Below are 72,089 nucleotides of genomic sequence, written 5' to 3'. Positions count from 1 at the left end.
TTATCAATTAATAAAGTTATTTTAGTATACCACTTTTGAGATTTTATTTTACTAAGAACAGATAAATGTTGTTCTTGGTCTGAAACATTATTAGAACTATTTTCTAACTCAGGCATTTCTAAATCAGAAATCCTTCTATTAAAACGAATATTCTCATGTTGTAAAATAACAACTTGCTGTTTAAGTTGATCAATTTCAATTTTTAAATTATCTAAAGTTACAGGAGTATTAACACTGTGTTTTTATTTTAAAAGTTTTCTTATTTCTTTTAAAGAATAAGTCTGATCATTTTTCAAAAGATCAGTATAACTAGTAGAAGTTTTGTTATCAATATGATCAATTATAGAAGTACGAAGATTAGGATCTTTAATTAATTTTAAAAATTCAATAATTTTATCATGAGATAAAACATTAATACTTAAATCTTCAAATTGAGATTTTAACTTATAAAATTCATCATTATCATCATCATTGTTACTAATATAATTGCAACAATTAGAAGACTGACCTTGGATGCAATTATCACAATCTTCTGAAGAATTTAAAGAATCATTATCAAGATTAATAATATCATCAGTATCTGGACTAGAATCAGAAGTATGAGAATCTTCAGAATAATTTTTCATGACAATTTCATATAAAGTATTTTTAATATCATCAGAGATATCAAGAGATTTAATTTTCTCCTTAGCCCAACATTGATTAGCATAATGACCAGGTCTACCACATTTATGACAGGTAATTAAAGGCTTTTTATCCTTATCTTTTTTCCAAAATTGTCTCTTCTTCGCATCTTTTTTATTATTCCGAAATTCTTTTCGTTTTTGTTTTTTTAATATTTGTCTTTCAGACAAATGTCTCTTCCTATGAGGTTTATCTAAAGATTTATGAATTTTCTTCTTGGGTATATCAATCCCAAATTGATCACAGAAATGACCAAGCTGTTTTCTTTCAAAAATATTTTGTCTTTTTAACTGATTATTTAATTTTAAATCATTACATAAAGATAAACCTTCCTGAATACAAGTACTTATTAAGTTACCGTAAGTATAATTATCATACTGAATAGAAATATTATCTTTACGAAGAATTTTTTTAACTCTTTCAGCAAAGAGATGAGGAAGACCATCAATAAATTTGGCTTTCCATTGATTGTTATTACAATCCGGTAATTCATAAATTCTAGAAAGAAAAGTATCTTTATACCATCTGAAATCAGTAAGAGTCTTACATTTCATATTACTCAAAAGAGTTCTAATATTTTCACTATTATCAGTAAAACGACCAGTAAAATGTTCAATAATAGTCATAATAAGACTATAAACAACATTTTCAGTCTGATTATTATTCTCTATTTTAATAGAATCATAAATATCATTTTTCTGTTGTTGAGATAAATAATTATCCCACCAACCTTTAAGTTGGCCTATAAAACCAGAAATAAGCATTTTTGCTATATTCTTATCAGTATTACCAGCACTTTTACAAACAGTACTATACATAAGCATTCTATGAGCAAGATTATAAATCTGATTATCTGTTAAACCATCAGCATTCCATTCATAAATGCTTTTTCCATTATAACTATTTGTTATAATGTACTCTTGTTCTTCATTAAGAACATCCAAAGGAGTAGGACGAGAATAGTAATAACGATTTTGAGTTAGCCTATCAGCCCATTTCATTTTTTGAATTTTATCTGTATCATCATCATCAGTATTATTATTACTAAATGATTATAACAGAAATATTCATATTTTTAAATTTTTCTGATAAAATTTTTTCAAATTCAGAAACAGAAGATTTAAATTTAAAATCTTGTATTTCTGGAGGAGATTGAATAGAAGAAGAAGCTATGAAAACTATATTTCTATCTTTTTTTTCTTCAATGTGAACATTAGGCTTGATCTGTTGTATGGCCAATAAAATATTATCGATATTTTTTTTTAAAGAAGTCAATTCTTCTCCTAAAAGAATAAGATATAAATTAGTATAATTTTGCTTTTCAAAAAGTTGATTAATATGATTAATAGTAACAGACAACATATCATCCTCAAATATTTTTGAAAACGCATTAAAATTTAAAACTTTTTCATTCTTTTCTATTTGAAAAGAATTCTGTGGAGGATACACAGATTTCTGAATATTTCCAGAAGAAAGTTTATAATTTCTTTCTATAACAGAAATATAATCAACAAGAAAGATTTTTATAAACCAGGGAACAAAATAAATCATTTTATTTTTTTCTGCACAATCTTTATAAAAAGTATCAATTATATATTCAAATTCTTTTTTGGAAAAACTCTTAAAATACCATTTTCTAAAAGATTTCCATTTATGATCACAGAATTCTTTATTAATCTGAGCTCTTGCTTTAGATCCTTTACTGAAATCTATTTTGGTTGTACTATCCCATTTAAACAAAATTCATTTCTGAGATAGTATCTGATTCTGTAATGTTCTGGACATTTCCATGAACGATATTATTTCTGTTTATAATAACCTCTTCAATATTTTTATTTTTAGAGAAATCAGATCTAACTTCTTCTCGAATTTGAGAAGTAGAAGCTCTAGAAGATTGAGGAATATCAATTATATAATCTAGAGGAGAAATATAAGATCTAACAGATTGAGATCTAGTAATAGGCAAATAATTTTTATTTTGAAATTGTATATTAACAGATCCTTCATTAGTCTGTATTACTTGTTGTAAATCCATATTCAAAATAGGATTTCTAGGAATAGAATTTTCAAAAGTCCACTTTGATGGAAAGTCTATTTCTTCCCATTTAATAGATCTACGGGTAGTTATTTTAGATTTATTGAAATTAGTCTCAATAAGAACAGTTTCATTCTTCTTTTTGTCAATTCTTTTACACATTGGATTTAAAGTATAAAGAGGTTTATAATAAATATGATAACAAATACATATGACTTCTGTTCCAACAGAATAATTATAACCATGAGTCTTAACATTTAATGTTAAAGAATCTAAAATATTTATATCAGTTAATGATAGAGAAAGATTTGGATACACATCAAAATAAACTGGACCATGAGCCAGACTGGATTCAATTATTTCGATTAAAGATTGTTTCCAATTTAAATTTCTACCATCTCTTAAAGCTGCAATAAAGCTTTCAGGTAAACCTTCCAAAGTAAGAGGTCTAAAGGCAATTTGTACTAGACCTATATGAAGAAATTTATATTCTTTAGAAAATGTTAATATATCTTTTTCATTTAATAAATGAATAACCATCTCTTCATTATTAAGAGGAATTGAAGACTCAGTAGTCTTAACAATTTGTTTAAGACCAATTTTTTCAAAGGTTCCTAATTGATAGACCATTTTAGGTTCTATTTTAGGAATAGTCCATTTATTTAATAAATCAAGATTATGAGGAATATCATATTCTTGAGTAATACTGTTTTGAACAGTACTCTTCAAACGAAAAATATTCATTTGAATAAAATATGCTAAATCATAAATGTCACTACTCCATGGCTCTGATACCATTCTGGATCTTGAAACATGAGAATTATGGGAAGGTTCGATCAAATTAGGAAAATTATTATACACTGGTGGCAATTCTTTGGGCCTTCATCAAAAATTTATATATGACATGTGCGTGAATGTGTGTGTGTGTGTGTGTGTGTGTGTGTGATTTCCTTAACAAATCTGGTAGAATGTTCTGTTTAATTATGTATATTATGAGTTGGCTCTTGGGAGAAATATCTTAACAGCTGCGCGCCTCGTTCATAGAATATTAAAAAAAAAACACGCTTAATTATTAATACTTAATATCGTTTAGGTTTTAATAAGTTTAAACTGCATAAACAATCTCATTTTTGAACGAAAGATTTTATTTAAGTTTTGAATGAAAATATTTTTATAAATATATATTTATTAATTGTTTAGAGGTTGAAATTCTCTTAAGTTCTTATATTTTTCATGTCACGTTGTTTAATATTTGACTTAAAACAATTAAAATTTTAATAAAAATAGAAAAAAAATTATACTAAATTTATGTTTCTCGAAAAACTTGAAATTTGACCTCCTATGTCTTGACCGCTTCATATTGTTTGAATCTTGAAATAAAATATATTGGTTTATCGACCTGGAGACAGGAAAGGAAAGGAAAATTGTTGAAATTGGTTATATATATACTTATTTTTTTGGGAAGTTTATTGAAAAAAAAATATAGAGAAGGAAGAAGTAGAAGTTATATTAAATATAGTCTTAACACCAAATGTAACTTTTGCGCAAAATTCATAATTTGAACCTTCACAATCGCAGTTTAAATTTAATATAATTTGTCAAGGTGCCTATCGTATTCTAGCTAAAAATATTTATGATTTTATTATCAACAGTGCTTGAAAATATATTAATCAATTTTATCATATTACATGAAATCTCCCAATCCATTCAATGCAACCTTAGAACTCATGATCAAAATTCCCCGACACTTCTCTGCTTGATTCCAAACAACTTGTCCGTCATCAGCCACTCCACTCCTCGTCTCAACTCGTCTTTAACGTGATCCATCTGAAAGAGTGGGTGCCCGTCTAGACAACTTGTGGCTGAGGGCTTTGATGACTCTTATTGTAAACAATCTTTGTTTAATATAATTTACACTATTTATTGGCATTTACTTTATCTTTTATCACATTGTTATGCCGTGACGTAATATACGATGTTTAGATTAAGACCTTGAATATACTAGAGTGCATGTAAGATGTGATAGTGAATATGAATGACTATCGTGAAACACATCTTATAATCACTGTATATTCTAAACTGGTTTCTAGTCAATTGAGCCGTCCGCAATAAGGATAAGGATCGCTCGAGATTGAGACTAGCATTTGCGATGCCGAGTACCACGTTTCATTGGTATGGAACATGAAGATGTTCAAAGCATGCAAATGGATATTCATTGGATGGATGATCGAACTACCATATTCGAACTTTTCAAGTGGTTTTCACTAATTGAGTGGATAAGTCCGTGGTTTTGGTTATACACCATTAGTCCTTACTACTTGAAACATCATGAAGACTCTATATGCTAGTACAGTACTTTGACTCGTTTACCTACTCCATGAGGGTCATCAGGTATCGAGATTGAGTACGATTACGACACATATAGGAGTCAATTCTTTGTTGTCAAGGATTCACCACACGCTTGCGAGCGTAGATATTCTATGATATCTGAGGAAATATTAGTGTGACAAATCTCTGGACAAAGTCAATGGCAGAGCCAGAAATTTTAGTCTACCCGGGCTAAAATTCTAAGCTCTCGTATCCTTTAATATTTTGAATTGTTTTACCCGGGCTAACACCAAATTAAACCAAAATTATTCAAAATTTTTATATACAAAATTCAAAAAAAAATTCGGGCCACCCGAGCTAAAGCCCAGGCGCCCTTGAATGTGGCTCCGCCACTAGACAGAGTACATGATGTGTTTTAGGTTACCTGGTTTCCTAGTTGCACATGCGATGTCACTATTTGATCTTCAAAATGTATTGCATGGTTATCGAATCTTGAACGACTCTCGATATACCAATGATTGTTGATTCGATCGGGATATATGGATGAAGGGACCGTACTGTATGCTAACTGAAACTCACTGGTTCTTGCAGGCACTATCAGTGATACCTAGAGAATCATGGAGCGATGTTGCAAGACGCTCTTACCATGATTCGATGGGCAAGTCGAAAATTGTTGTTCCGAGTCACAAGGAGTTGTGAGCCCACAGCTAGCTGTATCCCTGAACCATTGAGGGTCACACAAGTAATGGATTTCTAATCCCCATTCAGATAGTTAAATTTAATGAGTTAAATTTAGCGAACGAGAAGTAGGACTTCTTATTGTTGAATAGAGGAGCGAGGTTTCCTAAAATGACATGGGGATGCCATTTTTGGAAACCACTGAATTCGGATTCAAAAAATTTATCTTGACCTTAAAATATGCAGAAAAGGTTTCTGTACACATTGGTGAAATTGGTTTATCAATTGGAGTCACGATGAATTTTATATTAATTTCTGAACATACGGTCTTTGCTTGTCAGGCTTGAACTTATGACTAACGGGCCCTAAGCTGTTAGCAGCCCATGTTATAAATAAGTTATTTCAGTACAAAAATTACACACAATAGCTCACAATTTTCGAAAACCTAGAGAGCTTGTCTCTAGGGTTGGCCGAAAATTCCATCTCCCAATTTTCGAAAATCCAATCTGCAATTTTCGAAAATTGCAGTCTGGTTTAACATATCAAATCTATTAATCTCTTCGTAGAAACTTCTGACAGACTTTCTAGTGCAGTCTGTCAGAGGGTTTAGAATTCTGTTCGTGGACCTGATTCGGGAGTTGATCGAGACATCGGTTCCTGGGATATACAAGAAGAGCAGATTTATCTGTTGGAGTCTATAACCTCAAGTTGAGACTTGAGAGGTAAAATTTTAATTTGTTTTATTTTACGCACTTATTTTAATCGTACGAATTTGGTACCCATGATCTGGAATCATTCCAGATCTGAAAATAAAAATTTTAAAACCTTCAACTTCCATGGGTATCAGATCTGATAGATCCGAGAACGTGTTCCAACACCATCGAGCCATTAGGGCAGGCCATGTGAACAACCTTGAGATGGTTTACTACTAATTTAGCATTATAAATAAATTTGGTCACCCCGAATAGGCCACACCAAGATTGGCACACCTCGAGCCATAGCCTCCAAGTTTGAACTAAATCCACAATGCGACACGAACCCCCCTGTCGAAGGATGCCTCAGTATCAACAGCTGTGGTGCCCAAACCACTTATGATCAACCCTCTTCCCCAGAGTCCAACACTCAATTCACGCTTAAAGAAAATCGATCCCATTCATGATCGATCGGATGTTTTTTACCCGATTTATCGTTTGAATTGTTGCGAGCGACCCATATGAATGGATAAAGCATTTCTTGCAATGCACTGGCCAATTGCATGGATTCTTCGATAGTAAGGCTAACTTCACTTCCAAATGACACATAAAGGATAGATTTTTCAGAGTTTTAACTTATTCAACCATTATAATATTTGGGTAGATTTTTTGATTTTTGGCAATTTCGTTCCTTTTTATTCGAAAATGCTTACGTGACACTGTACACGTTAGCTCCACATCAGCACTGAATTGATGCCACGTCAGCGCCACGTCGAAAAAAGTACTAAAATTGCCAAAAAATAAAGATAGCGGACTAAAACTGAAATCTGAAAATATAAAGGATTGAAATCGCAAAGTGACAAACATACAAAATAAAAAAAATAATTTTTTCGCCAAAAAATATATGGGCCAAATTTCACGTGTAGTAGAAAATAATAAAAATATATGTTGGGTATTCATTCAAAGTGTCATATTGAAAGATCAAGAAAAGATAATGAGTTAATCTATGAAATGATATCTTCATTAGTATGATGCTTTTTGGGTGGTTCCAAAGGCAAAACATAAGGGCTTGCACTCAAAGTAGACAATATCATATCAATGTGAGATATCTGAATTTCATTGTTCAACAAATGGTCCCATCTATGGAAACGAGTCATTGTCTAGATTCATAAATAGAACCAATGTGGGTGGAGTCCTAGCAAACTTGAACGAAGAAGATGAGGGTTCCCGGTAAAAAAATCCGTAAATAAACTCTTGAGGGTGATGCTCCTGGGAATTCACGCATCCGATTTAATCTTTTTTTTATTTGGGGCTGATGGAAACTAAAGTGGCTCTTATGTAATGTTCATGAGGCACTAATATGTGTAATGTCGAAAAAAAGATTAGATTTACCAAAAATGAAAAATATATGATTAAAACTCAATTTTAATAATATAGAGGATCAAAATTAAAATTGAATGGATTGGAGACACTGTAATCTTCCAAAAAAAATTTTGTTTCTTGCATGGTTATAATAGTTTTCTTTCAAAGTTTAATATTTGGATCCTTTTTTCTAATCACTTCAAAATTGAATAATTTTTTACTATTTTAAGTAATTATATTATAAAATGCCAATTACGCATATAATATAATTAATAAATCTTGTATCAGGACACTCACCTGATCATATGCACGTAGCCACAAGATTTTAAATTTTAGTAGAAAGAATTTCTAAAAATAGTGAATGGAGTATATGATGAAAGTTAGTAATTAATTAACGATTTCATTCTGACAAAGCGAATTAATTATGAATTTATTATAATATGGTTTGAAAATTTTTTGGTATATATATTTCATTGTTTGTTTCCCACACAATGTAAGGCCTTAAATTAACAAACTTTTTTTTAAAAAAATCAAAAAAAACAAATAAATAAACTAGAAAAAGGCCAAATAACATCAAGTTGTGGGCTCAAAATCCTACAATATTATGAAATATTTCGATTTCGTTTGTACGTATATTTTAAAAATCTTTTTAATGTTTTATAAGAAAAAAACATAAAATATGTATTTGGATAAAAGTTTTATAAAATGTTTTTGAAAAGTGTTCTCCAAGAAATAGTTTTTAAACAATATTTAAAAGATGTTTTTAGATGTTTTTAACATGAAACCATTGAAGGGAAAGATGAACAACATGATTTTTGAAATGCTAAAATATTTTTTATAGAATACTTGTTCAAACACATATTTATTCTTAAAACAACTTAAAAAATATTTTGTAAGCAATAAACGGTTGCACATAAAACAAATTTAGATGTTGTCACTAATTGTTGATAACATCTCAAAAAACATAAAGCGAAAATTATAAAAGCGTGAATAAAATAAAGAAGCAACCAAATAAATAGACTCATATTTAATCAAGAGTATACAATACTCTTGCAACGCCTCAGAACAAAAATTTGCCTAAAAAATAATGAAAGAATAAAAACATCTCCTAACAATTCTATATGAAATAAAATAAAGAAAAGAAAATAAGAAAATGATCCTTGATCACTAAAACCGAGATCAACACTCTTCAATCTTCAATGCTCTCAAATCTTTCAAGTCAACCAAGTAAAACAAGAACTAGGTCTTTATCAGAGCTCTAGTGATCTTCACAGTGTATGCACAATTCTCTCTATCTCGGCTCTATTTTATGCTTGTAAGCCTTCACGTCTCTTTTTTAAATAAGGCTTTCTGGTAGGCGTAGGATTCTTATGAAAAACAAAATTTGATATTTTTTTATTGAAGATTGTATCTGCAAAGATAAGATAATCAAATATTAAGATATGCTAAATGTAAGATAATATCATATCTTATCAACTAAGAAAATAGTTTTATAAAAACGTTGAGTCCATGAAACAAAAGATCTTAACAGATCCGGTCCTTGTTGTCCAAAGGACCTGGGCGAAACCATGAATCATGTCCTTATCTTCCAATCAATAATTTATCTTTCACCCCGAGCACCGCTTCTTTTGAAATAAATTTTACATCATCGATCATAGAATATATGTACCGACAAAAAAAAAACATCGAAGTAACTCATTTAAAGTAACACATTCTCATCATTCTTTTTTTCAACAAAATCTTCATTTGAACCAGATTCATTAGTTAAAATATTCAACAAACTTTTAGTTGTGCATGTTGTTCTTTCCTAAAGTATTTATTTAGTGAACCTCTTGACTTTCGGATATTTTTTCTTCTTTCTTCTTCTTTTTTTTCTTTTTTGATGTCAAGATAGTTGTTTCATTCTGATAAAATAACGCTTAGCTAATGATTACAAAAAAAATGACAATCAAGGAAAAAAAACAACAGTAAAATTTAAAAAAAAACAACAACTTAGCAATGACCAAAGAACAATAAAACCTGGATTCGATGGGAGTGGCTGGACCGTTGGATGCCTATAATATGAAGAATTCGAAATCCACTTGTTTAAGATCTAATAACATAAACTTCGTCTTTCTAAACGTTGCAAGTTTTAAGAATTTGATCAAAGTATTATTTTGAAAATTTTAATACTTATCAAAGCAATTAAAGGACAATAATTACATATATACTGTTCTCTTCAATATTCACAAATTGATATTGTTGAATGCTGAGAATAGGCCGTAAGAGATTGAAGAGTGAAGGTTTTTTTTTAACAAATTGCTACATCGAAGAAGAGTGAAGGGTTAAGGATAAAGGGTTTCTGACTCTTCGATTCTGTTTCACGCAAAGAACTTTGAGAATGATAAATATTGGAAAGATACTAAGACTTAAGATATGATACAATGGACTTATATTTGGGCTTATTTTATTTTATTTTTTTGGAATATATATATATATATATAAATTTTGGGCCTTAATTTGGGCCTTGGGCAAGGTCTCTGGTAGCCCTCCCCTAGGGCCGGCTCTGGATCTTAATTAATCCTTTTAAGTTAGAAAAGATTTTAAGGAGTAAATATTCATTCATATTTTATAAAAAATTTTAAAAGAACACTTTTATAAAAGTATTTTATAAGTGCATATTCAAAAGAAATCTTCGTGTCTTTGTAATGTTACGTGTTTACTGGGATACATCAAAAACACATAATACATCCATTTTACAATTTGTCCAACTGAGATTCTTCAACTTGCTCCGATCTTCCTGCCATTGGAATATAATCAAGAAAGAAAAATATCCAAAACATCGATACAACAATCGTAGCGAGCAAAATTCGCATTTGATCAAATCAAATATGAAATGATTCTTGCATAGATTATAATAATTAGATTTCAGCTAACAATAATTTTTACCAAGCTATCATCCAGTCATCAAATATATCAGAATTCATCTCACTATATCTACAAGGTGAAATTTTTGTTTGGAGTTTATTGACGAGGCACAATTATTCGATGGAATCCTGAAGGCACCCTCCGTGGAAGCTTAACGGCAACAATAGTTTCAAGAGATGGAGACTTGGCATCCATCACCAAAAATATCGACTCATTTGTATTTTCGTTATGAACATAAGTAATTAAGGAACCATCATCTTTCTCCGCATTAAAATTATTAGGATCCCTTGGCACGAATATCGGTTCGCCTCCGATACAACCCGGTCCATATAACCGACTAGCCACGATATTATCGTCACAATCCGTGATCGATACATCTAATTTTGCCAATCCTACTGGCATCTCCGGAGTTTCTAACATTGCTGAGTATACATACCTACACATAAGATAAGTACTGCGTCAATCTTTGTTTAATCCAAAGAAAATTAATAAAAGTATAATATAAGTAGCAAAAATTTTGAGGGGCAACTTAGAAGAAGGCGAAAAAATTATAACAAAAGGGCAGGTCAATCCGAGGTGGTCTTGGGTAATTTACGAGCGCGCATGGAGAAAAAAAAATTTAATTTTTTTTAAACTTTATTGTGATATATATATATATATATATATATATATATATATAGAAATTTTCAGCTGCCCAACCAATGATGCACAACTCGTCCTCGACAACTAAAACCTGGTACCGTGTTTTAGTTATGCGAAATATGAAAAAAAAATGAGATAAGTAGGAATTGTTGGACAGCCGAAAATTCCTATATATATATATATTTTTACGGTGAACAAGTATGGTGAATATTTACGTATGCACCACTGGTTTAATTAATTTATATATATTACGTATATACTCATGTTTTACGTACGTACCTTGTCTTCTTTCCTGCGTAAGCTGGATTAACACCTCCAAATTCAAGAGCTTTGGTGGAAAATGGATACCTCTCCAATGTCTTATTCTTCACATTTATCACAATTTTCTCCATTATGAACTGGGTCAAATCATGATTTTCCCACGCCTGCTCAGCTGATAACGCATAAGACGCCACCATCACCACCGTGTCTCCGCCGTCTTCTTCCCACGCATTCGCCACATGCAAAATGTTCAATCCCGAAGCAACAATCCAACTCATTTCACTATCGTCCTTTGCATATTTATGCATGATCTCGACTCAGGGAATTTTACTTGGGTCAATAAACACAGGCGACCTTCCTTTCATAATCTCCATCAAGTCAAACTAGATATGCAAATCAGGGAATATTGCGTAGTTTTTCGTGACAACAAAGTCGTGAGTCGTGGAAGACCTTTCCAAGGAAAAGATGGGTACATTTGCATGTTTTCTCCCGTCGGGATCGATCCTGAAAAATGTCAAGAAGGGCCGGTTGATGTCGTACGAGAAAGCAAATGTTTCTCCTGTTTTTGGATCGACTTTCGGATGAGCAGTCATTCTGAGGCTCTTGCTAGTATTATCATGATCAAAATAATGTCAGCCAATGGTGAAAATATCTCCGTTTGATGTTACTTTTATCTCATATGGAAGATCGGACTCAGCAAGAGCGAAGAGACAGCCACCGAACATAGCCACGCTCGTGTTTGCAGCTCCCAATCCATGCACCAGAGGATTGAACTCCCCAGCTAAACCTCGAGCTAGAGCTACTACACATCGCGCCACGGAGGCACCGATGCCATTGAACGAGGCGAAAACGCTAGGAAAAATAGGGTATCCCATGTCACGTTCGACCATGTATTTATACGTCTGGACATATCGACTACAAAAAGTCGCTTCTCCTTGCGAGATTTTGATCAAATGAAGCATCCTGTCGCCGTCGTAGACATGGTAAGGTCCGCTAGGGACGAACTGAGGGTTCGGGCCATTGCGGATGTATGATCCGTTCAGACAAGTCGGAAGGGAGCCCTCCACAACTTGGCATGCAGTGGGAGGAAGCTCGTCCGCGGGGGCGAAGTAACGCGACAAGACATGGGTCGGGTCTATGATAGGATAAAGTGGTAAATCGAGGAAATTGGATATCAAATCATCCAACGACTTGAAGATGATTTCGAGTGGTTTATGTTTTTTGATCAGTACTGCATGTTTTGGGATCGATGAGTTCTTGAACTTTTCAGGACTTTGAGAAATATTGGGGTGTTTTATTATAACCTCTTGGGGCTGAATTTTGATAGCAGAAGATACAGCCTGCATTGATTTTGGAAGAACGGAGATTAAAGAAGAAAGAAGGACGTCCATAATTTTGTTCTATATATAGTTTCTTATGCTGGCTGCGTTACTTATTTATAGCAAAATTTTGAAGATTTTGCAAAGTGGTCCCATGAAGGTTGATGGCCACACATTACATATCTGTCGTTTTGTACTTGTGGTTTTTTTTTTTTTGGTACTCGTGGTTTTTGGCATGAAATATGTTCAAATTTCATGTAAAATATTGATTATATAATTATTTCGCGCGTTGGAATGATCTTTATTTCTTTTTATTAATAATTTGAATTTGCACATTATTTGGGGTACGTTTCTCTCATTACAGCAATGGTACGTAATACGAGAAAGTGGCATGTCGGGAAACAATAAATTATTGCGTGTCATATAATTATTTAATTAGAAAATATCTATACTATTAATAAAAAGAAAGAGCCTAATAATAACTATCTTTAGTGATTTTTTTAAGAGTAAAAATTAATTTGGTACATGAACTATTAGTTGAATGTCAAATTGGTACACGAACTTTTGTTAATGGCTTAATTGGTACATGCACACATGATTTTGTCCAAATTATGATGAATAAAAAAGTATAATAGTCTTTTGATGATACAAATTAATTAAAACATTAATATTATTTTAGTTTCAAAACCAGCTTCATCATTTTTGTCCATAATAAAAACCGAGAACGACTTTCAATTTTTTATTTGTCATGTTCTCTTATAAAATTGTTGTGATTAAATAAAATTTCAATTTTTATGACGTGGAAACCCGCAACCGCTAACTTTTGGTGCGCACTGAGTAAACCCTCGGACTAACGCAATTCAATTTTTTATTTGTTGATTAAAAAATATGACACGTATAGCGAAGTTTAATTGGTGTTTCGATGAATTTTTATTATAAATATGATTTGAAAATTAAATTAATTTTTAATAAAACTTACGTAATATTTTTATTAAAATATATATTCAATAAATTTTTACATAGTTAAAATATTAAAGAATATTTTATCACAATCACTATTTATTTAATATTTTTTTCAAAATATTATCGAAAAATTATGTATACAAAAATCAGAATTTATCTAATCTTTCTCGTTGAAATATATAATCAATCTAATATAATAAATATTATGTACAAATAAAAATTTTAATCAAATCAATTTTTACGTATAAAATATAATATACAAATATATCTAATTAAAATAAAAATAAAATATGCATTTTTTGTAATATAAAGGGCAAATTGGACATTCTACATAAATGTCATCGAAAATTGACCAGAATCCGGTGGACATGTACCAATTAAGCCATTAACAAAAGTTCGTGTACCAATTTGACATTTAACCAAAAGTTCGTATACTAAATTAAATTTTACTCTTTGTTTAATATTCCAAATATATTTTTAATTTGTTGTGCCTTTTGTTTTTTAAATTCAAATTTAATTTAATTTTTTAATTAATTTCAATATATATATATATATTAGAGAACTTTTATATCTGTTTCATTCATACGTACTATTACCTAACGTACATAATGTGGTTTTATGTTTTTTTTTAAAGATATACTCATATTTAATTAATTTTCTCTATAAAATTTGTATTTAGGTTTTTATCTTGTATATAACTTATTTTCTTGTAACGATAAATTAGTTAAGAGCAAACATATGGCCCCAGATCAAAGATAAAATATATGTGGATGTAAATATCGGAGTAAAGTAAAGAAGTGACTATATAATATATATATGACTCGTCCTAATTTATTGCCTTGTTTGGTAGGTTGAATAAAGTCTAAATCTTAAGCCAACTCATTTTTGTCTTGATTTTAACAATTAAATAGGTAATGAACTTGATAAAAACACTATTCACGTTTTACAACATTTCAGCCCCATCTTTCTTTGGCTCGGGTCTATGCGCTACCCTTCGGGGGCATGCACTGCCCAAAAAAACGTAAAGGCAATTCAACGGACCTTATCTCTTACATATTAATTGATTCTGTAAAGAATCAATGTTAGAAAAAAACGTGAATTGTGTCGAAGCGTAGGAGTCAAGTTTCAAACTTTTTGAGTTTAAGCGCGATTACTGCAAGCCTAAGCGTAAAAAACGTTTTTAATTTAAAATATAATTTTAGTCATCTCAAACAAATCAAGTGTAATGTATTAATTCTTTGTGATATACTAATTCAATTTATTTCATCATTCATTTTATATCTGTTAGGAATCAATCCGAAATTTGGTTATCGAGAATTCACCAGGCAAACGAACACACAAGAACAACAACACAATCCCAGAACAGATAAAACCAACGCACACAGATCAAACTCACACACTCACGTGAAAGCAATAAACAACGCAAGTATTTACGTGGTTCGGCAAAGATTTGCCTACGTCAACGGGAGAGCAACACAACACTTTTATTAATCACCAACAGAAACAACCCAAGCTCAAGAACAGAGCTTATTACAGAGATGGACTCAGACAATCTATCAAGATAGATACAGACACGATTCAAGCTATTGATACTTGAATCTTCCCGTCACAATCTACGCTTAGTTTTCTCCTCCGAAATCTCTTCTTCTTCTCTCTCAATATATTCTAAAGAATTTAGATTTTCTGTTCTTCTCGTTGCGGCCAGCTTCCATCTGCTTATATAGAGAATTACACCGACTTTCATCTTGGGCTTTAGGTCAACAGTAACTTACGACCCAAATATAAAGTCAACCTGGTCCAGCCCGATAAGCCTTCATTCATCAGTCTGATCTGCCCTCGTATTTCGATCTGCATCGATCTGCCTGCAAGCGTATATCTTTCTCGGACACTTCATCTGACTTCTTAACCAAGTCACAATACTCGAGCAATCTATCTGCATGAAATCATCCAAAGACTCATTTGACCATCACTTCGATCTGATCCCAGTAATTGATCTGGCCATGAACTCATCTGATCACCGAGCTCATCTGATCTGTACTATTCGATCCGATCTCTTCTCTATATCCATTTAATCTGATAGAAGCATACTTCAACAATCTCCACCTTGATTCTTTCAGGTTGAATGCTGCTCTCCATCCTAGACCTCTTGGCTAATTTCTAATTACCGCATTAACTAAGTCCAAACATTTCTTGAACTTAGCATACGACAATGATTTAGTCATAGCATCTACAGGGTTTTCTTCTGATGCTATCTTCACAAGGATCACATCTCCTTTTTCAATTACATCTCTCACGAAATGCATCTTCACATCTATGTGTTTCGATCGTTCATGATAGACTTGGTGTTTCGTCAAGTGTATTGCACTTTGGTTGTCACAGTGTACTACAACTTGATCTTTTTTTACACTCAACTCCGCTATCATCCCTTTTAACCACAATCCTTCTTTTATGGCTTCAGTAACAGCTATGAATTCTGCCTCAGTGGTCTTAAAGAGCAACCACTGACTATAGATTTGACTTCCAGGTGATCGTTGTGCCATAAAAGGTGGACACATATCCAGTCAACGACTTTCTCGTGTCTAAGTTCCCAGCAAAATATGAATCCACATATCCAACTATCGGATCAATCCCATCTTGCTATTTTTCAAACTTCAACCCCAACCCAGTTGTGTTTATGAGATATCGGAGAATCCACTTAAGTGCTTCCCAATGATATGTTCCCGGATTAGCCATAAATCTTGACACTACACTGATTGCATATGCCAGATCAGGCCTACTACACACCATTCCATATATGAGACTCCCCACTCCACTAGCATATGGAATACCAGCCATATTCATCTTGTCTTCCTCACTTTCAGGTGATTGACTCGCAGATAGCTTCAAATGCTGTCCCAGAGGGGTCAAGACAGATTTTGCTTGATTCATGTTATACCTCAGAACAACCTTCTTCAAGTAGTTCTTCTGACTCAGATGAATCTCCTGTCTTATTCTGTTTCTCACTATATCCATGCCCAGAATTCTCTTCGCTTCACCCAGATCTTTCATCTCAAACTCTGTGTTGAGCTGTTGTTTCAAGAATGATATATCTGTCCTACTTTTACTTGCAATTAATATATCATCAACGTAAATCAGTAGGTACAAGATAACCTGTCTTTCATCCTTCTTCAGATAGACACATCTGTTATATTGGCTTCTCACAGAACCAATACCAGTCATGAACTCATCAAACCTTTTGTTCCACTGCCTCGAACTCTGCTTCAGCCCATACAATGATTTTCTCAATAAGCAGACTTTGTTCTGGGTTTCTGATGTATGAAGCCCTTTGGTTGTTCCATGTAAATGGTTTCTTCTAGGTCACCGTATAGAAACGCAGTTTTCACATCCATCTGCTTAAGCTCCAAGTTGAGCTGGTTCACCAGTGCTAACATAATCTGGATGGAACAATGTTTGACCACTGGAGAATAGACCTCATTAAAATCTATCCCTTCTACTTGACCAAAACCCTTTGCAACCAATCTTGCTTTATACTTGATCTGATTTGTACCAGGATTTCCTTCCTTCTGTTTATAGATCCACTTGCATCCCAATGTCTTCTGATGCTTCGGTCTGTCTACTAACTTCCAGGTTTGATTCTTCTCAAGTGAGTTCATCTCTTCATTCATAGCTTCAATCCACTTGTTTTTCTGTTTACTCGCCATAGCTTCATCATAAGTATTTGGCTCTGAATGCTCCACCTCCTCAGCTACTGTAAGTGCATACCAAGCCAGATCAGCTTCACCAAACCTCTTAGGAGCTCTGATCTCCCTTCTGGTTCTGTCCCTTGCAAGATTGTAAGTGCTCAAATCCTCTGTTTGATCTCTTGCTGTCACAATCTCATCTTGCATCTCTTCTGACCCTTTATCTAGCACAGAAGACTCCACCTCAATTGGTAGTTTATCATTCACACTGATCTGTTTGTCCTTTCCATCTGTATTCATTTTATACCCAAGTTTGGATTCATCAAACTTCACATCCCTGGTGTTGAAGCACTTTGGACCTCTTGATTCTAGGTTCCAAACCTTATAACCCTTCACACCATCCGGATATCCAATGAATATACATCTGACTGCCCTTGCTTCCAACTTGTCCTGTTTCAAATGAGTATATGCAAGACATCCGAATACCCTCAAGTTTGAGTAGTCTGCAGGTGTTCCACTCCACTTTTCCATTGGTGTCTTGAAACCAATCGCACTGGATGGACACCTATTGACCAAATAGCACGCAGCAGATAATGCTTCTCCCCAGAAGGACTTAGGAAGAGAAGCATTGATCAACATACATCTGACCCTTTCCAGAAGAGTTCTGTTCATTCTCTCTGCCAGGCCATTTTGTTGTGGCGTTCCTGCCACTGTTCTATGTCTGGTAATGCCTTTCTCCTTGCATAGCTTGACAAACTTATCTGATAAGTATTCCAGCCCATTATCTGTTCTCAGGTGTTTAACTCTTCGATCACTCTTGTTCTCAACTACCAGCAGCCATTCTCTAAACTTGTCATATGCTTCATCCTTAGTCTTTAAAATGAATATCCATACTCTCCTTGAGTAATCATCTATCAAAGACATGAATTATCTGCCTCCACCATGAGTTTCTGTCCGAGAAGGACCCCATAGATCTGAATGAATGTAGGCCAATGGTTGCTCAGTTGTGTGACTTCCTTGACCAAACGATACTCTTTTTGATTTCCCAAGAGCACAACTATCACACAGCTCAAGTGATTCGATCTTATCTCCACCTAACAGACCCTGTTTAGACAGCTCATGTAATCCATTCTCACTTACATGTCCAAGCCTCAGATGTCATAGCTTGGTTTTGTCTTGCTGTTCCTGAATACTTGTTGTACTTCCAATAATCGTTTCACCTTGTAGTACATACATGAGGTTTCTCTTGACAGCCTTCATAACTACCAGAGATCCTTTAGACACTGAGATACTGACTGCTTCTGATTTGAATGAATATCCCTGAGCATCAAGTGTTCCCAATAATATCAAGTTTCTCTTCAACTCGGGCACATACCTCACCTTGGTGAGTACTCTGTCGATCCCATCATGCATCCTTATTCTGATATTTCTAGAGCCCTTTATTCTGCATGATTGATTATTCCCCAACAGTACCATGCCCTGATCCGATTCCTCCAATTTTTCAAACCAAGATCTTATAGGACACATGTGAAAGGAGTATCCTGAATCCAATATCCATTCGTGGTTCTGATCACCTTTAGAAACCACCAATACTTCTGCTGAGTCATATCCATCTGTAGCTACGGCCAGAGTACCATCATCCTTGGATTTTTCATGTTGCTTTCCTTTCCTTTCCGGGCAATCTCTTCGCAGATGTCCAACCTTCTGACAGGCATAGCACTTCATATTACCCAAGTTTCTGTTCTGGTATCTTCCTTGACTCTTCGATCTGGACTTTGGCCTGTATTTCCCACTGGATGTCCTCTTATCACTTCTACCCCTCGCCGTAAGACCTTCTCCATGTGATTCAGTGTTTGTGTTTGATTTTCTCTGAAGTTCCTTGGATTGAATAGCAGACATAACTTCCTCCAAGGTTATTGTCTGTTCTCTTCCATATAGCAAAGAATCTCTGAAATTTTCATATGCTTTTGGAAGAGCAGTCAAAAGTATCAAAGCCCGATCTTCATCCTCAAGCTTTACTTCAATAGTCTCCAAGTCATCCAATATCTTGGTGAATTCTTCGATCTGGTCTTCAAGGTTCTTCTCATCCTTGATTACAAAGGAATACAATCTTTGTTTCATGTACAGACGATTAGCCAGGGATTTCGTCATGTATAAATTTTCGAGTTTAAGCCACACCGCCGCTGCAGATTCTTTTCTGGCCACCTCCCGAAGAGGTCTATCTCCCAGACAGAGAATAATTGCACTGTGTGCTTTCTCGAGCAATTCATCCTTGTTCTTTATCTCATCGGACATATCCTCCTTATTCTTAAGAGCCTCCACCAATCCTTGTTGTATCAGGATTGCACGCATCTTAATCCTCAAGAGCGAGAAATCGTTCTTGCCCGTGAACTTCTCGATATCAAACTTCATTGATCACACCATCTTTGCTTAGTTTTTCACAGACGGCGCCACTTGTTAGGAATCAATCCGAAATTTGGTTATCGAGAATTCACCAGGCAAACGAATACACAAGAATAACAACACAATCCCAGAACAGATAAAACCAATGCACACAGATCAAACTCACACACTCACGCGAAAGCAATAAACAACGCAAGTATTTATGTGGTTCGGCAAAGATTTGCCTACGTCCACGGGAGAGCAACACAACACTTTTATTAATCACCAACAGAAACAACCCAAGCTCAAGAACAGAGCTTATTACAAAGATGGACTCAGACAAACTATCAAGCTAGATACAGACACGATTCAAGCTATTGATACTTGAATCTTCCCGTCACAATCTACGCTTAGTTTTCTCCTCCGAAATCTCTTCTTCTTCTTCTCTCTCAATATATTCTGAAGAATTTAGATTTTATGTTCTTCTCGTTACGGTCAGCTTCCATCTGCTTATATAGAAAATTACACCGACTTTCATCTTGAGCTTTAGGTCAACAGTAACTTACGACCCAAATATAAAGTCAACCTGGTCCAGCCCGATAAGCCTTCATTCATCAATCTGATCTGCCCTCGTATTTCGATCTGCCTGCAAGCGTATAGCTTTTTCGGACACTTCATCTGACTTCTTAACCAAGTCACAATACTCGAGCAATCTATCTGCATGAACTCATCCGAAGACTCGTCTGACCATCACTTCGATCTGACCCCAGTAATTGATCTGGCCATGAACTCATCTGATCACCGAGCTCATCTGATCTGTACTATTCGATCCGATCTCTTCTCTATACCCATTCAATCTGATAGAAGCATACTTCAACAATATCTTATGTCATCGAACATAAACTAAATTAATTGATCTAATTTAAAACATTAGCTGGAAAATCCCTCAATATGTTTTGCATTCACATTATCGCTACACTTGGCCATACAATATTATATATTTCTAACATTGCTAACAATCATTCACTAGTAAAAACGCTAATTTATAATATATTTTTGTTTTATTAATCAATTTTGGTTTTTAGAAAAATCACATTTATGCGTATTTAATGACACTTGACATGATCAACCTATGTTTGATCGTTTTTTTTATCGCTTTTGGCCGAAGCGAAGCGTTTTAGAAAAGATTCAAGCTTAAATGAGATTAAGCGATGCTTAATCAAGCTTTTTAAAATATTGATAAGAATAATCGGGTTCGTTGATGATGACAGACAAGTTAGTACCATCTTGTCAGCATATATAAACGACCTCTTTCTTTGATTGCGTAAGTCTTTGAACAGTTTCATTCGAAAAAAAAATTAAATAAAATAAAAAATTTACTTTAAATAATAATAATTAAAAAAAAAACCAAAAAGAACAGCTGGCTTGAGATTCTTGTTAGGCTTTGACGCTTTGATTTCACCATTTCGGCAAATTTCATATGGGGTTAATCCCGCTACTGCTCCGACTTCGTGGGATGAAAATCTTGAAGAAAATCCACATGGATGTCCAAAGTTCCTCCCAAAATTTGATCTTGATTACAAGATTTGCAAAATGGTAAGTTAAATCCTATTTGTACATGCATTGCTTCAATAATAAACATTTAAAAATGAATACTTATCAATATGTGTGGAGTAAGCGAACCCAAAACGAAAGTCATGATTAATGCTTAAGCTTGGAATCTGGAGAGCTAAAGATTGACAACGAGTAATTCGAGGACTTGGAGCCCTGTTCTGGATCCAATAACCAAACATTTAAGGTTGTGCTAACATTACATGTTGCACCATTTCTTTAATAACATGAAAATTTTTGATCGATATCTTTCGGTACGCACTGGATAAAATTTCAGACTAACGCAATAACTTACAAATTAGTCTAGTCAAATAAATAGTACTAAGCAAATCTTGTAGACAACTGGTTCAAGAAGGTGTTGACAAAGGGGAATCGAACTCCAACCAATGGCAAATCACTCACCTGCTCGATGAACTTGGACACCCCTTGAGAGTTACTCCAATTATTTTTTGTCACTTAGATTTGGTGGAGAGAGAAATTGAATGTTGATGAAGTTGAGAAAAAAAACACGTGTCAAAAAATTATTTTTGTAAAATAAAATATTCTACCAATTCGTAGCATAAGATTTTCTCTCGTACATGGCGTGGAGGAGTCCTGTTCAACACGAATATGAACTAAACTGATGTTAAAGCTCCCGGAAATGTTTTAAAAGTGTTGTTAGTGAGTTTTTAAAGGGAGGGAAAAGAAAATAAATGAGTGGAAAAATCAAAGCTTCAAATTCAAGATATTTTTCTCCAAAAAATGAGAGGAAATGAAAAAGAAATACACTCAAAAAAAAATTTCCAAATAAATTTAAATTATTCTTTCCTTTTTTATAACCAACTTCCAAACAAAAAAAATCATCATTTCTTTTCTGTTTCTTTCTCCTTCCTTCTTTTCCCATATTTTCCTAGAGCTTACATAATCCTAGGTTTTGGATTCCTTGGGCGACGGCAAAGGGTGGGACTCTTCAATTCCCACTAGTCGAGGTTGGTAGAAATTTACTAGTTGATGATAGTAGAAATTAAAAAAATTAAAAGAGTAGACAGAGTAGTGTCGATTATTTCGGTCTTATTTAATTGGCTGCCTTTTGGATGGATATATATTCGCCCCCTTGTTCAAACTTATAAAAGTTATACTAAAATCCTTGAGTAAAATCAAACTGAAAACAACTAAAAGTTATACTAAAATCCTTGAGTAAAATCAAACTGAAAACGACCGTGAAAAATAATATTTTCAATATCGAAAATAGCATTTTATGTGAGTAAGAATTTTTTGACTCAAATCCACATAATTCGAAACACAAATAAGATTGGGATTTTCTTTAGAAGAGTTACATGCAAAAATAGGTGCAACTCGCCCAAGGAAAAATGAGTGTCTTAGTTGGTGGAGTAAGTGAGCACTTGACCAAATATCAAGAGTTCGATTCTCCTACAAAGTAAAGAATAGAGTAATGTTATCTTGAAATTATAAAATTATCTTTAAGCGAAAAGATCTTTTCGTGAATTTATTTGAAATAATTTTATAAATTTTTTTAAAAAAAAAGTATAACCACGATGCATGGAATATTTCATAATCTTACACAAAAATCAAAATCTTAGCGAACTCACGTATTTAATTTGGTCCAATGCATGTGTTTGTAGCATCGATCTACTACTGCATTACAGATTAATTAATTTATAGTCCACCTAGTTGAAATTAGTGAAAATTGAGTTTTGGACGAAAGTATGATAGATACATATACAAAGATTAAATATCGCATATATATAAATCATTTCGAATAAAAAATAAGTTAAAGTTGTGTTTGGAATCTGGATAGTGAGATTAATTAGATTCGTACAAACCAAAAATGATTTATTTCATAAATTCATGGCGCCTACTCGTAACATATATAAATCATTTCGAAGACAAAAATAAGTTAAAGTTGTGTTTGGATGGTGAGATTAGATTCGTGGGGTAGAGGATTTTGGAACTAAAGAGTTTGAAATAAATGGATTTCATGGAAGACAGAAATAAAATATTTCATTTTAATTGAGTAAAATAGATATAGTTTGTATATTCATATATTTTTTTTGAGAGGATTGTATATTCATATTTGAAATCAAATGCACTGTCCTTCACTCCTTCTGTCCAAATGTAACATATATCATATGAGATACCTATAATTAGACAGTGCTAATCATATCATAATCAACAAAAATCACAACGTTTCGTAACATTAATCAACATTAGCTAGCTAGCTAGGTGATAATATTTAATTTATTGAGTATATTGTCAGGCACAAATATTTCATGGAATCCTGAAGGCACCCTCAGTGGAAGCTTAACGGCAGCAATAGTTTCAAAAGATGGGGACTTGGCATCCATCACAAAAAATATCGACTCATTTGTATTCTCATTATGAACATAAGTAATTAAGTAACCATCGTCTTCCTCCGCATCAAGATTATTAGGATCCTTTGGCACGAATATCGGTTCGCCTCTGATACAAGCCGATCCATATAACTGACTAGCCAAGATATAATCGTCACAATCTATGATCGATGCATCTAATTTCACCAACCTTACAGACAACTCTGGAGTATCTAGCATTGCTGAGTATATGTACCTAAGAGTAACATAAGTGCATCACTCTAATTTTTTCAATCCATATACAGAGACTTCATATTTCTTTTAAGTTGATACTGATCTTATTAAAATAAATATATAAAAAATAGTTTTTTTAAAATATATTATTCAATAAAATATAATTGATACAACTTCAGATTTAGGGAGTGATATCTTGAGAGATATGTGGATATATGGATATTGTCTTTTCTAATTTCTACTCATCCTCCACTAATACCATGGGTTGGAAGAAATTTTTCATCAAGCCCACATGTAATGTCATATCGGGTCATGAGATGACATTAGATTAACAAAAAAATAAAAGAAACATGGGATAATAAAATTTTGTGGATCATCTCATTTTCATTCAATGTACCAAATAGTATCTAATAGTATGCACATTTGTTTTTTCAAACTCTATAAAAATATATACACATGTGACTTTCCTGCAACACATGTTAATTATTTGCAAATTATCACTTTCAAAATTTTATATAAAAAACTTTTAAGTTTAAATTCAACAATTTTCATAGGTTTTTTTGGGGCTCCTTCTATTAAAAAAAATTAATGTGCACTTTACTGATCATAAGTTTTCAGTCAAACGTGATTACTCTTTTTTATGATTACAAGAGTATATATATATATATATATATATATATATATATATATATATATAGTTATAGATAATTGATTGGGATCTAACTACATATTAAAAGTTAGATCTTGCTTCAAAAAAAAAAAAAAAAAGTTAGCTCAAGTTATGAGGAGAATTGTCCAAATTTGTATCTACTATTAACCAAAATTTAATCCAGTTGACAGGAACATAACACACATCCTTCATGTCAAAGAATAAATATTTGGTTGTGAAATTTACAAAACATTAATGTTGACCTATAAAAAAACAGTCCAATACATAATAATAAATTTGGCTTGATGCACAAACATCTTTAAGTTTCCCCAAATTTTAATTTTTTTTAATTAATTCAAAAAAATTAATATTTTTCTAACTACATATAGATATGATCATAACAACATAATATAACTCACCGAAAATTTCGATAGATCAAAATTAATGTCATCGCAAATATTTTATGCATAGATTTCATTTAATTTATTGAGATATATTATATATACAAAGAATATTACACACACGGTTACACGTTGTCTTTGAAATTATAAAATTATGTCAAATAAACTAATAGAAAGATCTCTTAATTAATTGAAATAATTTTATAATTTTAAAGGTATTGTATAACCTATTTATGACATTCATGTGCACGTACATAAATTTTTTTTCTTATTTATTAGATCTTAAGTTTATAAATCTTTACTCTAGCTAGTTATATCAAATGAATGATCTTCTGAACAATGATATATATTTTATGGCAAAAAAAAAAATCAATTATATAAAATACTCTCTAGAAGATTTTCTGCAATACTTATCATAATTCAACTTAATATTAAACTGTTTTTATTATTAAAAATTAATTCTTAAATATATCTGCGACAAAAAAATAATATTAATTAATTTCTATGTTTTAGTTTATTGCTCATGTTAATTTTCCGATCGATCTGCATATAGTACTGTTACGTACCTTGTCTTCTTTTTTGCGTAAGCTGGATTAACACCTCCGAATTCAAGAACTTTGGTGGACAATGGATACCTCTCCAATGTCTTATCCTTCACATTTATCACAATTTTCTCCATTCTGAACTGCGTCAAATCATGATTTTCCCACGCCTGCTCAGCTGATAACGCATAAGACGCCACCATCACCACCGTGTCGTCTCCGCCGTCTTCTTCCCACGCATTCGCCACATGAAAAATGTTCAATCCCGGAGGAACAATCCAACTCATTTCATTATCATCATTTGCATATTTATGCATGATCCCGACTCGAGGAACTTTACGGGAATAAATAATCACCGGCGATCTTCCTCTCATAATCTCCATCAAGTCAAAATGGATCTGCAAATCAGTGAATATGGCGTATTTTTCCGTGACAGCGAAGTCGTGAGTCATGGAAGATTTTTCCAGGGATAGTATGTGTGGAAACCTCGGGTTGCTAATCTCGTTTTAGGGCAGCTAATGATTAATTAAATAATTAATCAAACAATTAAATAATAATAAATCAAGAGCAGAAATTTTTTTTTTTTTAAAATCTCCGAGCCTCGCTCGATCGGGCAAAATCAGCCGATCGAGGGAGCAACAAAACAAACTTCTCGGGTCTGCACAAAAATTGGTCTCGCTCGATCGGTCAAAACCTACCGATCGAGCGAGCCCAAAATGCTCAACTTTCTGTCTTAAAATTTAAGGGCCTCGCTCGATCGGTAACATTTACCCGATCGAGCGGGAGCCATTTCCAGAAAATAACAACAATACTATCTTGCTGTCAAACCGTGCACATCAGTCCAAATGCCTTCATGATCAACTCATATCATGATTTATAAATTCTAAAACATGCATATCAACATGTATAAAGTTTCAAGTATCAAATCATGCATTCAATACATCAATCGAATAGCGTAAAGACATGAAACGATAAGCTACACTAAGTCTCAAAAGTGAGCTTCTAAATCATAAGTTTCATGTTAGCTTCAATGTTATCTAACTACCATTATTCAGTTTAAAACCCGAGTCCACACTTGCTACATCTCTCTCCCGAGCTATCAATGTCGTCTCAACAAAGCTCCTGCCCCTCCTGTTGCAATGCACACATACAAAACAAAGCAACAGCCGGATAAACTCCGGTGAGAAATCATTCTCAGTATAATCGACATATAAATGCGTTAAATAAATTCATATCAACTCTAAACATATCAACTCAAGAATAGAGTAAAGATAATGCATATATCGACTCAAACTTCAAATCAAAACTCAATTTAAATAGCGTGCTAACTCAAGAATTGATTCTTATCACTTCGTTGTCATCAAGATTCGTATCCGATCTTGACATGGATATCCATCTATCGTAGTCATTCCGGGCTAGAAAATAAGGTTAACCGCAACCTTGGCATAGAATCAATTCAATATACAATCATATCAAAAGCAATAAAGATCCACTACCTGTGATGGATCGACAATAACATAAGTTCTACCTCAAGAAAAAATACTTAAAAAAGTATGTGGTTTGTTCGGGATAACTCAAGAATAGTCGTTCTTGAGTTTCACAGTCCCTGACTCGCGATGTCGTCATTATAACTTTCATTCTCGAGTTGACGATGTTCCACATTTGAATAGGAAGTACAACAACTCCTACAAGAATCTGATCATTCAAACATCAATCATCTTCACTCACATTCGCTTCCATCTTGATCACTTCTTCTTCGGTTTCAAGTTGAGGTTCTTGAGTCAATAGTCTCCTATTAAACTCTGAAACATATCATCAAAACATGTATATCAAACCTCATTCTATTCAATCATTTTAGAATTGAATCAAAATCATCAATATAGATTCAATCAACATCATTTCAAACTTCAACTCCTTATTCAATACAACTTGGAGTCGTGAATCGTTAGCCTTCGAAACTCAAGTGAAATCGAGAAATACAAATGCCATAACATTCATAACATCTAAACAACTATCTCAACTCAGTTATAGGCTATCAAAACGAAGTCAAAACATCAACCGGTGTTGTAGAGATTGAAAATCAGGAACCGACTCGGTATCGAATTCATTTCTAATCAACTCAATCATTCGCATCACTTATATCAGCTGAATTCATCATTCAATTCATCATATCAGCAGCTATAATCACATTTTAACAAGTCAAAAACATTCTGAAACCATGACAAGTTCGTTTCTTAATTCATTTCCAATCCGACTGCGATATCGAACGGCATACGAACTCAAAGACACAACATAGTTTCATAATCTGATCTCTGACATATTTCGTTCTTCAAAACATGCTGAGATAACAAAATATTTACATCAAATCGAAGCCCTTGTCGCAAGGATTCCAGAACATCTTTTGGAATTGAAATTGGACGAGCGGAACAAAAGTTATCGGCGTTTGAAAATTGAAAACGAAAAAAGAATAAGAGGGTTCGGCTTCCTCTGTTCTTCACTTTCTGAATGTCATTTGAAATTACACGTTGCAAGCTGATTCATATAATTAAATCAGATAAATTCAGATAAAATTGCAATTTAGTCCCTCAAGTCTTCAATAATTGCAATTGGGTCCTCGGCCTTCGTTTTAATTCAATTTTAATCCAAAATAATTTAAGAATATTAGAATTAAAATCGAAACTCTAAATATTCCAAAATTATATATACTCGAATTAAAATTAAATAAATTCGGATTAAATCAATAATCCCGACCTTTTGCACTTTAGCCCTCGAATCTTCGATATTTTCAAATCAACCCCTGGTCGGGTTTCATCTTCAAAATTAATCTTCGTTAATTCCCAAAACATGGAATTTAATCTTAAATTTCATAAATATTCAAATCAAATATTTATTCTTTTAATTTAAGAATTCTCGAAATTTAATTCTCAAAATCCGTAAATTCTCAAATTAAATATTTTCGGCTCGAAAATTAAATCTATCATTTTCATAAATTCTCAAATCAATATTAGCCCATAATATGAAATTTAATTCTCAAATCTCATAATTAATAATTTAATATTTTCGGGCCTTACAGTATGGGTACATTTGCCTGTTTTCTCCCGTCGGGATCGATCCTGAAAAATGTCAAGAAGGGCTTCTTGATGTCGTACAAGAAAGCAAATGCTTCTCCTGTTTTTGGATCGACTTTTGGATGAGCAGTCATTCTGAGGCGCTTGCTAGTATTGTGATCAAAACAATGGCGGTCGATGGTGACAATATCTCCGTTTGATGTTACTTTTATCTCATAAGGAAGATCGGACTCCGCAAGAGCGAAGAGACTGCCACCAAACATACCCACGTTCGTGTTCGCAGCTCCCAATCCATGCTCCAGAGGATTGAAATCCCCCGCTAGACCTCAAGCTAGAGCTACTACACATCGCGCCACGGCGGGGCCGACGCCGTTGAACGAGGCAAAAATGCTAGGAAAAATAGGGTATCCCATGTCACGTTCGACCATATATTTATACGTCTGGACATATCAACTACAATAAGTCGCTTCTCCTTGCGACATTTTGATCAAAGGAAGCATCCCGTCCCCATCGTAGACGTGGTAAGGTCCGTTAGGGACGAACTGAGGGTTCGGGCCGTTGCGTGTTGGGAAAGATAGCCAAAATTTAATTGACTTTTATGTAGCGGAAGCGTTTGATTCTTTTCCCCTTCAGTGATACTATCGGATCAAAGTGTTTCCATGATATCAAATATCAATCAAGATAATATGCACGAATAAGAACGACACAAGGATTTTTACGTGAAAAACCCAAATTAGGGAAAAACCACGGGACCGAAGTCCACCAAAAAAATCTCTACTATATCAATAATGGGTACAACACATTCCTACAATAATAGGAGATAACGTCAACGCTCCCTAGAACAACTTAGGGAATACCAAGAACTTCAAGAACAACGATTCTTGGATGACACACTCGATCTCACTTTACAAGTAGAACTCACACAAATCTAATCACGTAGAAAATTCTTTCTGATGTGGAAGATCGGACATCGCCGCAACCACAAAGCATACTAAAATTTATCTAAATGACTAGGCTACAAAAAACACTCTATATTGCTTGTGTTTTTGGGATTTCTTAGGATGATTTTGGAGCAAAGGTTTGTGATCTATTTATAGAAAAAAGTTGGGGGGTTGTTGAAGTGTGAAACTATGGTGTGAATGGCATCAAGTTTGGTAGCCTCCATGGTTGATTTGAATTGTTGAATCCAACAAAGGTGTTTGAATTCCAACAATTCTCCCCCTCAAACTCATTTTTTGGATTCAATCAGACCCGCTGCACTTCTACAGCTTTCCAGCTTTTCTTTTGGCAATGACTTTGTGAACATATCGGAACCATTTTCATCAGTATGTATCTTCTTAAGATGTAACAACTTGTCGTTTAACGCATCTCGGATCCAATGATACCTCACATCAATATGCTTCGATCTTAAGTGTAAACTGGAGTTTTTACTCAGATGGATTACGCTCTGACTATCACAGTAGAGCGTAAACTTGTCTTGCCTTAGGCCTAACTCTTGTAGAAACTTCTTCAACCATAGAAGTTCTTTGCATGTTTCGGTCGTGGCTATGTACTCGGCTTCTGTTGTGGATAATGCCACACACTTTTGAAGTTTTGATTGCCATGAGACTGCTCCCCCTGCAAATGTCATCAAGTATCCGGATGTGGACTTTCTAGAATCAACATCACCAGCCATATCTACATCAGTGTATCCTTCTAACATAGGTAGGTTAGTACCAAATCTCAAACAAAATCTAGAAGTACCTCTCAGATATCAGAATATCCATTTTACTGCTGACCAATTATCTTTGCCCGAATTTGAGAGAAATCGACTTACCACGCCAACTGCGTGAGCGAGGTCAGATTTTGTACACACCATTGCATACATCAGACTGCCGACTGCTAAAGCATAAGGAACACTTTCCATTTCTTTTTTTTCTTCATCACTTGTGGGACATTGAACTGAACTTAGTTTGAAATGCCCTGCAAGTGGAGTGCCAACGGTCTTTGCCTTATCCATTTTGAATCTTTCAAGAACTTTCTCAATGTATTGTTCTTGAGATAACCACAGCTTTTTATTTGTCCTGTCCCTAGAGATCTTCATTCCAAGAATATGTTTCGCTGGTCTTAAGTCTTTCGTTGCAAAAGACTTGTCAAGCTCCCCTTAAGCTTGTCTATCTTGGTTGAATCGTGACCAATGATCAATATATCATCAACATACAACAATAGTATGATGATATCATTGTCATCATATTTCTTAAAAAATACGCAGTGATCAGAACTGGTTCTCCTGTACCCGTGACTCATCATGAATGAATCAAACTTTTTGTACCACTGCCTTGGGGCTTGCTTCAATCCATACAAGTTTTTGTTCAACCGAAATACCATGTTTTCTTTGCCTTTGACTCTAAATCCTTCTGGCTGATCTATATATATTTCTTCATCTAGATCACCATGAAGAAATGCGGTCTTGACATCAAGTTGTTCTATCTCCAAATCCAGACTAGCAGCAAGTCCAAGAACAACTCTGATAGAAGGCATCTTCACCACTGGTGAGAAAATTTTATCAAAATCAACACCTTTCTTTTGATTGAAACCTTTTACGACCAGCCTTTCTTTGTACCTCAGTCGTGATCCATTTTCTTCAGTTTTCATCCTATAAACCCATTTATTTTTAAGTGATCTCTTACCTTTTGGTAGATTTACCAATCCATAGGTATGATTGTCATGAAGCGATTGCATCTCATCTTTCATCGCTTCGATCCACTTATCTTTTTGGGCACTTGATACAGCTTCTTTAAAACTTTCTGGTTCTCCGCCATCAGTGAGCATCACATATTCATGTGGACAGTATCTTGTAAAAGGTATTCTTTGTCTGGTTGACCTTCTAATCACTGCCTCGGAAGCTGAATCTGAGGAGTTGTCTTGAGCATCATCTGGTTCAACTAACTCTTCATGATCACTCTGCACATCTCCCCCATTATCACGAACTATGGGTGAACGAACTGGATCTAGATTGACTGGGATTTCTGAATTGGATTGTTGTGATTATTTATTGTGTTCAACATCACAACCAATCTCATTTTCGAGAAATACAACATCTCGGCTTCTAAAAATCTTTTGTTTTACTGGATCCCATAGTCGATATCCGAACTCTTCATGGACATAACCCAAAAATATGCACTTTTTGGATTTATCATCAAGCTTGAATCTTTCATATTTTGGAATATGAACAAAGGCTCTGCATCCAAACACTCTTAAGTGTTTGTAGGAGACATCTTTCCCAAACCAAACTCTGTCAAGAACATCACCATCTAACGGAGCTGATGGAGAAAGGTTGATCAAATCAATTGCAGTTCTCATAGCTTCACCCCAAAAGGAATTGGGAAATTTGGACTGAGATAACATGCACTTTTCCTCTCACAAATTGTTCTGTTCATTCTTTCAGCCACACCATTGTGCTGAGGTGTTTTTGGAACACTTTTCTCAAGCCTGATTCTATGAGTTGAGCAATATTGCTCAAATGAATCCCTGTATTCGCAACCATTGTCTGCGCGAACACATTTCAACCTCATTCCAGTTTCTCTTTCAACTTTTGCATGAAAATTCTTAAAGATCTCAAGAACATGATCTTTAGATTTTAACGCAAAGCACCAGACCTTTCGGGAGAAATCATCGATAAAGGTCACGAAATATAGAGCACCTCCGAGAGTTCTGTCTTTCATATAGCACAAGTGTGCACTAAATCCAAGCGTTGAGTTTTTCTAGATGGAGAAAAACTTTGAAATGCAACTCTGTGTTGTTTTCCAGCTAAACAATAAACACAGGTTTCCAAGTGCATACCAGATACTTCAGGTAGGAGTTTCTTTCTAGCCAAAATTTCCATTCCTTTTTGACTTATATGTCCAAGTCTCTTGTGCCATAATTCAATGGAGAAATTTTTCGTAGATGCGTTTACCTCTCCATTGGATACCTTAGCCTGCATCAGATAAAGAGAGTTCTGCTTCACACCTCTAGCAATAATGAGAGAACCTTTGGTGAGTTTCCATTTTCCTTCTCCAAAGTGACTGGCATAGCCTTCATCATCAAGCTTTCCAGCAGAAACGTAAGTCGAATATCTGGAACATGGCGAACTTCTTTGAGAGTGAGACGAGATCATGTATCTGTCTCCAAGACAATGCTCCCCATACCAATGACTTCTGTCATACCTTGATTGGCCATTCTAACTTTTCCAAAGTTTCCACTTGAGCAGGACGCAAACATATCTCTGTGTGGAGTGATATGATATGAAGCTCCAGAATCAATAATCCAATCAGTTTGTTGGTATGATGTGTTGAAACATGCTTCATCGCCAAGAATTATAATATCTCCATCAGATGTAACTGCCGATGTGTCTTTCTCTTTTGCATTCCTTTGATCTCTCTTCTTTTTCCTGAATTCTCTTTCGTAATGGTTTGGACCTCCACAATAATGACACTTGAATTCTTTTTTGGTCTTAGACTTCCCCCTGGATTTGTCTCTTCCTTTTTGAGGACCTCTGGTGTAATTTTGTCCTCGATTATCAGCCGTTTCTGTTACCAATGCCTTGGTTTCAGAGTTATATTCTTGCTCTTTTCTTCTTTACTCTTCAGTGAGAAGGCAATCTTTGACTGTTTGTAATGTAATATTTCCATCAAGAGCAGAATTACTGAGCGATACCACAAGAGTATCCCAACTGTCTGGCAAAGAGCTCAGTATTAACAAGGCTGTAACTTCATCATCTAGGGCAATCTTCATGGTGGTAGATTTGTTGATTAAACCCTGATAAGTATTTAGATGCTCCGTCATATTTGCACCTTTTTTTATGTAAGTCGTGTGATACTTCTGATAATTGAGGCTTTGTTCAAGGCATTCTTTCTCTCAAACATAACTTCAATTTTTCTCCACAAAGCATCGACTTTATCTTCGTTTGCAAAGTGATGGAAGATACTATGTTCGATAAAACGTCTTATGTAACCGAAATTTTTTCGATGTAGTATAATCCATTCTTCATTTGATTGATTTTTTGGCTTGGCTTCATCACCACTCAAGGGCAAGTACAAATTTTTGCAATATAGCAGATCCATCATGCTTGCCTTCCATATGGAATAGTTTGACCCGTTCAATTTGAACATCCCTCCAAGGGGCTCCTCCATTGGACGTGGCTCTGATACCACTTGTTGGGAAAGATAGCCAAATTTAATTGACTTTTATGTAGCAGAAGCTTTTGATTCTTTTCCCCTTCAGTGATACTATCGGATCAAAGGGTTTCCATGATATCAATATCAATCAAGATAATATGCACGAATAAGAACGACACAAGGATTTTACGTGGAAAACCCAAATTAGGAAAAAACCACGGGACCAAAGTCCACCAAGAAAATCTCCACTATATCAATAATGGATACAACACATTCCTACAATAATAGAAGATAACAACAACGCTCCCTAGAACAACTTAGGGGATACCAAGAACTTCAAGAACAACGATTCTTGGATGACACACTCGATCTCACTTTACAAGTGGAACTCACACAAATCTAATCACGTATAAAATTCTTTTTGATGTGGAAGATCGGACATCGCCGCAACCACAGAGCATACTAAAATTTATCTTAATGACTAGGCTACAAAAAACACTCTATATTGCTTGTATTTTTGGGATTTCACTACAAAAAAAAAAAGTGTTTCTAGAAGCGGTTTTTTAGGAGCAATTTGAAAACCGCTCGTGCTAACCAAACAACAAAATCGGTTTTACTTAAACCGTTTTTATTGCCTTAATATTAGGAGTGGTTTCATAATCGCTTCTATTTCACAAGTTTTAGTACCGGTTTATATCAACCGCTACTATAAACTGCTCCTATTGATAGAAGTATTAGGAGCATTCTGGAAACTGTTCATATTGAAGACATGTAACAACGGTTTTCAAAAAACCGGTTCTGTGGACCGCTTTTATTGCTCTATTGTTTTAGGATTGGTTTGGAAATTGTACCTATTGAATACTTTTAATATTGATTGTATAAACCGTTTCTATAAAATGCTCTTATTTATATAACTATTAGGAGCATTCCGAAAACTACTCATATTGAAGACATGTAACAGCGGTTTTCAAAGAACCGGTGATGTGGACCACTTCTATTGCTCTATTGTTTTAGGATTGACTTGGAAATTGTACCTATTGAATACTTTTAGTATTAGTTGTATAAACAGCTTCTATAAACTGCTCTTATTGATATAACTACTAGGAGCATTCCGAAAACTGCTCATATTCAAGACATGTAACAACGGTTTTCAAAGAACCGATGCTATGGACCCTTTTTATTGCTTTATTATTTTAGGATTGATTTTGAAATTGTACCTATTGAATATTTGTAGTATTGGTTGTATAAACCGCTTCTATAAATTATTCTTATTGATTTAATTATTAAGAGCATTTCAAAAACTGCTCAAATTGAAGACATGTAACAACGGTTTTCAAAGAACCGGTGTTGTGGACCTCTTTTATTGTATACTTTTTTAGGATTGGTTTAGAAATTTCACTTATTGAATAATTTTAGTAGTGGTTGTATGAACCGCTCCTACAAAGCACTCGCATTGATATAACAATTATGAACATTCTGAACACTACTTATAGAAATTTCACTTATTGAATAATTTTAGTAGTCGTTTTGTAAGATTGGTTTGATAATTGTACCTATAGAATAATTTTTAGCATTGTTTGTGTGAACCGCTGTTACAAACTGCTCTCGTTTTTTTAAAAGGACAAGCTACTCTCGTTGATATAACTTATTATTCAAGTGATTTTATTAATATATCATAATATTTTATTATTTTAAATTCATCATTTTGTGAATGATAAGTACTGCTAATATTTAATACTAATGTTAATAATAATCTTAAAGTAATTTTAAGTTTTTAAATTTTTTTTTTATCATAAAATTTTTAAATATGTTTAGCTTATTATTAACATTAGTATTAAATATTAGCAGTACTTTTATAATCATATTTGTTGTATTTGTTTCTAATTTTATTCGAGTGATTTGTTATAAGGTAAATATATGTTTGTATATTTCTTGATAATAATTAATTAAACATGTTACTTTTTAACAAATCATTCGAATGAAATCATAAACAAATTCAACAAAGATTATAATCTAAACATATTTAAAAAGTATTATGATAAAAAATAATTTAAAACACATGAAATTACTTTATTATTAGTATTAACATTAATATTAAATATTAACTGTATTTATCATTTAAAAAATATACATTTTAAAAAATAAAATATTATGATATAATTATAAAATCACTTTAATATTAATATTAAAATTTAAATATTTTTTTTATTACCTTCACACGTATTTATTTATTTTTATTATAATACCATTTAATTAAATATTTTTTTATATTTTTTCGTTTTTCTATTCTATCCGAAACCGTTTATCGGTAAAAAAAAATATAATGAAACTTTTTGAATCCTGGAGACTCTGTTCTGGATTCAATAAGTGTTGTGCCACTATGGAAGAACTCATGGCAGAGCACATGTTGAATTCGGGATAAATTGTCTCGAATCGTACTAGTTTAATGAAGATTTTAAAACTGATCTATTTTATTAAAAAATTATTTTTATATTATTTTTTTAAAAATAAGCCAAAAAGTTGTGCTGGCGTAGCACAAGAAATTTGTTTCTAACTTAAATACTTAATGTTTATATTAATACTATAATTAATAAAACTAATTCTAATTTAAAATTTTAGTCAATTAGTTAATTTATGAACGAGCAATTAGTTAAACGAAATGACTTTTGGTAACTCTTTTAATAGAAAAATCTTTAAATTTTTTTTTATTAATTAAATATTATTAACTAGACTTTATTTATTATTTTTACTAATTTAAAATAAAATAAAATAAAGGAATCCGGGACACTTAGTCCCGGATTTGGCAGGGCCTCTAGGAGTTAAAAAGCGAACTCAACCCGAAATGAGTTGACCTGAAAAATATCGAATTAAGGTTGCAGGTTTGGGTTCGTTTCGAATGGGGTTGAACCTGAAAGCTAATCCGAAAACATTAATCGGGTTCTGATTGAGTTCGTATCATCCGGTTGACTTGAAATTTTATTATTATTTTTTAATATACAAAATTAAGAAATGTTGACTTAATTTTTATATACGGTATGTTTGGGGAAAAATTGTTAATATATATTGATATAATAGATTTTCACAATTTTTTGTTTATTTTGTAAAATTTGATTTTTTTTAAAAAAATGATAATTTTTGTAGTGAGTATACTTTAAATTTTCTACAACTAGACATTTAAATTTATTTAAATTATATGTATGCGAGATTTGACTATTATGTGTTTAAATTAAATATTATCAGTGTTTTAAAAAGCTCGATTAGACAACTACTTTTTAGAACGAAATATTTCATTTGTTTTTAAATGAAAATAAATTTATAAATATGTATATTTATAGTATATAACTTGAAATATCTATTAAATCTTAAATTTATAGTTAATATGTCTATTTATTTAATGTTTTCCATAAAATAACTAATATTATAGTACAAATAAAAAAAACACATTTTCACGCTTAAGGTCGTACGAAGTTCGCTTAAGTTTGAAAAGCACGAAGCTTGACTTCCACTCTTCGACGCGCTTCAAATTTTTACAACCTTGAATATTACTATTATTATTGTGTGTTTTTTAATTTTAATTTTAATTATTTTGTTAAAAATAAAATAAAAATAAAATAAAATCGAGTTAGTCAGGTTATCCGGGTTCAGGTTGATTCGGGTTTGGAAGGAGACATATTTTACTAGTTTCTTGCACCAACCCGACATGAACTCACCTAATCCACCCGAATTGGTACCCCTATTCATATATTTGTCACTCACTTCTCTAAGGGTGTCAATTCGTGTGGGTTCAGGTCGGGTTGTAGAAAATATTATTTAACAAATTGTCAACCCAAACCCAAATCAACCCAAAAATATCCAATCCAAATCGAAACCCGACTAACCCGAACCTACACGATTTTTTTATTTTTTAAATTAATAATTAAATAAAAATTTAAAACATACATTAATAATAGTAATATTTTACATAATAATCAAATCTAAATTTATATATTATTTAAATTTAAAAGTCTTGCTGTATAAATATTAAAGCATACTTATTAAAAAAATTATTTGAAAATATCAAAATTGTACAAAATAAACATTAAATGACGAAAATATATTATATCAAAATACAATAATTTTAATTTTTTTTCAAATATACGACATATAAAAATGTAGTAAATCTTTAATAATAATAATAATAATAATAATAATAATAATAATAATAATAATAATAATAATAATAATAATAATAATAATAATAATAAAAAGTTTCAGGTCATCTCGAGTCAATCTGAGTTTACCTGAACTCGGTTAATTTTTTCCATATTAGCTTTCGGGTCAACACGATTCGACCCGAAATCAAAACATCTAATCTTAACCCGATATTTTTTGGCTCAATTTTTGTCAGGTTGACGGGTTGGGTTGATTTTTGACAACCCTACTTCTCTTGGATGCTATAATTTTACACTACATAAGGAAAATGAATGTCAAATGCACAAAGTGTAGTGGAAATGAAAGCAAATAATTCATCCGTATTTTTATTCAATGTCAAAAAGTTTATTATTGTAAATTTATCAGCACACTATTTTTATAAACAATAATTAACCTTTTTTTAACGTTTGTAAGACTTTTTTATAATCCCATAAACACCTTTGTATCACCCAATGTTTTCATATTCTATGTTTTCATATTCTATCTATCTATATACATATATACACACATATATATGTATATATATTCCCAAAATACCATTTAGCCACTCAAATAAATTTTTTTTAAAAAATCAACTACTAAAGTCTCCGATTCATTTTAAAATCATGGTCTTAAAAATATTATCAAGTAAATTTTTATTTTTTTAACCTTATTAATTAAATATATATAACGCTTAAAAAGAAGCATGAAAGTCAAAAATTAAAACTGAAATCCACAAAATAACAAAATATAAATAATATATTCTATAATTGAAATGGAACATTTTAATTAAAATTAATTAAATCTACACAAATCCTTCCGATTTAAGGTTATAAATCAAAACTATTTATCAATATTCTAGAAGGTGGTTTATATAAGATGTAATTTTGATTTTTTGGTATCTCAATATTTATTTATTTTTTGGAATCTGAAATTTCATAAAATCTGAAAATGATAAAATAAATTTATATGATCATCTTCACGGCACAATCTGAATTTTTTTAGTTGATTAGATAATAATGTTGGTTTCTTCAATTTTTTTATTTAACAATATATTCAATTTTACAAATTCAAAAATTTTGACGGTAAATCGTGTTTTACTGCCAAAGTTTTCATTTCACCATTTGAATTACAAAAATCTCTCCACCAAAAGTTCTCTACAATTTCAAAATTATAGTGATAAAGATAATCCATCAAAGTTTCTCAAATCAAAAAATCTGAAAAGATAAACTTCCATTTAAAATTTTTAAGTTCCTTAATCGTTTAATCTCTATAAAACTTTTGCCTTCCTATTAAAGTTTTAAAGTTTCGTACAAAAATTTATACAAAATCTTTTTCTCAATTCTCATCTTCCCTCGTCATTCAATTCTTTTTTCACGAACTACTTTTTCTTTCTGCTTTTGGAGGTAATTTATTTTTCAGCATGTGGTTACTTTCTTGGACTACAAAAATTTGTAGAACACTCCTTACATGGTTTTACGTTATTCTTGAATATTGATCAATTGGAAATTGATAGATTACTATAATTTGTTTCATACATGGTTCGTTTTTCGCGTGTCATTTTGGAACACAAATAAATTTTTGTCTAAATATTTTATTTGTTTTTCTCAGATCCTTTTAGAAATCAAATGCACTAATATTCTGCTTAAGGAATTCTGCCTACAAGTCTCAAGCATTTACATTTTTGCATTTGTTGGATCCTGAAATTTGGATTATTTGACTTTGTATTTTGTATTGTAGTATTTGATTGTTGACTACGATGATAATCGATCAAATGTTTAAATTTTAAACTTTCATTAAATATATTTTTCTTTAATGTTTTTTTAATCCTTGGTTTTCCAACCTTATTAATTTGTGTACAAAATAATTTTACCAAGGATTGTAAAATTAATTTAATTAAAATTATGATGATGGTTTCGATATACTAGAACGTGCATCCTTATACAAATATTTTGTTGGAACACGTTTTCAGATCAGTGTGATATGATACCCGGAGCAGCGGAAGTTTAAAAAATTTTATTTTCTTATATGGAACAATTTCATATCATGGGTATCAAATCCTAACGATTAAAATCAACATGTAAAATAATAATAACAATTAATATTTTACCTCTTCAAGCTATGACTTGATTATGGACACCAACAGATTAATATGCTCTTGTTGTAAATCCCAGGAACTGATCACTCGCTCGATCAATCTCCTGAATTAGGTCCACGAACAGAAAACTAAAACCCTCTGATTGATTACACTAGAAATCAATCAGATGTTTATCGAAGAGATTTACAGATTTGATCTGTTAATTCAGAATGTAATTTTCCAAAAATCACAGACTGAATTCTCTCTCAAAAGGGAGACAGGATTTTCGAATTCTCCTTATAACTCTTCTAGGATTTTCAAAAATTGCTCTGTCAATTATGAGGTTGTGTGTGTTGCAGTATTTTCGAAAATTGCAAGAAAATAAAACTGCACCATCTACTCTATATAATTTCTGTACTGGATTAAGTTATATGTCTAATAGGACACTAACTCCTTAGGGCCCATTATCCATAACTTAAGCCCAACAAGCCAAGCCTGTTATTATAGAAATTAATATACAATTCATCTTGACTCCGATTGATAAACCGATTTCACCAATGTGCACAGAAACCATTTCTGCACCTTTTAAAGTCAAGATAATTTTTCTGAATCCGAATTCAGTGATTTTCAAAAATGTCCATCCCTATGTTATTTTAGGAAATTCCACTCCCTTTAGTTAAGAAGTCCAACTTCTCTTTCGCTAAATTTAACTCTTTTAATTTAACTATCTCAACGGGGATTAGTAATCCATTACTTGTGTGACCCTCAATGGTTCAGGGATACAGCTAGCCGTGGGCTCACAACTCCTTGTGACTCGGAACAACAATTTCCAACTTAACCATCGAATCATGGTAAAAGAGCCTAGCAACATCGCCCCATGATTCCTTAGGTATCACTGATAGTGCCTGCAAGAACCTGTAGGTTTTGGTTAGCGTACAATACGGTCCCTTCATCCATATATCCCGATCGAATCAACAACCATTGGTACATCGAGAGTCGTTCGAGATTCGATAACTATGCAATGCATCTTGAAGATTAAATAGTGACATCGCATGTTGTAACGCCCTGTTTTTATCTTAAATGAGTTTATTTGAGTTAATCAGAGATTACAGAGTTCTCGAGCCGGTTTGTTTTTGATCAGGGTCCTTTTTGCAAATTTTGGAAATTTCAGGGACTAAAATGCAAATTGTGGATTTTATATATTATCTACTCTTAGAATTTGTTTGAGAAAGTCTTCATCTTCTCCTCCTTAGCCGCCTCCTCCATTAGAGCCGCCCCCTTCTCATTCCAAGCTTTGGGATTTCAGTCCGAGCTCGATCCGTCCGTTGGAAATTATTTCTGAAGGCAGATTAGCGATCACTGCTGCGAGAGCTTCGTTCTATCGTAAGTTTTTCTACAATCAGATACATTCTAGTTTTTGGATGTTGTTAGAATCGTTCTAGATTCGAGTATGTTGTTCTCTTCAGAGTTCTGATCGTTTATTATCTGTCGGTTTTGAATTAGAGCGACGTTCGGAATTGTTATGGTTTTTGGAATCTATTTTCGAAAATCATGATTTTGAGATTTGTTGGGTTTGTCTTGTTGTTGTTGTATTAGCATTGAATTGAGTTGATATCGGTATTGAACTGCTGTCTGCGTTGCCGGTTTGTTCAGTTATAGCCGTTATACCGTCGATTTGAGTTTTGGAGTTTCGAACCATTTTGAGTTATGAACTTGGCTTGAAAGTTGATCGTGGCTATTGATCAATCATCTCTTGTATTCGTACAGATTCGTTGAAATTGTCGAGCCCTGTGTTAGCAGCATTGGATCGTCGAGAGTTGGACGAAGAACGGTAAAGAGATTTCCATGAATCGTTGATTGTTGTTTAGGTTGTATAGTTATTGATACAATCTTTTGTTGTAGCTTTCCAGAAGTTGGAACTACTGCCTTGAAAGGTAAAAGCAGTCATCGTTGCGGGATAGCATACTCGGGACTGTTGGTTCTCGAGTTTCCCTTTTTAAATCACATATTGCATCGATACTTGTTCTAGCATGAGGAACTTGTATTTTGTTGATTGATTGAGTTTTGTTATGTGGCTTATGTTTATGTTTCTGTTATGCATTCATCTTGAGCCTACTTTGATTTCAGCGGGCAGAACCGCCCTTTTTGTTTAGACGTTTGGGAACTATGATTGAGTGGCCTAGGTTGTAGTATTTCGCCTAGTGCTAGCATACTCGTTATGGTTGCTCAAAGTCTAGAGGAGTGGGATACGTGGCACCACCTCGATTGGGAGAGTCGGTGGGTTGTTACGTGATCTCATCCTCGGGATCCCAAAAGCACAGCAGCAATCCCTTGTTTATCAGAATCAATATCCTGGTTTTTAAAGACATGCATATCATTAACCTTGACTTGAATATGTTGTCTTGATAGCATGTTGTTGATTCAATATTTGATATGTTGCTTTTACTGGGATTATCATTCTCACCGGTTATCCGGCTGTTGCTTTGTTTTGTATGTGTACTTGGCAATAGGTGGGGCATGATCAAGTCAGAAGAGGCATGGTTAGCTCCGAGGGAAAGTTGTAGAAGTGAGACTCGGTATAGAAGTCGTGTCAGCATGTTCATCTAGTTTAGATTGTAGCATGTTAGAATTCGAACTTCTTATGTTTGTATTCGTATTGTAATAGCCAAGACCGTTGCATGTTCTAGCCTTTTGGGCATTTGATCAACTCTAGAACTTCATGTATTAGTTGGAGATTTCGTGATTGTAATGCATGATTATTAGTTGATGGTTTGGACTTGAGTTCTAGCATAAATTTCTGCTGTTTTTGCCCTGTATTTGTCCTCGATCGATCGGCAGAAAGTTGCGGATCGAGCGAGAGCTTTTGATGCTGTTCTCTATTTTGATATTTTGTGTCTCGCTCGATCCGTAAAATATTGCAGATCGAGCGAGAGCTGGAATTCTCGGGCAGAACCTTTTTGGTTCTAGGCTCGCTCGATCGGTAAGATCTTACCGATCGAGCGGAGCACTGTTTAATTTTTTAAAAAAAAAATTTATTGCTTTGAATCTTGGATTGTAGCTTGCCTTAATTGTTTTTAATACCGAGATTAGTTGTTTAGAACCGAGGTCTCACACATGTGCTACTAGAAAACCAAGTAACCTAAATCACATCGAGTACTCTGGCCAGAGATTTGTCACACTAATATCTCCTCAGATCGCATAGGATATCCACGCTCGCAAGCGTGTGGTGAATCCTTGACAACAAAGCATCGACTCCTATATGTGTCGTAACTGTACCCAATCCCGACACCTGATGACCATCATAGAGTCGGTAAACGAGTCAAAGTACAGTACTGGCATATAGAGTCTCAATGATGTTTCAAGTAGTTAAGGACTAATGGTGTACAACCAAAACCGCGGACTTATCCACTCAATTAATAATAACTACTTGGAAAGTTCGGATAGGGTAGTTCGATCATTCATCATATGAATATCCATTTGCATGCTTTGAACATCTCTATGTTTCATACCAATGAAACGTGGTACTTGGCATCGCAAATGCTAGTCTCAATCTCGAGCGATCCTTATCCTTATTTGCGGACGGCTCAATTGACTAGGAACTATTTAGAATATACAGTGACTATAAGATGTGTTTCATGATAGTGATCTCTCTTTATTCACTATCTCATCTTACTTACACTATAGTATATTCAAGGTTTTTATCAAAACAACAATAGTATATCACAATATAACATTATGAAGAAAGATAAAGAAAATGCCATTAATGAATGTAAATTATATTAAACAAAGATTGTTTACAATAAGAGACTCTCAAAGCCCTTTGCCACAACTTGGCTAGCGGGGCATCAACTCTTTCATATTTACTTCTATCTTTTTAGTTTTGAATTCATAAGCATAACAGAACTACATCCTATCAAATATAAAAATAAAAATAAAATTGTAATTTTTTTATTTTTGAATTTATGTGACCGTTCAATACAATTTGTTTCTAGCAATTTGCTTCACTGTTTAGTTCTTCAAAATTACTCATCACCAAATTGGATTTTTTTACTACTTTTTGTATTTAGGAGCGATGCCGAATTTTGTTTTATTTGAGTGATAAAATTGCATATTTTTAATGCACTGCTTTAATTTTTTTTTTCAGGTTTGATATTTAGTATGCAAACAAACGAATGTTAAAGTTGCTTCAAAATATACGTGGAAGATCTCATAGAGATGATACGAGTAACAGAGGATGTGAAGATGAACCTGACACACGAAACATTTTCATTTACTTTTATTAGGATTTGGAGTATTATTGATGAATTTGAAATATTTTTATTTATTTTATATTAGAAATTGGATTATTATTGATATTTTTTTTTGAATAATAGTTTTTTATTAATTAATGCTACATTCGTTTTTTTTTATTGAATTATTGGATATATATGAAGGTTTTTTTATTGTTTATTTGATGTATATTATTTATCTATTTTATTGGTTGAGGAATTATTTCGAAATGAAATATATTTTGAGGACCGGTTCCAAACCATTCTTACAACCAACGGTTTCTAAAGCGGTTTAACACTGGTCATATATTTCTCGCTCTTATACAGATGGAATACAAGAGTCATCGCACTTATATCTATGAAGTGTAGGAGCGGTGTAAGACCGTTGTTACACCTCACAAATTTAAATGCACTTTGAAACTGATCCTAAAGGCAAAATAACAGAAACGTTTCGAAATCGTTGTGATATGCACGACATGTACGATCGGTTTCAAACCGCTCTTTAGTTGCTACCATCAACACCGTTCGCTAATCACTCTTAAATGCATGGCGTGTAGGAGCAGTAGATGACCGTTCTTACACTTCACTAATTTTAGAACGCTTTGAACCGGCTCCTAAATGCACAAAAATAGGAGCATTACAAAACCGTTGTAATATGCCCAATGTGCACAATCGGTTTCAAACCGCTCTTTAATTGCTAACATTAATAGTGGTTTCAAATCGCTCTTATATCCAAGGCATGTAGAAATTGTTTAAGATTGTTCTTACACGTTACGACTTGTAGAACGCTTTGAAAATGTTCCTAAATACACAACTATAATAACAGTTCGAAACCGTTGTAATATGCATGAGGTGTACGAGCATTGTCAAACCGCACCTAAAATGAACAATAGAAGCGGTTTTTCAACTTGTACCAACTGTCCAAAAAACCGTTCTTAGAAGATATAAGGGCGTTGATAAGAGGATCAATTTTGTAACCGTTGGTAAAAGTGTTGGAGCGGTTAAAAACCGCTCTTAAAATTAAAAATAACCGCTTCTATAAGACATTTTTTTTGTAGTGTTTCTTGGGATGATTTTGGAGCAAAGGTTTGTGATCTATTTATAGGAAAAAGTTGGGGGGTTGTTGAAGTGTGAAACCATGATGTGAATGACATCAAGTTTGGTAGCCTCCATGGTTGATTTGAATTGTTGAATCCAACAAAGGTGTTTGAATTCCAACATATATAATTATGAGTGATTATATGTTCACTCTGTAACCATACATCATCTTCTTCCTGCCTTTAGATTGTCGATCCTTTGGCACGAAACAAGGTTTGCCACCATGCATACAAAACCCGGCTCGTATTGCCGGCTCGACACCGAACAATCGCAGCCGTTAATTTGTACGTAGGTCTGGTTTCAGTACCAATCCTGGTTGCTATCGTCTTTTTTTTTATTTATTTGAGAACTCGCAGTTACTATCATCGTTGTGCACTGGGTAAACCCTTAAATTAATGTAATAGCCTGTAAATTATGCTAGTCAAATAAACTACACTAATAAAGCCTTGTGTAAAAGGCAAATTTTGCTCAAGAATTCTTGCCCTTTATTATAAAATAATAATATTGCGGATCGTCTTTCTTTTGTAAGATTATTATATATGGTATATAATTTCAAAACTCCATGTTATTTTTTTATATTATAACGAAGAAAGTATAAATAGATTGGACAAAAACCTTTTTTTGGATATGTTTAGTAATAGAATGTGGGGAAGAGATCTTGTTCAGTTCTAGATGATTGGCTCAAATATTTGTTTAGTACAAATATTTGGACGTTCTCGGATTATAAGATGTAAACGCTTATAAATTTTGATTGAGTTGGTTTTTTTGTTACTTTAATGGTTAAAATTAATGATAGACATGACACATGTCAATCATCCCACTTAAATCACTCGTAAATTTGTATATGTTTAAGACTAAATCTGCAAGATGAAAATTTGGGATCAAAATCTAAATTGAGAAAGAGAACAAACAACTGAGCATGAACTGAACATTTCTCCCATTAATCTTACTAATAAATTGACAAAATTAGCGACTTGGATACATTTTTTAAACATTTAGGATTAAATCAAGTACTTTTCGACTATTTATTATCTTTACTATGTGTCCGGAAAAATTAAAAATGAGATTTAAAATTGGATTTAAAATCTTGGATTTAAAATTTCATTATAGTGTTTGGCTAATGTTAGTTAGGATGGATTTGATAGTTAAAATTAAATTAATTTTATATTTAAAGTTTTTTTGTTTTACTTATTATTTTAAAATATATTTCTTATTAATAATATTTAATAGTAAAATATTTTTTATATATGGTATATAATAAATGGGCAATTTTCTCAAAAATCCCCAAATGCAAACATATTTTGCTTTGGGGTCCCTAGTCATAAAATGTGGTACAAAACAATACAAGATATGGTACAAAAGCATACAAGATGTGGTACAAATTAACAAAAAATGTGGTACAAAAAAGTGGCTAGGGAGTGCAGAGCAAAACATGTTTGCATTGGGGATTTTTGAGCAATTTTCACATAAATATAAAAAATAAATATAATTTATAAATATAAGAAAAATATTATTTTTTATTAAATAATTTTTTAATAATGAAAAAAATTTCATCAAAAGAAAATTGAGATAAATTCAACAAATTATGATAAATTAAATTTTTAGCATAAAAAATAATTGAAGTTTATCGTAAAAATAAAGAATTTACGTAAATTTTAAACGGAAAATTGGACATAAATCCCTAATCACAAACTCCACTTTAAGTTCAGTCCCCATGTCATGCATTCTTTTTCTGCACTCCCTGATGCACCAGAAACTTATTTTCAACTCCCTCTTTCACATATTTAATCTTTTTAACCCTTAATTCTTATTTTCCCTAATTATTAGCCCTAATTTCCTTCCCTTTGTTCTCCAACCCACTCTCGCCTCTTTCTTCTCCAACCCATGCTTCCTTCTTCTCTCAACTTGAGAACTCACGGGAGAAAAACCACGGCCTAAGAAACCCACTCACCTACAACACGACCCACGAAGGTTTCGAAGAGGGCGATGACAAGGGACGAGTCGAAGCAACACAGGAGACGAAGGCAGTGAGTTTCTTTCTCCAAGTTTGATATTTTGGTCGGTTTTTCCAATTGTTTCTGCGATTTTGTGCTTGATTGTGCTGGATATATTTTATAGAAGTCGATTTATTTATTTTTTGAAGCGAAAAGTCGATTTATTTTTAATTATATAATTTTGTTATTTTTAAGCTTAAACATATAGATGATCAGGATACCAAAGTATATAAGGCCGTGTAATTCTTCTCCATTTATATTCTGATTCATTTTTTTGAATCAATAAAACATAAGTTTTTGTCTATGTTGGTCACCTTTCTGCTGTTTTTTTTAATTTAGAGGCATTTTCTTAAAAGGTCTATAGCAAGGTAGTATATTGAATTTTGGTAGTATTTCTATTTCGTTCTCTTTGTTCTTTGCTCTCTGTTCTTCGCACACTTTAATATATTGTTTTATTTTGTGTCTTTTTATTATTGATTTATGGTAGTTTATTAGATAGTTTTATTTTGTGTCTTTTTGTTGTTGTTTTTATGGTAATATATTTTGTGTTTTTTTGTCGATTTTTTTGGATTTGTATGTCCATTTGCAGCTGTTTTTTTGTTGTATATCTCTTTGTCACACTTTTTCTTTTTAAATGCTTGTGCAATTAATTGGCACGATTTTTTGGGATTGATAATGAAATAATAATTTAAACCGTAGAATGAACAATTTATTTTCATATGAAATGATCACTAATGATTTTTCCCTTTAAAAAATGATCACTAATTTAGTGATCAACCACTATTGCGTCAATTTTATTACTCACATCTACATATAATCACCGCAATCAATTTCTGCACTATTTCATATTGTTGTTGTAATTTATATTTTTATTTTGTTTTTGTTGTAGCTTATGCATTCGATGTGTGCTAGTTTGTTTAATTTAGAGAGATTTTCTTAAAAAGCATATAGGAAAGTAGTATGGTGATTTTTTACCTTTATTTAAATGAATTTGTTAAATTAGATTTTTGATTATGTGAAGTTCCTAAATTATCTTTTTTTACCAACAATTCTAATTAGATTATTATTTGTTCGATTTTTGAAGTGTGGATTTTTTAAGGGCGTGTTGTTGCCGCACTTTTCAGTTTGCTACATATTATATTTCAAACAATGGAACCTCCCTTGAAGTTTAATATTTTTTTATATCAAGATATCATAGATCTTTAATATGTCAAATGAAGAGTATGAATTACAATGGTGTATTTTGCATTATGTTTCATTCAATTTGTGTTAGTTTGTTTAATTTATCTGTCTTGTTTAGTTTGTTTTGATGGATAATTTTTGGTTTGTTTGATTTTTTGGTGTGTTTTGCATTGTGTTTCTTTGTCGTTTTTTTTAAGTTACTAAGTTTGATGGTATGTGTTGTTTGGACGAAATTTAGGAAGCGTATGATATATTAGAATTAGTAATGATGATATTGTTGTTTTTTTTTATGCAGAAATGGTTAAAAATATTTGATGAAAATGAGGCACATATGCAGAGCAGAAAAGATGCAAATGATTCGAGGGAGAAATTAGAAGCACTAAATAAAAAAATTGATAAAAAAGTGTAGATTTTTGTGTTTCCAATTCACAAAAAATGGCACTTGTTCTTACTTGTATACAGAATATAGAAAAATGTGAACCGGGTTTTGTGTTGACAATAAGATGCAGATTTTGATTGTGGTATTTACACGCATTTGTGGGCGGTGCTCGTGATGACGATGAAGCATGGACGTACGAAAAAATATTGCACAATGAATAGTATTTAGAGCATATATCACCACAACCATTTCATGCGACAATAATTGGGTGTTCAGAAAAATGTCATGAAGATTTCATTATATTTTATGTTTTCGTTGGAGAGCAAACCATTTTTAGGTTTAATCAATTTTTTTTTTCGATTGAATGATTAGATGCAGAAAACATGCATATAATCTTCGGATAACGTGTTCTTACTTTAAACTTTTTTTTATCTAATTAATGCATAATATTTGGAAAAAAACAACTTTTTACCATCATTTGTATTTTTCAAGAGCAAAAAAACACTATCGACTTAATTATTGGCGCAAAATAGCTTATTTTAAATTAAAAAAATAGTCTGAATTTGTTACAAAATATGTATGGAAGATGTACCAAATTTAACAAATTCTCATACCACAATTAGACGTTATTATACTTTATTTTCAAGCAAAAGTACTATGTATCGTTACAAATGGTACTATTTACCAGCACCACAATGTAAAATATGTATGAAAGATGTACCAAATTTAACAAATTCTCATACGACAATTAGACGTTATTATACTTCATTTTTAAGCAAAAGTACTATGCACCGTTACAAATGGCACTGCGTTTCTGATCACGCACCAACACCACAATGTAAAACATGTATGGAAGATGTACCAAATTTAACAAATTTTCATACCACAATTAGAGTTTGTTATACTTTATTTTCAAGCAAAGATACTACGTATCAATACAAATGGTACTGCTTTTCTAACCACGCAACAACACCAAATGTAAAACATGTATGGAAGATGTACCCAATATAACAAAATCTCATACCACAATTTGATGTTATTATACTTTATTTGCTAGCTAAAGTATTATGTATAGATATAAATGGTACTGCGTTTCTGACCATGCATCAACATCACAATGTAAAACATGTATGGAAGATGTACCAAATATAACAAATTCTCATACCACAATTAGACGTTATTATATTTTATTTTTAAGCAAAGGTACTAAGTATCAATACAAATGGTGCTGTGTTTCTGACCACGCACCAACACCACAATGTAAACACATGTATGGAAGATGTATCAAATTTAACAAATTCTCATACCACAATTAGACGTTATTATACTTTATTTGTTAGCTAAAGTACTACGTATTGATATAAATGATACTGCGTTGTTGACCACTTCATTTTCAAGCTAAAGTATTTTTATTTATACTATAAAATTAGACATTTGATATGTAAACACGTGTTAATCACAATTGATGATACAAAATTAGGACATTGTATGCACAGATAGAGTTATTTTAACCATATATGTTACAAACATATACAATGGATACATATACTTGTGTTTGTTAATCACCATAGATGCTACTAAATTAGACATTGGAATGCATAAACATGTTATAATCATGATTGATACTAAAAATTTAGACATTTTATGAGTGAAAATATTTTAATCACCATTGATGTTACAGAATTAGGACATTGGATGCATAGATAAAATTATTTTAACCATATATGTTACAAACATAAACAATGGATACATAACATGTGTTTTGTTAATCACCATATGTGCTACCAAAATTAGACATTAGGACTCATAAACATGTGCCAATCATCATTGAATCATGCACTTGATGCATAAACATGTATATGATTGGCACATGTTTATGAATCATATGTCCTAATTTTGTATTATCAATGGTGATTAACACATGTTTACATATCAAATGTCTAATTTTGTAGTATAAATAAAAATACTTTAGCTTGAAAATGAAGTGGTCAGCAACGCAGTACCATTTATATCAATACGTAGTACTTTAGCTAGCAAATAAAGTATAATAACATATAATTGTGGTATGAGAATTTGTTAAATTTGGTACATCTTCCATACATGTTTTACATTGTGGTGTTGGTGCGTGATCAGAAACGCAGTACCATTTGTAACGATGCGTAGTAATTTTGCTTAAAAATGAAGTATAATAACGTCTAATTGTGGTATGAGAATTTGTTATATTTGGTACATCTTTCATACATGTTTTACATTATAATGTTGGTGCGAGATCATAAATGCAGTACCATTTATATCTATACATAGTACTTTAGCTAGCAAATAAAGTATAATAACGTCAAATTGTGGTATGAGATTTTGTTATATTTGATACATCTTCCATACATGTTTTACATTTGTTGTTGTTGTGTGGTCAGAAAAGCAGTACCATTTGTATTGACACGTAGTATCTTTGCATGAAAATAAAGTATAAGAAACTCTAATTGTAGTATGAGAATTTGTTAAATTTGGTACATCTTCCATACATGTTTTACATTGTGGTATTGGTGCGTGATCAGAAACGCAGTGCCATTTGTAACGGTGCGTATTACTTTTGCTTAAAAATGAAGTATAATAACGTCTAATTGTGGTATGAGAATTTGTTAAATTTGGTACATCTTTCATACATGTTTTACATTGTGGTGTTGGTACACAGTACCATTTGTAACGATACGTAGTACTTTTGCTTGAAAATAAAGTATAATAACGTCTAATTGTGGTATGAGAATTTGTTAAATTTGGTACATCTTCCATACATATTTTGTAACAAATTCAGACTATTTTTTATTTCAAATAAACTATTTTGCACCAATAATTAAGTCGATAGTATTTTTTTGCTCTTGAAAAATACAAATGATGGTAAAAAGTTGTTTTTTCCAAATATTATGCATTAATTAAATAAAAAAAAAGTTCAAAATAAGAACACGTTATCCGAAGATTATATGCCTGTTTCCTGCATCTAATCATTCAATCGAAAAAAAAAATTGTTGTACTACTGGTCAATATTATGTATGGAAGCTGTACCAAATTTAACATAACATCATACCGCAATTAGTCTCTGTTATATTTTATTTTTCATATATTGTACTACTGGTCAATATAACTGGTACTGCGTCTGACCATGCACCAACATCACCATTAATGTTACAAAATTAGGACATTATATGCATACATAATGTTGTTTTAACCATATATGTTACAAACATATAAAATGGATACATATACATGTATTTGTTAATCATTATATATGCTATCAAATTAGATATTAAAATGCATAAACATGTGATAATCATAATTGATGCTAGTTATCAAAAGTCGAAACCAAGATTAATTAACATAAAAATAATTTATTAATTAACAAAAAAAAAGTTAAAAATTTGCGTTTAGATTGTACAAATTTTGACAAAACCTCTCAATAAATAGGAGATACTCAAGGTATTTCCCGATAAAAGTATAATTCCATAAATTAGTTGACAAGTGACAATAATCCGTTCATATTACAATGATACAAATGTCATGAAATAAAATTGAGTCTCACAAAAAGATCATAAAGGCAACGATGTGCCATTAATACTTCCGCTGGATCAACTACACTTTCTTGTATCTGCATTCTCGTAAATTATGTGTTCTACCATCTGTGAATTGAAAAATATATTAATGTAAGATTTTTACTTGTAGGGAGACATAAGTCAAACAAATAAAAAATTTATGTTAGAAAAAGAGAAACCAAAGGTTAGTTCATGGGTTCTTTGCAAGTTCGTCGATTCTAGTATTTTTTATGATACCGTCCATTTCAAATATGTCGGCTCCAAATGTGTATGCTATTGGAACATAGAACATTCCATGATAGGCTAATTGTGTAACTGCAGTCAATCTGCAACATATATATTAACTGTGATTATAAAGAGAGGAGCGTAAATCGGGAACATGAACTATACCAAACAAGGATTCATGTTAAATTAATTAAAGAAAATAAAGAAGAAACTTTCAAGAATAAAATAAATGACAATCAGAAGGTCTCTCTCGTACTAATATTCGAGCATTGAATTTGACTAATGATCGGCTCGATTAGATTCATTTACATCACTTTCTTGGGTTGTGCTCTGGTACGCGGTTTAGGCAACTACATGGTCTTTGATGTTTCACTTTTAAGCAACCTACATACTTGGTGATTTTGTGCAGTACATTATGCTCATACTACAAATATTGGACAATTAATTATCCTCCCAAAGGCTTTACCCAAAGTTTTGCTAGAAAAACAAAGCAAGAGTACATATAAGAGTGTCAAATAAGTCAATAGCAATCAAGTGACAAGAAAAGAATACAACATCAATCAAGTGCCAAGAAAAGAATACCACATTCTACTCAATTTCTAGCTACCAATACATCAACATTAGACTAAATGAAGCATGTAAACCACTCTATAATCTTACAAATTCAATTTTATATCACTTTTATGTTTATTTGAATTCAGAATTTGACGGTTGTGATATAAAATCACATCGATTGTAGAATAAACTGAACCATAAAAACAGAGTCAAATGCGAGATGTAACAACTGTCTTACACAGTGGTTTGCTTGCCTCCTTGTGTCCCGGTGCTCACAAAGAACCCGAGAACTCCAACAAGCTTCTGCTCCCTCCACAACACCCCGGTCGAGTCTAAAAATGCTTCATCTGCCCCGCCATACGCCCCTACCTCTTTGGGAACCCGAACAAAACCATCTGCCTCCACCAAATCCTCCACCAAAGTCACCGGAATCTCGTCGTTTTTTGGTGGCACTTTCATTTGATCCAAAGATTGTGGCTCCAAGGTCTCGGGAACCCTGTACAGACTACAGTCCACACCCTCTACCGCATCCACCCCTTTCTCGAGCATTCTGGCCAAGCACTCTACATGCCTGTACAATAGAACAGGATGAAAATTCTTAATTTTCGGGAAGTTGAATCTTGAAAACGGAAAGTGGGTTCGATTTTCTTGAGGTTTTGGAGCTCCATGGGGATTGATCCATCGGTGGACGAAATGGGAAGGGGAAAGGGAAGTGGTTGAATCTAATCGGAAACCACAAACGATGTCTTGTGTTTACTGGGAATGCATCCTCCTACCCACTGAGAATCCAGCTAAATTCACAAGGACAGAGGAAGGAAGAGAATTTTCGGTAGGGTTGAGGTAGGAAGCATATAAAATAAATAAATAAAATAAAATATTGGAATCAAAATGACAGGTAAATGAATATAATATTAGATTAGGGAGTGCAAAACAAGTTTTTGTTTGTGTCAGGTAGTTCAAATAAAAAATCTCCGACTTAGGGACTGATCTACAAGTTTGGTTTGTAAATAGGGATTTATTCCCAAGTCTCCCAATTTTAAAATATACAAATATATAATTGTTTCAAAATAAAATATTCAATTGTATAATAAAATATTTATGAATTAAATTCATTGTTTTTAGAGAAAATGATATATTTAGTTAGTTTGAAAAGAAAAGGAAAGATTATTTGCCTCTATAACCTAAATTGCATTAAATCCCATCAAATCTATTGATTTTTGCCGAGATTTTCATTTAGTTATATCAAATTCCACCAAATACCAATTCTATTTTAAAATTTTATTATACCATATGCAGAACATGAGATTTGAAGAAAAAGAAACGTATTATCTTACAACCGTACAATCCACACACTAAATGATATTCTTGTTCCACATTTTCTTTTGAATTATTCTTGTTCCATATTTTCTTTGTAATTTAAAATTATATATCTTCAATCGGTAAATCAATCAAAGCATTAAACCGAAAACGTCGCTATAATTGAAATGAACGAGAAACGTGTAAGAATCAGGAAAATCTTATTGGATTAACGACCAAAAGATATGTTTTGGATAATCCTACTTTTTTTCTTTGAATGCTGGATTCGTGCTTTTGAATGCGTACTTGATTGATGACGGTAGAAATTAAAAGAGTAGCGTCGCTTATTTCGGTCTCATTAATTGGCTGCCTTTTGGATGGATATTCGCCCCCTTGTTCAAACTAAAATTGTACTAAAATCTTTAGTAAAATCAAAATGAAAAAGATCGTGAAAAATAATACTTCCAATATCAAATATATAATTTTATGTGAGTTAATTTTTTTTTTACTCAAATCAACATAAATATCAAAAATAGCATCTTATGTGAGTTTTTTTTTTACTCCAATCAACATAATTGAAACACGAATAAATTGAGATTTTCTTTGTAAGAGTTGCATGCAAAAATAGGTACAACTCGTCCCAAGGAACAAGTAATATTTTAGTAGGTGGAGTAAAGTGAACATTTGACCAGATATAAAAAATTTGGTTCTCCTTCAAAGTAGAGACTAGAGTCTTACAAATACTATACACATGAGTATTATTATGTTGAAATTATAAAATTATTTTCAAACGAAAAGAGCTTTTCGTCAATGCATGTATTTGAAATAACTTTATAATTTTTTAAAAAAAGTATAACCAGGATGCATGGAATATTTCACAATCTTACACAAAATCTTAGCTAACTCATGTATTTGGTCCAATGCATGTGTTTGTAGCATCAATCGACTACAACATTACAGATTAATTAATTTATAGTCCTAGTTTGAAATTAGTGAAAATTGAGTTTTGGACAAAAGTGATAGATACATATACAAATTAAGATTAAATATTGCATATATCACATCTCACAAACCAAAAATGATTTATTTCATAAATTCATAGCACCTACTCGTAACATATATAAATCATTTCGAATACAAAAATAAGTTAAAGTTGTGTCTGGATAGCGTGATTAGATTCGTGCGATAGAGGATTTTAGAACTAAAGAGTTTGAAATAATTAATGGATTTCATGAAAGAGAGAAATAAAATATTCCATTTTAATTGAGTAAAATAGATATAATTTGTATATATATTCATATTTTAAATCAAATGCACTTTTCTTCTGTCCAAATGTAACATATTATCATATGAGATACCTATAATTAGACATTGCTAATCATATCATAATTAATCAACAAAAATCACACGTTTCGTAACACTAGCTACAATAGCTAGGTGATAATAATATTTAATTTGTTGAGTATATTTTCAGGCACAAATATTCCATGGAATCCTGAAGGCACCCTCTGTGGAAGCTTAACGGCAGCAATAGTTTCAAGAGATGAGGACTTGGCATCCATCACCAAAAATATCGACTCATTTGTATTCTCGTTATGAACATAAGTAATTAAGTAACCATCATCTTCCTCTGCATCAAGATTATTAGGATCCTTTGGCACGAAAGTCGGTTCGCCTCCGATACAACCCGGTCCATATAAACGACTAGCCACGATATTATCGTCACAATCTGTAATCGATACATCTAGTTTCACTAACCCTACGGACATCTCTGGAGTTTCTAACATTGCTGAGTATATGTACCTAAGAGTAGCATAATTACATGAGTGCATCACACTTTTTTTAATCCAAATAGAAGAGACTTTATATTTCTTTTAAGTAGATACTGATTAATTGTCTTATTAAAATGTATATATAAAAACAAATGGTAGGTTAGTGTGATCAGATCATACTGGATTAAGATGATGAACAAATAATTCTATTCATATATCTAAACGTACGTAAATATATTGATATGGCTAAGAAATTAGCTAGTAAAATCGTCTCTCAATATTTGAAAGTGTTAGCATCATATAATAGACGAAATTATATGTTATGGGTATATACTTGTAACACTGCTATGTATAAAAATGTTTATGAGGCCTCAAAGTATGAATCTTGAATCGATCGACTCACAATACTTGCCTCATACATGGCTTGGCAGCTTGCATACAGATGTCATTTAAAAAATAATAATAATAATTCAAAATTTTCTAATAAAATTAATAACTTTGTGATCCGAGTTATCATTTGCTTATGCTACTTTTAAAAAAAGCTGCAGATTAGCACTCTCAGAATTTTACTTAAAATATTTTTAAGGTTAGATTTAATAATTTTAATTAAGTTATTTTTGCATTTTAGCTCATATTATATATATATATATATATATATGTAATAGCTTTTCCGAACCCAAAAATCCACATGCATTTCATTAATTAGTTTCTATGAGGGTGTTTGATTAAACTTATTAAAAAGAGCTTATAATCTCGTAGAGCTTAAAAACTATTTTACGAGCTTATAAGCTGTTAGGACTTATTTTAAAAATAAGTTAAAGTGTTTGGGCAAACTTATTTTAAATAACTTAAAGTTGTTGATATGTTTGGTATTATAAGATCTTTTAATCGTCAAAATTACCAAAAAAGGTATAATCCTATGAAAATAATATTTCTGAGTTATACATATACGAAAATAGTTTTAGAATAAACATATATTAAAAAATAAATTTGTTTTAATATTTTAATTTAGAAAAATCTATGTGATTTGGAATTTTTTTTAAAATAATATTTAATGGGTGAGGATATGATGGAAATTTATTAAAATATTCAAAAATATTTTAGAGAGATAGAATATTAAAATAAGATCTTTTTGAAAAAAAATACCTACCTTTTTTGAAGAAAAAAAAAATAACTTATAAGATGTCAAACAGCTTATTTTGACAGCTTATAAACTGTTTTTTTTTTAAATTACCAAACATAATTTCAGAGCTTAAAAGCTCTAAAACATCTTGTAAACTGTTTGAAAGAGCTTTTAAGCTCTGTCAAACACCCTCTATATCTTTTTTTTTTAGCCAAATAGTTCCTATATCTTAACTACTTATTTTTGTATATATAAAATAAAATGAAGACACGTCTTTAATAGTTATATATATATATAGAGTTTCTTTCAAGTGCCCACCTACCATGCCCACCAATGATGTGGCACTATTCTATTGGATGTGATAAATTGTAGGTCCAATAGAATAGTGTCACATCATTGGTGGGCATGGTAGGTGGGCTCTTGAAAGAAACTTATATATATATATATATATATATATATATATATATATATATTTATTTATTTATATATTAATTATATTAAGTTTTGATATGATGAGCACCTATCATGTGCACTTATGTGTGCACCAGCTGATGTGGCGTTCACCTATTGATGTAGATAATGTCTCGTCAGCGGTGCACACAAAAGTGCACATTATGGGTGCTCATAATATCAAATCTATATTTATATTATTCAATAAAATATAATTGATACAACTTCAGATTTAGGGAGTGATATCTTGTGAGATATGTGGATGAATACATCTTACCTACTAGGCAAATCACAATACCTTCTAATAAATTAATCTCAGATAATTATTTTTTCTCATATGTGGGAAGATTTCAGATTATAATTAAAACTTAAAAACATAGATGATCAAAATCACAATGTATTGATAAAATTAAAAATCAAAATGAAATTTTTTTCATAATCACTCATTTTTAAAAATTGCAAACAATATCTTAGTGTCAACTTTTTCCTAATATAAACACAACTAGGGAGTAGGGTCTAGGTTAATGCACATTAATTAATCATAATTAGCCTTCAAATTAATTAAATGCTATGCAAAAAAAAAAAAAAAGTCAGGCTTATTGATGAGCAATATTCAAAATTCAGATTAATAGAGACTATAGTAGTGAGGGGCCCAGGTAGAAAAAAGGGTTAGCATCGAATTTTAGTGATATTCAACCTATATATTAACCAAAAAAAACATCAAATTTAATTTTTTGTTATTCTTACCGTACATACTCTTAATATATAACACATACCCTTACGTCCAAGAGTACTAAAACATACCCTTACGTTCAAGAGTAAAACATTTGGTTGTTGTTTCAAAGAAAAAAAGTCATTTGGTTATGAAATTTACAAGACATTAATGTGTGACCTATAAAAGAACAGTCCAATACGTAATAATGAGTTTGGCTTGATGCACAAACAGCAATAAGTTCCCCCAAATTTTAAATTAATAATGAGTTCGGTTTAGCTTGATGCACAAACACGTTCCCCCAAATTTTAAATTTTTCTTTATTCAAAAAAAGTAAAATTTTTCTAAATATATATAGATATGATCATAATAACACAAGATAACTTGCCAAAGATTTCAATAGATCAAAATTAATGTCATCGCATATAAATTAATAATTTCATTGAGTTCATTTAATTTATTGATATATGTATATATACGCGGTTATACGTAATCTTTAAAATTATAAAATTATGTCAAATAAACTAATAGAAAAATCTCTTAATTAATTGAAATATTAATTTTGTAATTTTAAAGGTATTGATTAAATTATTTATAACATTCACTTGCACATAGCATTTTTTTCTTATCTACTCAATCTTAAGTTTACATATCTTTACTCTGGTTATAATATATCAAATGAATGATCTTATGAACAATGATATAGGATAGTTTTGTAATTTAAAATGTATTAGTTTATAACTCAATGTGTAAGTTTCATTGTGCATGTAGCATAATTATATATATTATATGTCAAAAAAAAATTCAATTATAGAAATTAAATACTCTCTAGAACATTTTCTACAAAACTGTTTTTATTTTTAAGAAATAATTCTTAAATATTTATGTGACAAAAATATATAATATTAATTTTTATGTTTTAGTTTATTGTTCATTCTAATTTTTTTATATTTTTTATTTATGACATGGAAACTCGTATTCTTATATTTGATAAGTAAACACTATGAATAACACAATAACCTAATCAACAACGTACATTAGGGTTTTGTATATGTCATCCCCAGAATACTACCCCGTGTGACGTGTACCCCATAGGTAAAATTAGTGTCATCGACTTAAGTTAGACACGTTACCATCCGATCTACATGTACGTATAGTACTGTTACGTACCTTGTCTTCTTTCCTGCGTAAGCTGGATTAACACCTCCAAATTCAAGAGCTTTGGTGGACAATGGATACCTCTCCAATGTCTTATCCTTCACATTTATCACAATTTTCTCCATTCTGAACTGCGTCAAATCATGATTTTCCCACGCCTGCTCAGCCGATAATGCATAAGACGCCACCATCACCACCGTGTCTCCGCCGTCTTCTTCCCACGCATTCGCCACATGCAAAATATTCAATCCCGGAGCAACAATCCAACTCATTTCACTATCGTCCTTTGCATATTTATGCATGATCCCGACTCGGGGAATTTTACTTGGGTCAATAAACACAGGCGACCTTCCTCTCATAATCTCCATCAAGTCAAACTGGATCTGCAAATCAGGGAATATTGCGTAGTTTTCCGTGACAGCAAAGTCGTGAGTCATGGAAGAATTTTCCAAGGAAAAGATGGGTACATTTGCCTGTTTTCTCCCGTCGGGATCGATCCTGAAAAATGTCAAGAAGGGCCGGTTGATGTCGTACGAGAAAGCAAATGTTTCTCCTGTTTTTGGATCGACTTTCGGATGAGCAGTCATTCTGAGGCGCTTGCTAGTATTATCATGATCAAAATAATGTCGGCAAATGGTGACAATATCTCCGTTTGATGTTACTTTTATCTCATAAGGAAGATCGGACTCCGCAAGAGCGAAGAGACGGCCACCGAACATAGCCACGCTCGTGTTCGCAGCTCCCAATCCATGCTCCAGAGGATTGAACTCCCCCGCTAGACCTCGAGCTAGAGCTACTACACATCGCGCCACGGTGGCGCCGACGCCATTGAACGAGGCGAAAATGCTAGGAAAAATAGTGTATCCCATGTCACGTTCGACCATGTATTTATACGTCTGGACATATCGACTACAAAAAGTCGCTTCTCCTTGCGATATTTTGATCAAATGAAGCATCCCGTCGCCGTCGTAGACGTGGTAAGGCCCGCGAGGGACGAACTGAGGGTTCGGGCCGTTGCGGATGTATGATCCGTTCAGACAACTCGGAAGGGAGCCCTCCACAACTTGGCATGCAGTGGGAGGAAGCTCGTCCGCGGGGGCGAAGTAACGCGACAAGACATGGGTCGGGTCTATGATAGGATAAAGTGGTAAATCGAGGAAATTGGATATCAAATCATCCAACGACTTGAAGATGATTTCGAGTGGTTTATGTTTTTTGATCAGTACTGCATGTTTTGGGATCGATGGGTTCTTGAACTTTTCAGGACTTTGATAAATATTGGGGTGTGTTATTATAACCTCTTGGGGCTGAATTTTGATAGCTGAAGATACAACCATTGATTTAGGAAGAATGGAGATTAAAGAAGAAAGAAGGACGTCCATTTTGTTCTATATATTATGCTGGCTTCGTTTCTTATTTATAGCAAAATTTTGAAGATTTCGCAAAGTGGTCCCGTGAAGGTTGATGGCCACACATTACATATCTGTCGTTTTGTACTTGTGGTTTTTTTTTTTTTGGTACTCGTGGTTTTTGGCATGAAATATGTTCAAATTTCATGTAAAATATTGATTATATAATTATTTCGCGTGTCGGAATGATCTTTATTTCTTTTTATTAATAATTTGAATTTGCACATTATTTGGGGTACGTTTCTCTCATTACAGCAATGGTACATAATACGGGAAAGTGACATGTCGGGAAACAATAAATTATTGCGTGTCATATAATTATTTAATTAGAAAATATCTATACTATTAATAAAAAGAAAGATCCTAATAATAACTATCTTTAGTGATTTTTTTTAATATTCTAAATATATTTTTAATTTGTTGTGCCTTTTGTTTTTTAAATTCAAATTTAATTTAATTTTTTTAATTAATTTAAATATATAGATATATTAGAGAACTTTTACATCTGTTTCATTCATACGTACTATTACCTAACATACATAATGTGGTTTTATGTTTTTTTAAAGATATACTCGTATTTAATTAATTTTCTCTATCAAAATTTGTATTTAGGTTTTTATCTTGTATATAACTTATTTTCTTGTAACGATAAATTAGTTAAGAGCAAACATATGGCCCCAGATCAAAGATAAAATATATGTGGATGTAAAGAAGTGACTATATATTATATATATGACTCGTCCTAATTTATTGCCTTGTTTGGTAGGTTGAATAAAGTCTAAATCTTAAGCCAACTCATTTTTGTCTTGATATTAATGAACTTGATAAAAACACTATTCACGTACGTTACACCAATTTTTTAATAATGTGAAAATTCGTGATCGATATCATTTGGTGCGCAATGGATAAAATTTCGGACTAACGCAATAACTTACAAATTAGTTTAGTCAAGTAAATAGTACTAAGCAAATCCTGTAGACAGATGGTTCAATAAGGTGTTGACAAATGAGAATCGAACTCCAACCAATGGCAAATCACTCTCCTACTCGATGAACTTGGACACCCCTTGAGAGTTACTCCAATTATTTTTTGTCACTTAGGTTTGGTGGAGAGAGAAATTGAATGTTGATGAAGTAGAGAAAAAAACACGTGCCAAAAAATTATTTGTGTAAAATAAAATATTCTACCAATTCGTAACATAAGATTTTCTCCCGTACTTGGTATGGACTCGAGAACAAAGATTACTGTATGATTAAAGAAAGAAGTAAGCTTTGCATCTGACAACCTGTCTGGGTGCAGTGGAAATTTTTGAACCATTCCTCCAGTGATCACTTTAGTGACTTGATCAATATCCTCAGTAACTGCATCGTCATTGATATCAGGAGTATTGTAGTGCTCATTGATCAAAACAGGAATAAAATCATACACTTTTTCCCGGATGTACACTCTTCCAAACTTAAATGATTCTTCATCTCCAGTCTTTATGTTCAGATTGCAGTAAAATTCTAACACAGCTCTTCTTGAGAATGGTCCGGCAGTGGTGACAGTAGAATATAAATTCTGTTGTTTCAAGAAAGTCGCCAAGTTCTGCTTTTCGAAGGACACTTCATCAATATTTCTTTATTCCCAACAGTCTTTTCCAGACAGAGCATCCCATTCATCAGCAGACTCCTTTGAATAAAACTGAAGATTGTATGTCTTTGCAGGATCAAGATCAGAGTCAGATTCAGCAGCAGTGTTGTCATTAGTGTTGGCATCACTGTCATCAGCAGCTTGTTCCTCAAAACTTCCAGAACCATCAGAAGCAGCATCCTCATAATCTTCTTTCTCAGAACTCGAAGAAGATGAACTATCAGACTCCTGGGGTCGGTTATTCTCAAACTCTTGCATCATTTCAGCATCTAGTTCATCACCATCAGATGGAACCTGTGAAGATGCAACTGGTTTAGCCTTGGTCTTTTGAATATTCGCCATGAAAGAGGCCAGTGAAATTTTCTCATCAGTAGACAATGGAGCCTCTGTGGTTGTCTTTGTGGTATCATCAACAACAGCAGCACTAGATGGCTCTTTCTCAGTAGAAGCCACATCTATAGAATCTTCATCAGATGAATCTTCATTCTTTGATTTGGATTTTTCAGCAACGGAGGTTTTTGACCTAGCAACCACCTCAAAATTTTGATCCGCAGAATCATCTCCAGATGAGAAATCTGGATAATCCAAAATAGGACGTGAAGTATCTCCCTTATCACGAAATCTCTTCTTGGTAGTAAAATCGGGGTTGTAACCCGCTTGATGCTTAGACCTCCTCACTATAGGCTGTGTTGGGAACATACGATTCAACACCAAACAATCAGGAGGATTCTCAATGTTGATTTCATTCCCAAGTTCTCCTGGAGCAATTTCTGCCAACGGTGTAGGTTGAATGGCAGCAGGTACAATCGTGAGAATAGGATTTCCAGAAGATACCTCCGAAGGCTTGTCTTCCTCTTGATAACCCATCTCCAATCTTATATCATGCGAATCAAAAGCTTTGCCTGCCATTATAAACAATTTAGAAAGTAAGGGTTTCAGAGAATTTTTGCAGAGAGAGTTAGAAAAGGTTGAAGACGATAAGATCAATTTTTACAGTGCTTAGAAATATATAGGGATAAGGGGTTCAAACGATAAAAAAAAAAAAAAAACCCTATCTATCATATCAGACTAAGAATCTCCCCCTAACGGTAACAATTCTTTAACGGGTAAAAAAATCTCTCTAATTAAGGAAAATAAATTTGATTAATTAAGGATACCCTGAAAACTCTCACTTAAGAATATATCAATATTCCCCAAAAATAACTCCACATCGAGTTTAACTCCACTGAACCATGATCAATCACAAACAATTCAATTTTCAGCAAGTTAGGCAATCTTTCCAATTTTTGTTCGTCTTTGAACTTTTAACCCTGAGCACGATATGATCACAATAAATGCAAAATGCATGACCTAATTTATGTCTAAAATAGAATGTAATGAGATTAGATCAAAAATACATGCAAAGTGTGTGCAGTACGTGCTAAACACCAGTATTGGCAACACTTCCCAACAACACTGTAGTCTTCAAAATAATTTTGAATTTGTCACACTTCCAGAGCCATGTTTTTCTCCTTTTTATATTGATTCAGAAGTGGTAGCCTGCACACTAAACGAATGGTCTTCATTGGACTCTCTTAGGTTGCTTTTTTCAATTTTCTTCCGATTTTAGTTTGATTTTCAAGACATTGGTCACTGAAATTTTATCAAACCATGCTTTTTAATTTTTAAAACCACTTTTCACAAGGGACAAGATCATGGAATACACGAACATCCCTCAACTACTTCGTGGTTTAAAGCATATTTTTATGGCAAGTGTGATCTGAAAATAACTTTGACAGAAGAACTATAAAGTGTCAGTGAGTATTATCAAACAGTGCAAAACATAGAACATTATGAATATGCAGTATGCCTAAAGTCCTAAAAATGCACATGCATGTTTAGTATTGTCTGTCAGTGTTGGCAACACTTAAGGACAGCAACTGTGAGTGCTTATAAAGAACACATGTTGAGAGATTTCCTAAGACTGGAGAATCTCTCGAAGTCTAATGCTTTTGTAAAAATATCGGCCAGTTGGTTATTGGTCCCAAAAAACTCCATATGGATCATGTCCTTCTCAACTAAATCTCGAATGAAATGATGTCTTATGTCAATGTGTTTAGTTCGAGAGTGTTGTACTGTGTTTTTTGATATATCTATAGTACTTGAGTTATCACAGTACACAATTGGTGTTTCACTTTTAAGACCATAGTCTTGTAGCATTTGATTCATCCAAATTAATTGAGAACAACAACTTCCCGCTGCCACATAATCGGATTCAGCAGTGAAAAGGGACACACAGTTCTGCTTTCTACTATACCATGAAACCAAATTGTTACCCAAATAAAAACAATCACTCGTGGTGCTTTTTCTTTCATCAACATCTCCTGCCCAATCAGCATCACTATAGCCTATCAAATTAGTATTGGTTTCTTTAGTGTACCATAAACCCAAGTCTAAAGTGCCTGCAACATACTTGAAAATTCGTTTTACAGCTTTCATATGTGTGACTTTAGGATCAGATTGATATCGGGCACACAAACACACACTGAACATAATATCAAATCGACTTGCACTCAAATACAGCAGACTTCCAATTATGCTTCTGTACAAAGTATTGTCAATACTGTCAGCAACACTGTCTTTGCACAGTTTTTCATTAGTTTCCATTGGTGTTTTCATATGTCTAACATGATCAGTACAAAACCTCTTTATCAAATTTTTAGCATATTTGCTTTGACACAAAAAGATTCCATCACTCATTTGTTATACTTGTAATCCTAGAAAGTAATTCAACTCACCTACCTGCATGCTCATTTCAAAGGTAGCAGTCATGCTTTCAACAAAATCATTCACAAGTTTTTGAGATGAAGCACATAAAATTATGTCATCAACATAGATTTAACAGATAAGAATGCTACCTTGTACTTTTTGAACAAAAAGTGTTTTATCTACCTCACCTCTTTTGAATCCAATGTCAAGCAATTACTCCGTGAGCCTTCCATACCAAGCACGAGGTGCTTGTTTCAATCCATATAAGGCCTTCTTCAACTTATAAACATGATCAAGATGATGTGGATCTTTGAATTCCTTAGGCTGTCTTAGATAAACTTCTTCACTCAAAATTCCATTCAAAAATGCACTTTTGACATCCATTTGAAAAAGTTTCATTTTCATGTGACATTCAATAGCCAACAATAATCTAACAGATTCTATTCGGGCTACAGGTGCGAAGGTTTCATCAAAGTCCACTCCCTCAACTTGTGTATACCCTTGAGCTACCAACCTAGCCTTGTTCCTTACAATATTTCCTAATTCATCAGTTTTGTTCTTAAAAATTCACTTTGTTCCAATGATATTACTATGATCAGGTGGAGGAACTAAGATCCACACATCATTCTTAACAAATTGTTCAAGTTCATCATGCATAGCATTGACCCAAAACTCGTCTTTTAAAGTTTCACCAACATTTTTTGGTTCAATACTAGACACAAAACAAGAATATCTTACCTGAGAATATGCAGAAGTCATGCACACTAACCCATTCATCTTTTGATAATCCACTTTTTCCTTTATTCGGGTTTGCATCCTTCCTTGTGCATCTCCTATGATTTGTGAAGTAGGATGGTTTTTCTGAATTTTGCTAGGTACATCATGTCCAGCATCTTGTATTTCATCTTCAAAATCATCCTGATCTTCTGTACTCTGTTCATCCATATTCAGTGTTGGACTTAGTGCTGTGCTGGGTGATTTTTTAGGTGGGACAACACTAGTGACAACACTAGAATCAGTCTGGGGTACAACAGTATCCAACAGATCATGAATATTGTATTCAATTGTTTTCCCCTTCAGATCTGCATAATCATAAAATACCTCATTAATAGATTCAATGATAGTTCTAGTTCTCAAGTTAAACATACGATAAGCTCGACTATTCAAAGCATATCCAAGAAATAAACACTTATCGTTTTTTGAATCAAACTTAGCCAACTGCATCCTGTCATTCAAAACATAACATATGCATCCAAAAATATGAAAATATTTAAGGTTAGGCCTCTTTCCCATGAGAATTTCATAGGATATCATAGTAGAACCTTTCCTTAAATACACCCTATTGGATATGTGACATGCAGTATTTAAAGCCTCAGCCCAAAATCTTTTTGCAATATTTTTGGAGCTTAACATGACCCTTTCCATCTCTTGGAGGGTTCTGTTTTTCCTTTTGGCAATTCCATTCTGCTGAGGTGTCTTAGGTGCTGAATATTCATGTGATATACCTTTTTTTCACAGAATTGATCAAACAATGAGTTTTCAAATTCCTTACCATGGTCAGTTCGTATCCTGATAACCTTCAAAGCATACAGATTAGTAATCTGTTTTATTAACTTTTTGAAAGCTTCGAATGTTTCAGATTTTTCTCTTAGAAAACTTACCCATGAGTACCTTGAAAAATCATCAACACACACAAATGAATATCTCTTACCTCCACAGCTTTCAACCTCCATAGGTCCCATTAAGTCCATGTTTAGGAGTTCAAGACATCATGTTGTCCCACAGTGTTGTAACACTGGATGTGACATACGAGTTTGCTTACCTTTCTGACAGTCTCCACACACATATGGAACTCCAGAAGTTAAATTTGGCATCCCTCTTACAGCATCATACTGGCTCAGTTTCTTCAATGCTTTGAAGTTGGCATGTCCCAACTTTTGATGCCATAAATTCAAATCATCAACGTTGGTGAATTTGCAAGCAAAATACTCTCCAAGTTGATAACAGTTGTCCGATGATCTAGACCCTGTCAAAACACATGAATTAATCTTATCAAAAACTTGACACAAATTCTTATCAAATTTAACATAAAGATCATCATCACAAAGTTGACTAATACTAATAAGATTAGCATTTAATCCTTCAACATGTAGAACATTGTGAAGCTTAGGTAGTCCTTCTACATTCAAGGTGCCTTTTCCAACAATTTTTCCATTGGCTCCTCCTCCATATGTCACTTTTCCTTTATCCTGTTCAACATAGTCAGCAAAATACTTCTTCAATCCTGTCATGTGGCGTGAACTGCCACTGTCAAAGTACCAATGACCTGCAACATTAGTTTTCAAGGAAGTATTAACGACATTACAACTAGATTTAGCTTTTGGTACCCAAATTTTTTTCTCAAAATTTTTCTTCCAGGCAGTGTTCTGGTTCAGTGTTGGCAACACTGATGGCAAAACTTGTCTGGTCTTCCAGTACATATAGTCATACCTGAGTTTAAAACAGTAAGGCTTGATGTGACCTTGCTTGTGACAGTAATGACAAACAAACCTGCGCTTCCTTTGTTTTTTCCTTTGAACAGGAGCTTGTGTCTTCAATGGAATTGGTTTTTCCTTTGGAATTGCAATTGGAACACTAGCAGAGTTACTGTTCTCTTTGACAAAAACAGTTTGTGACGACTCACAAACTTCAAACTTGCTATTATAAAATCCTAGACCAGCTCTATCATCTTTTCCCATCATCAGAATTGAATCCAACTTGGTCTTGCTTGAATTAAACTTTGCGAGAGTTGCATTGGCTCTTCCAAGCTCTTCTTTGACCTTGCCTAGTTCTAAATCTTTCTTGCTCAGAACAACTTCTAGTCTAGCCATTGAAGCTTTCAGTTCACTGTTCTCCTTTGTTAAAGCAGAATTTGTCTTGTTCCTTAATATCCAGTCATTATATAAATTCTTCATACATCTTATGAGCATTATTCCAAGAAAGTTCTACTTCACTAGCTTCCTGATTTGAGTCTCCATAAACATATGCATTCAGACAAAGTACCTTTTGGTCAGTGTTGTGACCAAGTGTTGTGACACCTGTGACAACACTGTGTTTCTTCTGCAGCACCAAAACTGAAAGGGCATTGTGAGTCTCTTCTTCTCCTTGTTCTGTACCTTCCTCATCTTCATCATCACTTAGGGAAGCACACATACCTTTGCAAAGTCTGGTTGGGCACTCATTAGCATAGTGACCGAAGCCTGTGCACTCATGACACTTTACAGACTCAAACTTCTTTGAGATAGTCAGTGTTTTTCCTTCTTTCTGAAAGTGATTTTGACTCTTTGAAGAAATGGTATTCTGTTCTGGTCCGCAAATCCTCAATGGTTTTCCAACAGCAAGAGCATTCAAAACTTTAGGTTTCTGACCAGGTTTCTTATAATCTCTCATTCTCTTTAAGTAATTACCAAATTGTTTGGTAAGTAAGGCAATAGAATCATCTCCTAAGTCATACTCGTTGACTCCCTGTGTCAGATCAACAAAATCATTGTATGAGTCATTGGAAACTTGAAGTGCAATAAACTTACCTTTGTCCTTTTTTTCAAAATTCATCTCCAACTCATAAGTTCGAAGTGAACTCATCAATTCATCCAATCCCAGAATTGATGTGTCTTTTGATTCATCAATAGCACAAATCTTCATTTGAAATCTTTTCGGCAGTGATCTCAACACTTTTCTCACCAGGCGTTCATTTGAAATAGCATCACCAAGATCAATTGCCTCATTCTCGATCTTCCTTAAGCGGCGTTCATAATCATCGATTGTCTCACTCTCTTCCATTCTCATGTTTTCAAACTGAGTAGTGAGAATCCTTCTTTTGGTTCGACGCACACTTTCGGATCCTTCACAGTGCATTTGAAGTTTTTCCCAATCCTGTTTAGCACATACACAATTAGTGACTAGTGAAAACATATTAGAATCAAGAGAAGTAAAAATAGAATTAAGGGTTTTGTTGTTCATATTTGAAGCAGCAGTTTCATCGGCATTCCAGTCCGTTTCTGGTTTGAGGAGAAAATCTCCTTCTCTATCAGTTCTCCTTGGTGGATTCCATCCTTGTAGCACACGCTGCCATGCCTTTTCATCAATCGATTTGATGTAGACACACATCCTGACTTTCCAGATAGCATAGTTGGATCCATCCAAGATTGGAGGACGTTGAGCAGTTCCTGAATAAGGTATCTTCATTGTGATGTCCTGTCAAACACAAAAATAGAATCACACTTAGTATCGTCAAGTGAATGTCTCTGACGTCAATTGTAAGGTTTGGACAGTCTGAAATCACAGAAATACCAAAAAAAAATTCGAGTGTGTGTTATCTTTCAGTGTTGTCAACACTTCATGATAACACTATGCAACAGAATAATTAACTAACAGCAAAATTAAATAGCACACAGATATTTATGCACAAGTACTAAGTACTTGTACGATGACTCATGGCGAAATAATCACTAGAAAATCAAATAAGTTTACAAAAACCAACTAGTGATTGTTTATGAAAAACTACTTTTCTCAACACATTGAGAAAATAAATGACTTACTAAAAACTAGTAAGAACTAGAATAAAACATCAATAGGAAGTTCTAAACCGAAAAACAAAACCAAATAAATACTTTCTGAACAACACTTCACTCGTGTGTTCTTCAATGTTTTCAACACTACTCGGCAACACAACGTAGCAGTAGTATCTCTTCAGAAATTCTTCAATGATCGATCTTCAATACTCTAGAATTTCTGCAGCACTTTCTCTATGTATTTTGCTCTCTACGTTTCACTTGTTAGAGTAGATGCCCTGCAAGCCAAATGTTGGTCAGAGATTTTATTGACTCAAGTGTAATAACAATCTTTATTTTAATATAATTAATCTTTTATCTGGCATTTTCTTTATCTGTATACCCATGCAAGTTGCATAGATAAAGACCTTGAATATGCTATAGTAAGATATGAGGTTGTACATGTGATGGCAATCATGAAACACATATTATTAATTACTGTATATTCTAAATCAAGTTCCTAGTCGATTGAGCCGTCCGAAATAAGGATAAGGAACGCTCGAGCTCGAGACTAGAATCTGTGATGATGTGTACCACGTTTCATTGGTATGGACATAGAGATGTTCAATCATACAGATTGGTGCTCATACGATGAGTTCACTGAACTACCCTTCCTCGGACTTCCCAAGTGGTTATCATTCATCGAGTGGATAAGTCCGTGGTTATGGTTGTACACCATTAGTCCTTACGACCCGGGACAACACTGAGGCTCTACATGCTAGGACTTTACTTTGACTCATTTACCGACTCCATGAGGGTCATCAGGTGGCGAGGTTGGGTACAGTTGCGACACATGTAGGAGCCAGTGCATTGTAGTCGGGGATTCACCGCTCACCTATGGGTGTGGATATCCTATGTGATAAAATGAGATAATAGTGCATGGAATCTCTGGCCAGAGTGTAAGATGTGTAGTAGAGTAAAGTGTTTACCAAGTTACACATGCGATGCCACTATGTATTCTCAAAGACATCACATCGTTATCGAAATTCACGTGCAACCCTCAATGAACCAATGGTTGCAGTTTCGATCGGGATATATGAGATGAAGGGACTGTACTGTACGTTAACCATAATCGACTGGTTCTTGCAGGAACTATCAGTGATACCTAGGGAATCATGGGGCGGTGCTACTTAACGCTCTTACCATGATTCGATGGGTTAAATCAGAAATGAGTTCTGACATTTTATGATCAAGGAGTTGATGCATAGAATGAGGCTAATAAGGGTAAGCCTGGACCCACAGCTAGTTGTATCCCTGAACCATTGAGGGTTACACAAGTACTGGTTTTCCTGTTCCCGTTGAGATAATAAATTCAAAGAGTTGAATTTATGATAAACAAATTTGATTGGATTGATAGATAAGCTTTATAAATGGTTTATAAAGGCTTATAGAAATTTTGACAGTAATATTAATTAAAAAGGGTTTAATTAATTTTTTCAAGTAGGACTTGGAGATAAGGATCCATAATATATATAGATATATAATATAATATATTTATATATTATATTATTGTGGGACCTTATGTTTATATTATATTATTATATAATATATTTAAAAAAAAAGAATTGAATGAGTTGTCGGCAGACAACTCATTCAATTCCCTCAATCAATTACATGAATTGATTGAGGGGAATAATTGAAAGCATTATTCAGTTTTCTTTCTTCGGCTCTCTGTTCTTTCCTTTGGCTCTGGTATTCGGCGATCATTTCTTCAATTCAAAATTCTCAATGTTAAATTTATTCTTCTTTTAAGTGCAATTTA

At 32.9% G+C, this 72,089-nt stretch overlaps 3 protein-coding genes, 1 long non-coding RNA gene and 2 pseudogenes across 4 annotated transcripts; 1 reads left to right on the top strand and 5 right to left on the bottom strand.

Annotated features, from left to right (window-relative positions):
- Positions 1 to 10,782: 10,782 nt before the first annotated feature.
- Positions 10,783 to 17,851, bottom strand: LOC140872872 (probable carotenoid cleavage dioxygenase 4, chloroplastic; annotated as a pseudogene).
- A 5,912-nt stretch (positions 17,852 to 23,763) lies between these two features.
- On the bottom strand, positions 23,764 to 26,152 carry LOC140872871 (probable carotenoid cleavage dioxygenase 4, chloroplastic). The gene is made up of 2 exons (XM_073275787.1): positions 25,725 to 26,152; positions 23,764 to 24,130 (listed from the first exon to the last, which is right to left on the bottom strand). The coding sequence occupies exons 1-2, from the start codon at positions 26,150 to 26,152 to the stop codon at positions 23,764 to 23,766; spliced, it is 795 nt and encodes a 264-aa protein (XP_073131888.1).
- Positions 26,153 to 41,363: 15,211 nt separating this feature from the next.
- Positions 41,364 to 42,863, top strand: LOC140872827 (uncharacterized). Its single transcript, XR_012147924.1, has 4 exons — positions 41,364 to 41,536; positions 41,921 to 41,984; positions 42,056 to 42,087; positions 42,664 to 42,863. It is a non-coding gene; the product is annotated as an uncharacterized lncRNA (long non-coding RNA).
- A 9,985-nt stretch (positions 42,864 to 52,848) lies between these two features.
- LOC140872870 (probable NAD(P)H dehydrogenase (quinone) FQR1-like 2) lies at positions 52,849 to 54,106 on the bottom strand (annotated as a pseudogene).
- Positions 54,107 to 56,061: 1,955 nt separating this feature from the next.
- On the bottom strand, positions 56,062 to 61,316 carry LOC140872891 (probable carotenoid cleavage dioxygenase 4, chloroplastic). Its single transcript, XM_073275805.1, has 2 exons — positions 59,962 to 61,316; positions 56,062 to 56,537 (listed from the first exon to the last, which is right to left on the bottom strand). Exons 1-2 carry the CDS (start codon positions 61,284 to 61,286, stop codon positions 56,168 to 56,170), a joined length of 1,695 nt encoding a protein of 564 aa, XP_073131906.1. The 5' UTR covers positions 61,287 to 61,316; the 3' UTR covers positions 56,062 to 56,167.
- A 4,989-nt stretch (positions 61,317 to 66,305) lies between these two features.
- Positions 66,306 to 69,971, bottom strand: LOC140872837 (uncharacterized; the record flags this gene model as incomplete). Its single annotated transcript, XM_073275736.1, has 5 exons — positions 66,306 to 66,963; positions 67,150 to 67,243; positions 67,561 to 67,764; positions 68,065 to 68,686; positions 68,781 to 69,971. Coding segments are annotated over 5 exons (2,769 nt in total), but the record flags the coding sequence as incomplete, so codon positions are not given.
- Positions 69,972 to 72,089: the final 2,118 nt, after the last annotated feature.

This window comes from Henckelia pumila, unplaced genomic scaffold (assembly GCF_033568475.1).
Source record: "Henckelia pumila isolate YLH828 unplaced genomic scaffold, ASM3356847v2 CTG_477:::fragment_3, whole genome shotgun sequence".
NCBI classification, from domain to species: domain Eukaryota; kingdom Viridiplantae; phylum Streptophyta; class Magnoliopsida; order Lamiales; family Gesneriaceae; genus Henckelia; species Henckelia pumila.
Note: the sequence above shows the minus strand (reverse complement) of the source record. Positions and strands in the feature narration are given on the sequence as shown.

Excerpts from the sequence above, each read along its gene's own strand:
- LOC140872871 (XM_073275787.1), bottom strand. The coding sequence starts at position 26,152 with ATGACTCACGACTTCGCTGTCACGGAAAAATACGCCATATTCACTGAT. Across the intron at positions 24,131-25,724 it reads TACGCAAAAAAGAAGACAAG|GTACATATACTCAGCAATGC; the intron begins GTACGTAACAGT and ends TGTTACTCTTAG.
- LOC140872891 (XM_073275805.1), bottom strand. The coding sequence starts at position 61,286 with ATGGTTGTATCTTCAGCTATCAAAATTCAGCCCCAAGAGGTTATAATA. Across the intron at positions 56,538-59,961 it reads TACGCAGGAAAGAAGACAAG|GTACATATACTCAGCAATGT; the intron begins GTACGTAACAGT and ends TGCTACTCTTAG.